Genomic DNA, 68,163 nt, shown 5'->3' with positions numbered 1-68,163 from the left:
TAAAAAAAAAAAAGTCTTACGAATTAGATAAAGTGATCAAAGCTAAAAAATAACTTCAAAATTATGTAATCCTGAAACAAAAAATGACTACCTTCTTAATTTTATAACCTGAAATTCATTTAACTTTCTGATTGTATAATCTAGAAGTCATTTGATTTCTGAATTACACAATTTAAAAGTCATTTTATCTTTTTTCTATTCTGTAATTCAAAAGCAAATTTTCTTAAAAAAAAAAACAACTTTCATATTGTACACTTCAGAAAGGCAAAATCGTATTTTTCCTTATATTAGAGTATAAGAAGAAATATATGATGGTGCAGGAAGAAACTACCATTCAATATACTAAAAAAGTATTGAATTAGGCTGGGTTGAGTTTTTGTATTATTATTATTATTATTATTATTATTTTAAATTCAATATAATCTAATTCACTTTTGTGCGAAATAAATGGAGACAAGTCAATTGAATAAAATAAATATTTTCTTTTGTTAAAATATGAAATTCTCAAATATCAGTCTAAGTTAAAAAATAATACAAGTTTTACAAAAATCACTTTAAAATAAGTAAAGTTATAACAAATTTGTCTAAATTAATTTAAAGACATAAAAAAAATATAATATAATTTCATCATAACACAAATATAAAAATAGATAATAAATTATATATCGAATCACTGTTATAAACTCATTACTCAACCTATATAAAAACATGTTAATTTCGGTTAGTCGGTTTTTATCTTAATTATATATAATGGTAGAAAAATTTAATTGATGAATATGAATTTTAAATAAATATTATGATGTTGACAAAAAAGTATCTTCATTTTTTAGTTATAACAAGACAAAAAAATATGGTATTGTATGGTCTTTATTCAAATAAAAGGTGTAATATTATCAACCTTTGTCTTTATCAAGTGTGGTGATCTTGTGTATGTATGCATGTGCCATCACCTTATTACACGGAAACAAGAGAATGAATCACATCAGAAATGACTTTTATTCTCCCTAAGAAATTGCAAGTGGCCAAGTCAATGCATGACTCATCCCTATAATTAACTATTAACAATATCAGGTTACTATTTAAGGTCGAGATAAGATCAAACTCATGATCTTGATTCATCTTCGTGCATGATCAATACCAGAATTTAAAAAGAAAAATAGCATGCTGATTTGATTGATGACAGAAAACGAATAAATAATTTGGTAGTTGCTATTTTCTATTTGCCAAAAGTCTGTGCAGAAAAACTAAAGAATCTCTTCTATTTAAACAATAACTAATTTTAGAAGTTAAAAATAATTATTTACTATAATAACCATATTAATTTATAAATTAAAGATTTATAGTATTTAAAATAGTTTGTGAATAAAATAATTAAATTAATTTGGGAATTAAATTTTAAATTAGTTATTAATATTAATTTTAAAGTTCAAGTTGGTATGTAAATTTGTCACTAATTAATTAAAAATTAATTTAGACACTAATTTTTTTTAGTTGAAAGTTTGGTAATTAATTTAATGACTAATTTAGTGTTTAATTCACAAATTACTTATAATTTTTTTTATCATAATAGTGATTATTTTAGATACTAATAATTTTTAGTTTATAAACTAATATCTAAATTAATCAATATAATGACAAATTATTTTTTGTCTCTAAAATTGGTTGCTATAATATCCCATTTTTGTAGTTTAAACCTAATAAAATAGGACACTTTATCATAGTGTTCAAAACAGGTAATCTAGTGTATAAAGTATATTAATAGTCTTACAAATGATAAGACTATAAAAATATAATGTTTATACAAACAAACTAAAACCAACAGAGTTCAATACAAAGATTAACACTAATAAAGCTCTTGAGACATTCCATTACTCTAACTAATGGTTCCTCATCCTTCAGAGGTAGCTCTAAACATGCATTTTCATCTGAACATGCATTTCCATATGCTCACATTGATATGGTGATCATTGCAAAAGAAAGAGACAAACAAACATAAGAAACACAAAGTACACAAAATGGTAAACTAGTGTACAATGGAGTTATCTAATACTAAAAAGTCATGTTATAGATACAATTTAAGCATAAATAGACACAACATAAGGATATGGACACAAACAAGATAATTCTAGACTCAATTATCCAAATGTATGCATTGATGTTAGTCTCGGGAGGTTTTACACTTGTGGTGGTTTCTATGCTCTTTAAAGCCTAGCCTCAAAGGGTTATAACCAACCACACACAAGGCTAGTCCCCTTTCGCATCTTATGACAGTACCTTGCCTTCAAAATAGGACCTCCTGCTACTCTCACTACATAACATATTCTACTCTATATGAGTGTGAACTATTATTAGAGTATTAGGATAAATCTCTAGCCATAAACTCCCTGTCGCAACCAAAATCGCGATGGGACGGCGAACCAAAAATTAAAATTTGTAAAAGAGGTTTTGGAGTCGCCACCATAGTTATTATAGGAAACTATGGAAAACCATAAAAAAGAGCAAGGTCTGCGAAAAACCAGATTTTGGGAGGTCCGGGAGTCGGTTATACGTGGGGAAGGTATTAGCACCCCCATAACGTCCGTCCTAAGACGGTACCTTTAATTAAATGTGCAAAAGTTATGTGGTTATTTCAAAATATTTAATTTTCCCCAAAAATATTAATAAAAGAATGTACAAAAAACAACAAAACTATTTTTTTGATTTTTTGGACCGACGAAGATTAATCCTCGCTCCTACGTATCTCCGTGTGAATGGAGAATCAGGGTTACGTAGTTCTTTTTGAAAAATCTATTTGGCAAATTATTTGAAAATGATTTAATTTGTTTTATAATTTTGAAAATCTTTTTATTTAAATTTTAGTATTATTTTAAAATTGGTGTCATGCGACGCGAGCGGCTGGATAGACACTTCAAATTTTTTTTTCTAATCTTTTATTTTTTATTTTTTTAATCATTTATAAAATTTTAATATTTTTTTAAAGTTAATTTAGAGTAGTTTTGGATGTCATTGCGACGTGATCAACCAAATAGATATAAAAGAGTAAACAAAGAAAGTTATATTTTATTCTTAGATTGATATATATTTTTTAGAAAAAAAAAGGAAAAAAAGTGTAAAATAGGTGTCATGCAACGCGAGCGGTCGAACAAACACCAAAAAAATGGGAAAAAATTTTTAATGATTTAAAAAGAATAATAAAAAAATTGATAAAAATAAATCAAAAGAAAAAAAAAATGAACTAGCAGTTACGTACCTTAAAAAATGATCAATATCTCCTCACTTTTTCTCTTTTTCTTATTCTTTGCCTCCTTTTCTAATATTTTTGTTTTTTTCTAGAGAGATAAAGATGAGAGGTGTGTCTATGTGGGTGGTAATGAGAGAGTGTAGAGAATTTTTTTTTTCTTTTTTCTACCTCCTTCAATATGTTTTTTTTTTTAAAAGAGATTAAAAAGAGGTGTGTATGTGGGAGTGGTGATGGGAAAGAATTAGAGTAGTGTAGAGAATTTTTTTTCTGCTCATGACAGAGTGCGTATTTATATTCATAACTTGCAATGTCAATGCAATCTCAGCCTTAATTGTAACGAACAATATAAGGAAGAAATTGGTCATGATAGTAGCAAATTATGAGTATCAAATTGCAGCAAATCAGAGCACAAAATCAATCATCATCAATAACAAATCATAACACAAAATTAATCCCAATTAATAATATTGATTCTTACAATTTGAAGAGATATTGGTTCTAATTGTTATTATATAATTAATTTCTCTATCAGGAACAAAGGTAGAAAATATTTGAGTTATTGGGCTCATGAAAATTAATAACAAACACTACCAGAAAAACGCTAATTACTGATGGTCAGAATCCGTCGGAAATGTGCATAATCCGTCGGTAATAACGTTTTACCGACGGACTTCCAATGATAACAAATCCGTCGGTAAACCGCGCGTTGGTAATCATTTACCGACGGATTGTTCAAGTCCGCCGGTAATTACCGACGGAAACATCCATCGCTCTGACCGCCGATTATTACCGACGGATTATGTCGTCGAAAATTACCGACGGCCTTATCCGTCGGTAAATCCATTCGTGAAGTCCACGCCATTACCGACGGATAAAGCCGTCGGTAATTACCGAGGGAAACATCCGTCAGAAATTACCGACGACCTTATCCGTCGGTAATGACGTAGACTTCACGACTGGATTTACCGACGGATAAGGCCGTCAGTAATCCGTCGATAAGAGTCAAAAATTGGTCTGGTTTTATTTATTTTTTAGACATTCCACAATACCTGCATATAGAAAATTCCAACATAGACAAATTCAACAGTCCAACATTCCAGCATTCCACTATATATATATATATATATATATATATATCAGATGACACACTAAATTGTTTATAAAATAGAGAAAACTGGTCTGTAGCACAAGAATGTTTACATAAGCACGATCAGTACCAAGAAGGAATAATAATACACAGGTTTATTAAGTACATGCTGAAGAAAGTTTGTCTTAAGAATAAGAAAAACTAATAATCTTCATAATCAGGAGAAGATTCTTCATTTACATTATCGTCCTCTTCATTATTTTGTTGCTGAGGATGAGGTGGAGGGATTAGGAGGGAGATATTGTAGAACTAGGGATTGAAAGGATTGAAACTCAGACCTTAATTGCTCATTTTCCTCCAGGCTGCGTGAAAGTTGCTGCCTAATATTAGTGAGGTCCTCAGTATTAGAAGAGGAAGAAGGTGGTAGTTGGTTCAGACTTTCATTTGGACCAGCATATTTTGAAACAAGTTGACCAACCCCATAAAGTCTTCCTTTCTTTTTCCCTCCTACTGTTTCAATCCAACACCTAGTCCTGATAGAATCATCCTGTGTAGGATCAACAGAGGATTGCTCTTGTGTTCCATCAGCACATGAGGAAACCTCAGATTTGACTTGAGAAAGCCTAGTCTGAAATTCTTCCTGTAAGTAAACAATGAACAATTATTATTCTGTGGTGGGATACATTTAAGAGTAAATAATATTGAACAGTAAAAGAGACTTACATTTGTCTTCCTAGACCTCTCATCCACATACTCGTCAGTACCCTTCCGGATATGTGTATGCTGAAAGACTTCATCAAGAAACACATGGTGTCCCAACTCACGTGCCTGCAACAAAATGTTATAGAGTTAGATTTGATTTGATTTCAAACTTTAAAAATGTAGTTCAAATGTGACAAATACAAATAGTTAATTATTTACCGTACGAAGGGCATGCTCGTAAGTGGTAATGGATCCACCTGTGTGTAGGGTTCCACCTGTTTCAGAAGCCCTATTCTTCTTAGCTGCAATACATTTGATCCGATAACTTGGAGAATTCCAATGTTCTAGCAGCCTTGTCCACACATCATTAGGAATCCATTCTGGCCTTTCTCTAGCCATTCTAGCATCTCTAAACATCTCAGATAGACGATGAAAAGCTCTACTGTTGAAATTTCTCTTAATGGCAATTTCATGCTCTGGTGCCCACTGAACTCTCCTCTATAACACAATTTAAACATATAAAACATTATAAGTATATTAAACATGGAATAACAATTAACAACTTAATTTACCTATATATAATAAGTTAGAACACGTTACCTTGAAACGTTGCCAAAAAATGTCCTTGTCTTTTTCAGGTATTGATCCCCATGATGGCCAAGGATTAAGAAATTGTTGCTTGATTGTCTTTGTGATAGCCTGTGAAGCAACTCTAGATGGAACAAACCTATAATTCATGGAAAATTGTCAGAAGATGAAAGAAGTTACATAATATAAACAATGAGAATAACTGAATTTAAATATTACCCTTGACCAACAGGTTCAATCATCGGGCGATCCTGTAGATGAGGGTCAAGTTCTGCATCCAAATCAGGATCAACCATAGGCTGTGGGGCAACTATATCACCTACAACTGGGGATGGTGCAGACTGCTGACCAATGGCAGAAGATGGGCCACCAATCGAGGCTGGAGATGGTACAGTATGAGGTAATGGGGATGCTCCAATGTCTGTAGAAGGGGTATGTAACCTAGTGTGTGGAGTTGAGGAAGATGAGGATGGTATATGTGAGGGTGGTACAGAAGGGGCCCTGGGAGCAACAACAGGGGTATGCAACCCTATGGGTGGAGGTAAAGAAGATGAGGACGGCATATGAATCGTCGGGATAGATGTAGGGTTATGTAACCCTATGGGTGGAGGTGGAGAAGATAAGGATGGCATATGTAAGCCCGGGGTAAGGGTGATAGGTCTGAGTGGAATCAAAAGCACATAATTATTACGTCTCTTTCTTGTTTTTGCAATACCTTTCCCCTTATCAACAGGGGGTGGTCGAGGTGGATCTCCCGATGACAGAGCATATGGAGTTTAGGATCTAAGTATCAAACAAATTAAGATGGTGTATGATAATAAACAAATATATCAACTTAATAACTATTCATTAGACATATTACACAAGTTGAAGTACAACAACAAAAAGTTCTAATGAAATAAAGAAAAAACAAACATATTAAAAAGTTCAGTACAAAAACAAAAAAGACAAAGTTAGTCATTATCATCACTTTCATCCTCATTGTCGTCCTCCTCTTCATCCACTTCTTTTTTAGTTTCATCTTCTTCTTCTTTATCTAGATCTTCCTCCTCCTGCTCATCCTCTTCTTCTTCTTCTTCTTCTTCTTCTTTTTCCTCCTCCTCCTCCTCATGTTCCAACTCTTCATCATGACCTTCTATGTGATGAAATCCAGATACACGTTCTACTTCAATTACTTCGTTGACATGTGACATTTCATCAACTTGGTAAGGGACATCGTCTTCCACCTCATTTGATTCAATGCGACCTCTCGACTTTGTTTTAATTGCAACACACCAACCACAATTGTCTTTTCGAGATGGTGGATATTGTACATAATATACTTGTCTAACATTGTATGCCAAAATAAATGGATCAAATGGTTGGTACCTTGAAGTCATGTGAATGTCCACAATGTTATATTTAGGATCCACTCTTGTACCTTTCCTTGAGGGATCAAACCATTCACAAAAAAAAGTACAATTTTCTTCGATTTATTAGAAGTATTGTAGTTTAGTTCATATATTCTATGAATGATCCCATAAAAATCATTTTCACCTCCTTCGGTAAGGCCCTTCACATGAACACCACTATTTATAGTCTTTTTCCCTTTGCTCCATGCGTTAGTATGGAACTTGTACCCATTCACGAAGTACGTGTGCCATTCTTTGACATATTTCATTGGCCAATTTGACAAATCCCTTAGGTCTTGGTTTCTAACACTTAATGGCTTGTTATAAACCTACAAATATAGAAAGATAGATGTAGAATTATGATACATTAAAATCCATTTGTTGCATAATTAATGGTACAATACATACTTGATATTGGAACCATTCAGGAAACTCTGAATGAATACGAGCATAAGCACTACTCTTAGGTATTTGCAAGCACATAAGGAATGAGTTGGTGAAAATAAATTCCAATGCTATCAGTTAACACATGAATCGATTGATTAACACATGAGGAATGAGTTGTTCACAAAGGAGGATATAACTTACTCAAGACAGGGTTTGACTTCAGTGCAATTGATTAACACATGAATATGAATAGATTTGAACTCTGCATCAGTGAACCAATGAATCGATTCTCTCCCTGCATGTCGACCTTTTTGCTGAAAAATAGACAACGTTGACACATCTCTTTGACATTCAACTTCATTCCTCCAATTGCGTGGTGACAACATGAAGTTGTTGAAGTAATGAGAACAAAAGTATGTTGTCTCACGGTGTAAATAAGATGCACAAATAGAACCTTCAACTCTTGCTTTATTTTTTATTGATCATTTTGAATCACCCATGAATCTATACAAATAAAAAAATACATCATGATGGAAAAAATTGGTCAGAAAATTAATTATAAATATGAATAGGGAGGTCCTTTAGTACCTTTCAAATGGATACATCCATTTGTATTGCACTGGTCCACCCAATAATGCTTCATGGGGGAGATGAATAGGAAGATGTTCTATGGAATCAAATAATCTAGGAGGGAATATTCTCTCTAATTTGCAGAGAATAATTGGAATATTTTCCTCCATTCTTCTTAGGCATTCCTCTTTTAATGTTGCAGAGCACAAATCTTTGAAAAAATGGCTAATTTCAGTAAGAGGATTTAAAACATGAATGGGCAAAGCACTAAATGCAATAGGAAGTAATGACTCCATGAATACATGGCAATCATGACTTTTCATTCCATGGATTCTTCCCTTTTCAACATCAGCACATCTAACCAAGTTGGAACTATAACCATCTAGCATCTTAAGTTCCTTTATCCACCAACAAACTGATTTAGCTTCATCTGGAGTTAAGGTGTAATTCGCTCTAGGCTTTAATATTTTCCCTTATCTTGAACCTTCAACTCCAAGGCTTTTCGCTTGCAATACAATCCTAAATCCCTTCTTACCTTCTCATTGTCCTTTGTCTTTCCCGTCACATTCATAACAGTATTGAATATGTTCTCAAAGAAATTTTTTTCAATGTGCATTACATCAAGATTATGCCTTAACAAATTATCTTTCCAATATGGAAGATCCCAAAAAATGCTTCTTTTTGTCCAATTATGCCACTTTCCATATCCATCTATCCGTGTTACACCATTTTCAGTGACTTTTGGAAAATGTTTCACTCTTCTCCAAACTTGTAATGGTGTCAACCTAGGAGGTGGCCCATTTGTTTCAACTTGCCCTTTTCGAAAGGCTTTAATATTTCTCCTAAAGTGATGGTCATTAGGTAAGAACCTACAATGTGAGTCAAACCAACAACTTTTGCGACCATAATTTAACATGAATGACTTATTGTGCTCCATGCAATGCGGACAAGCTAATCTACCATGTGTGCCCCAACCAGATAACATCCCACAAGCAGGGAAGTCATTAATAGTCCACATCAAACATGCCCTCATCATAAAATTTTGTTTCCTTGAAACATCATAGGTCAAGATACCAACCCACAACTTCTTCAAATCATCAATTAAAGGCTCCAAGTAAACATCAATAGAGGCCTTTGGATTGGATGGCCTTTGTATAAGACAACTCAAAAACATATAAGGTTTTGACATGCACATTTCTGGAGGAAGATTGTATGGAGTAACAATCACGGGCCAACAAGAATATGGTGAAGATGAAGCCTTAATGTAAGGGTTAAATCCATCTGAACTTAGACCAAGTCGCACATTGCGTGGATCAGACGTAAAGGTAGGATGTTTACGATCAAAGTGCTTCCAAGCTTCACCATCAGATGGGTGGCGTAACATTCCTTGGCTTTGGTTTTCATGATGCCAAGTCATATTTGCCGCAGTTTGCATAGAAGCAAACATTCTTTGTAATCTTGGGATTATAGGCAAATAGAACATTGACTTAACTGGAATTGGTTTTTTGCGCCTTGATCCCTGATGAAGTGGATGATATCTTGGTTTGTGACAAAATTTACATTCAAGCAATGCTGCATCTTTTTTTTCATTATCATTATCATAAAAGAGCATACAACCACTCACACAACAATCAATCTTCTTAGCCTTCAATCCCAACTTTGATACTAACCTCTTAGCGTCATAATAACTCTTTGGCAAACTCATATTTGGTGGTGTGAGATCTAACAAAAGTTTGGTGAAAGCCTCTAAGCATTGGTTGGGAATATTCCAATTAGACTTATAAGATAGAAGTCTAACACATACTGACAATTTAGAGTTTTTTGCCCCTTCAAATAAAGGTTGATTTGCCTCCGCCAACAAATTATAAAACCTTTGTGTGGATTCATTAGGACGCTCTTCTAAGTTAGTGTCGTTGGGTTGTTGGTTTGATTGAAATTGACACAAAGCGTTATTGACCATCTCTTCCATGTCACACAATTGCTCCATTTCAGCAGTATGTACACCATCTCTAGGGACAAAATTATCACCTTCAATTAAATCAACTAGCATATCTTCACCATGTAATGTCCAAATCCAGTAATTTGGTATGAACCCTTTTTTATAAAGGTGAACTTTTACAATCTCATCTGTCAAAATCCTTGTACAATCACACTTAATGCATGGGCATCTAATCCCACCTTCAAGTTCAAAATATCTAGACTGTCTTGCTACTCGAACAAACTCTTCAATGCCTAAGACAAAAGACTCCTTCAATCCCCTTCTACCACTATAACAACGATCATACATCCATGCACAACGATCATACATCCATGCACGATTCAAAGCAAGTTCGCCCATGTTCTATATCACAATAAATGGTTTAAATTAGAATGTAATGGGGAGAATTGAAATAAAGTGGAGACATGCATGTCCCTATGTATTGCTTAAGATCATGACATTGTCGGGATATATCTTACTAATTAAGTAAGATATCCAAATACTAACACAACTACAATGTCCTAATTTGAATGCAAGTCTCATGACTATGCAGACCATTTTAGCTAATTTTTTTTTCTTGTTGTCTTTAGTAGTCTATTATTAGGTTTTACAGTCAAATTTTGATTTCTTTGTTGTTTTGAGTAATTGACTTTATTTTAAGGAACATTTTACCATTTAAAACTTTGTTAGACACTTACTTTACATTTTCATTAACTACATTAATACAGTTCATTGACTACTTAAATTAGTAGCATGATAATACTAAGCAATAATCACATCAGGTGGAAAGAAATTATACCTCACAAAAGGTACTAGGCAACCTTTTAGGGAAATCCTTCCTTGCTACTGTAATTTACCTCCAGATCCACCCTTACCCTTTCCTCCCCTATCATAGTGCATAAATAATATTAGTCTTCATGCAAATGAATATATCAAAACAAGCATAACATCTACCCAAATAAAGAAGCATAAACAAAGGTTGATTGAATCTGTTATACAATTTGCAAATAAACTTCAGTTTATTTAAGTTTACAATCTGAAATGCAAATAAACAATTGATCTCATTGCATGAATTCAGTTTTCTATATATTAACAACGTATAATACATATTAACAACCTAATATTAGCACTAAACTATGCTAAAACTGACCAAATTTAGAGCTAAAATAAACTACTGCATAAAACTTTTATCAACACCCTTGGACAACTTTTAATTACCAAAAGAAATGTGGAGAAGACATCACAAAACAAAATTTGGAGGGAAATTCAAATCTGCCTACAGAAAACACAAAAATCAACTAGAAATTGGTCAAAATGAGCTTAAGACTATCCAATCAGCAAAGGAAATGTTGAGGAATGATGCAAAAATAATGTATTTTAGTATATGAAAGATGAAAACTAAGCTAAAAGTGAGCAATATCAAGGAAAACGAAAACTGAGGTGGAGACTAACTTGTATGGCTAGTTTATGAATCTCTAGTCTAGTTAAATACCTAACTTCATTATTTTTTCATTCAATTAGTGTGACTAAGTTGTGTGGCCTATTTTTATGCAGAAAAAGTAAACCAAGGACAGAAAAACTAACAAAAACAAAGAAAGAATGCAGTAACTTGGCTGAAAAGTTGAAAAGTTGACCAAGAGTTGACTTTTTGCCTTTTTTCTCTAATATGAAATCTATTATGCGAAACTGGTATAAAAAGGACCAAGAACCTACTCAACAAAGTTAAAATGACTCAGGGATCCTAAGGAACAACTCAAAACTGAAATCCTACCTAAAACTCAAAATTTCACTACCTAAAACCTCTAAACACACCCTAAAGATAGGCTAAAACTAAGTTTATGCTAAAGCACGGGTATAACTACCACTAAACTACCTAGACAAGGTTAAAATGACTTAAGAAAACTTAATCTTAAGTCACAAACTATCTCCTAAATGATTTACCAAAAATCACTACCTAAAACCAAGACTAGTCTACAAAATTGACCATTTTGTGTATGCATGTACTAAGCTAACCTATGGAAGTTTAATCTAACTATCCTAACATGTTTATAATGGCATAATATGAATAGAAAATAGCTCACACTACTAAAACTTACTACAACTCAAAATCTATCAAAAGAAAGGTTGAGAACAGATGAGAACTCGGAATTAACAACCTAATTTGAATTTGCCTAGTAAAAACCCAAAAAATGAACTAGAAATGGTCAAAATGAGCTAAGACAATATGAACTAAGTGAAAACACACTATTTTTTCAGATTTCAAAACAATTCCAATTTAAGTTTCTTTCTCAGGGGGTTTCTCTCTCCCTTTCTCAATGTGACATAAGAAATCAATGACCATTGCTTTGCAGAGGGTGTTGATGTAAAGAGATTGATGACCATTGCCTCGCAGAGGGCCTCGATGTGAAGAGATCGATGACCATTGCCTCGCAAAGGGCCTCAATGTAAAGAAAAGGAAATTAATGACCATTGCCTTGCAGAGGGTCTTGATATATATAAAAAGAGAACCTGAATTTTGCTTTTGAATTGTCGACCAACACCAAGTGAATGCCTAACATTTTTGAGACTTAAAATAAAATATCGTTTCTGACTTTTTCTTTTTTTTAATGATTTTCAATGATTTTGTGGAGTATGATGAATGATTTAATGATGCATGCATTGTTATGATTTTCTTTTTGAAACTATATGATATGCTTGCATGGATGCGTAAATGCATGAGTGAAATTTGCTCTATTTTTCATTTTTTTCATTTCTTCATAAATCTAAGAAATGTTGGAGGAGTTATGCATATGCACACGTTATGAATCATTGATGATGTATGACATGCTATGATTTTCTTTTTAAACTTAGACGATGATGTATGCGTGGATGCATGGATGCATGGGTGAAATTTGCTTTATTCAAAAAGATGAATTACTCATGTATGCATGACTTGGTATGATGTATGAATTACCTTATGTATGAATTTTCTTTTATATTTTTTTAAAAAAACAAATTTGAATTGTTCCCCATTTCAATATTATTTCGAATTCATGGAATTATTCTACTTTGATATTTTTTTACTTTTTCAAATCATTTCCTTGGTCTAATCAATTTACTAACAAACACTTTTTTAATTATTTCTTTGAAACACTATTTGAATGACATGCATGAAATTGTCAAGGGCTTGAAAAGGTTTGGACGAGGTGATGAGGATTAACTAGTTAGTTGCCCTAATTTGAATTTGTCTCGGGACACAAAATGTGTTTGGGCTTTTCCAGTTATTGATGGTATGAAGAAAATGATGGGGATTTCAAGAAAAAAAAATTGCCCCTAGTGTGAAAGCCTAGGATGGTCTTAGGGTGCAAAAGCGTGTTTGACTTTTCCCAAATGAGGAGATTAAGAAAATGATGGGGTCTTCACAAGTTGCCCTTAATGTGATCACAGTCTTCATTGTAAATAAATGCCCCAATTGAAAATGAATGATGGGAATATATGAATCACAAACAAAGTGACTGCCCAGTTTGGGTTTGGGATTGATAAAGATGGACTATGTAAGGTTGGTCAAAGTTTAGGCTTAGAGTAGAGTTATTGTTGGAGCAAAGATGGAGTTTCATGAAGAATGAATTAAAAGAGGACAGCCCAATTTTAACCAGATTGCTTGATTGCCCATGCTGATGTTGGAGCTTTGAAAACATGTCAACCAAACATAAACTGCCCTAATACCTAAATATCAAGGTCACTGGAGCTATGGCCCACTTCATGGCATTTCCCACGATAGTTGGTAAACAACTAGAAGTGGGAGTACCAATGAAGCAAATAAACTCTAGCTGGGGTTCTCACAATGACCACTTGGGAAGTACATCCACTATGACACTACTACACAATCCCCTCTAATTATAAGCAACTCAGACCCGGGTATAGGGCCCCACTCATGTAATGAATAAAATGTGTGTGTGCGTGTGAAGGGAGAATATAATGTATACCCAAACCCACACCTAACAATTATTCCAAATACAAAAATAAAGAAGAATATACAAATACAATTATTCTAAATAAAAAAAAAGATAAAAAACACATACCCAAAAAAAATGAGAAAGAAAAAATATGAAGAAAAACCACATCAATTTTGCACATCCAAATAAATGGTCTGACTCTCTAGCATCGCCAGTGGAGTCGCCATCTGTCGCAACCGAAATCGCGAGGGGACGACGAACCAAAAAATTAAAATTTGTACAAAGAGGTTTTGGAGTCGCCACCATAGTTATTATAGGAAACTATGGAAAACCATAAAAAAGAGCAAGGTCTGCGAAAAACCAGATTTTGGGGGGTCCGGGAGTCGGTTACGCGTGGGGAAGGTATTAGCACCCCACAATGTCTATCCTAAGACGGTACCTTTAATTAAATGTGCAAAAGTTATGTGGTTATTTCAAAATATTTAATTTTTTCCAAAAATATTAATAAAAGAATGTACAAAAAACAACAAAACTATTTTTTTGATTTTTTGGCCCGACGAGGATTAATCCTCGCTCCTACGTATCTCCGTGTGAATGGAGAATCAGGGTTACGTAGTTCTTTTTGAAAAATCTATTTGGAAAATTATTTGAAAATGATTTAATTTGTTTTATAATTTTGAAAATCTTTTTATTTAAATTTTAGTATTATTTTAAAATTGGTGTCACACGACCCGAGCGGCCGGATAAATGGTAATGAGAGAATGTAGAGAATGTTTTTTTTTCTTTTTTCTGCCTCCTTCAATATGTTTTCTTTTTAAAAGAGATTAAAAAGAGGTGTGTATGTAGTGGTGATGGGAAAGAATTAGAGTAGTGTAGAGAATTTTTTTTTCTGGTCATGACAGAGTGCGTATTTATATTCATAACTTGCAATGTCAATGCAATCTCAGCCTTAATTGTAACGAACAATATAAGGAAGGAATTGGTCATGATAATAGCAAATTATAAGTATCAAATCGCAGCAAATCAGAGCACAAAATCAATCATCATCAGTAACAAATCAGAGCACAAAATTAATCCCAATTAATAATATTGATTCTTACCATTTGAAGAAATATTGCTTCTAATTATTATTATATAATTAATTTCTCTATCAAGAACAAAGGTAGAAAATATTTGCGTTATTAGGCCTATGAAAATTAATAACAAATTGGGTTCTTCCTCCTTATTTTTTCTTCTTTTTTTTTCCCTTTTTTCTTTTTTTTTCTAAAGTTGATGTTTGAAAATCTTTTTGAAGAAAATTTTGTTTCACATTTTTTTTATTTTCCATTAACTAAAAAACCCTTTTTTTATTATTTTTTATTATTTTTTTTGAAAATAAATTTATTCACCCGAACGAAATTGGGTATTGACAGCTGCCCCTCTTTACTTAGATTTTATTAGATAATTTGAAAATTTGACTTTTTCATATTATCGTAATAAAAGATAAGTAAAGATAAAAACACTAATTTCTTTTGGGTTTCAAGAGAAGACAAATTTGAAGACAAATTTGACCATACCAAGTAGAGGGTCTCAGTTTGACACACTAATTCTTTTTATTTTGTTTTTTTTTTACTTTTTGAAAAAAACCGAATTAGACCAATCCCGTTGAGAGGGTTTATTCAAAAGATTAGGTGATCATTACCATGTAGAGGGCCTCAATTTGAAAATTTTCTTTTTTTTAATATCTTTTGAGAAAAGATTAGACCAATCCCGAGGAGAAGTCTATATCCAAAAGATTCAATGACCATTACCATGCAGAGGGTCACGATTTGACAAACCATATTCTTTTTGTACTTTGACTTTTTGAAAAAGAGATTAGACCAATCCCGAGGAGAGGGTCTATATCTAAAGGATTCGATGACCATTACCATGTAGAGGGTCCCGATCCGAAAAAAAACAATGACCATTGCCTCGCAGATGGCCTCAATGTGACATAAGAAATCAATGACCATTTCCTCGCAGAGGGTCTTGATGTAAAGAGATCGATGACCATTGCCTCGCAGAGGGCCTCGATGTGACATAAGAAATCAATGACCATTACCTCGCAGAGGGTCTTGATGTAAAGAGATCGATGACCATTGCCTCGCAGAGGGCCTCGATGTGACATAAGAATTCAATTACCATTGCTTTGAAGATGGTCTTGATGTGAAGAGATAGATGACCATTGCCTCGTAGAGGGCCTCGATGTGACATAAGAAATCAATGACCATTGCCTTGTAGAGGGTCGTGATGTAAGGAGATCGATGACCATTGCCTCGCAAAGGGCCTCGATGTGACATAAGAAATCAATGATCATTTCCTCGCAGAAGGTCGTGATGTAAGGAGATCGATGACCATTGCCTCGTAGAGGGCCTCGATGTGACATAAGAAATCAATGACCATTGCTTTGTAGAGGGTGTTGATGTAAAGAGATCGATGACCATTGCCTCGCAGAGGGCCTCGATGTGAAGAGATCGATGACCATTGCCTCGCAAAGGGCCTCGATGTAAAGAAAAGGAAATTAATAACCATTGCCTCGCAGAGGGTCTTGATATATATAAAACGAGAACCTGAATTTTGCTTTTGAATTGTCGACAAACACCAAGTGAATGCCTAACATTTTTGAGACTTAAAATAAAATATCGTTTCTGAATTTTTCTTTTTTTTTAATGATTTTCAATGATTTTGTGGATTATGATTAATGATTTAATGATGCATGTAATGTTATGATTTTCTTTTTGAAACTATATAATATGCTTGCATGGATGCGTAAATGCATGAGTGGAATTTGCTCTATTTTTCATTTTTTTCATTTCTTCATAAATCTAAGAAATGTTGGAGGAGTTATGCATATGCACACGTTATGAATCATTGATGATGTATGACATGCTATGATTTTCTTTTTAAACTTAGACGATGATGTATGCGTGGATGCATGGATGCATGGGTGAAATTTGCTTTATTCAAAAAGATGAATTACTCATGTATGCATGACTTGGTATGATGTATGAATTACCTTATGTATGAATTTTCTTTTATATTTAAAAAAAAAAACAAATTTGAATTGTTCCCCATTTCAATATTATTTCGAATTCATGGAATTATTCTACTTTGATATTTTTTTACTTTTTCAAATCATTTCCTTGGTTTAATCAATTTACTAACAAACACTTTTTTAATCATTTCTTTGAAACACTATTTGAATGACATGCATGAAATTGCTAAGGACTTGAAAAGGTTTGGACGAGGTGATGATGATTAACTAGTTAGTTGCCCCAATTTGAATTTGTTTAGAGACACAAAATGTGTTTGGGCTTTTCCAGTTATTGATGGTATGAAGAAAATGATGGGGATTTCAAAAAAAAAAATTGCCCCTAGTGTGAGAGCCTAGGATGGTCTTAGGGTGCAAAAGCGTGTTTGACTTTTCCCAAACGAGGAGATTAAGAAAATGACGGGGCCTTCACAAGTTGCCCTTAATGTGATCACAGTCTTCAATGTAAACAAATGCCCCAATTCAAAATGAATGATGGGAATATATGAATCACAAACAAAGTGACTGCCCCAGTTTGGGTTTGGGATTGATAAAGATGGACTATGTAAGGTTGGTCAAGGTTTAGGCTTAGAGCAGAGTTATTGTTGTAGCAAAGATGGAGTTTCATGAAGAATGAATTAAAAGAGGACAACCCAATTTTAACCAGATTGCTTGATTGCCCATGCTGATGTTGGAGCTTTGAAAACATGTCAACCAAACATAAACTGCCCTAGTGTTTAAAAGAAAATCTTTGAACACACTTTTTCTATCCTTTTTTTTATAATTTTTTTAGAACAAACCTGTTAGCAAATAAAAATTTTCCTCTAAATTAAAACCTTCGAAAGATAACAACCAATCTTTGATCTGTGTGGACTTTATTAGGCTTGTATTTTGTCCAATGCTAATGGTATGGAAGTAAATGATAGTAAAGGCCCAAAAAGTGATGTGAGGGTTATTACAAATAAGGATCTTTGAATAATGTTCAGAATTCATTTGATTTCTTTTTGTTCACCTTTTGCTTGCCTTTTTCTTTTGTTTTCTTGATATAACCATATCATTTATTTCTTTTCCTTTTTTTTGATATTTTTGTATTGGTGAACTACCATTCAGATGAAACAAATGAAAACATTATCTCAACCCTTAGTGTGAGGGTGACCCTTGTTTAGGTTAATTTGAAATAAATTTTTTTGGAAGGCTCAAATTGGGTAGCAAAGGATAATTACTTTTATTTTTTCTGGATAAAGAAACATGGCCACACATCATTTCAAATCATGGTGGTTTTTTCTCAAACAATTTAATTCACAGAAAAATAATTTATTTCATATGACAGGATCCCTCTTGGTTTGTTCTTTTTTTTTCACCTTTTTTTGTCTTATATTTTGCAAACTTTTCTTCTTTTTTTGTTTTTTTTCTTCTTATATGGCTAATAATGGTGTGATTGTGATGAATTTAATATTACATACAAGGAAAGGTGAGGGTAAAGGACGCAAATAGTCTCCCTTTAGTGCCTTTATTTAACATGGGTTTGATGCTTAAAGTTCTAAGGGAAAGTATATGTGCTCACAAGGATAGTTCCCTAATACCTAAATATCAAGGTCACTAGAGCTATGGCCATTTCATGGCATTTCCCACGACAGTTGGTAAACAACTAGAAGTGGGAGTACCAATGAAGAAGCAAACAAACTCTAGCTGGGATTCTCACAATGACTACTTGGGAAGTACATCCACTGTGACACTGCTACACAATCCCCTCTAATTCTAAGCAACTCAGACCCGGGTATAGGGCCCCACTCATGTAATGAATAAAATGTGTGTGTGTGTGTGAAGGGAGAATATAATGTATACCCAAACCCACACCTAACAATTATTCCAAATACAAAAATAAAGAAGAATATACACATACAATTATTCTAAATAAAAAAAGATAAAAACACATACCCAAAAAAAAATGAGAAAGAAAAAATATGAAGAAAAACCACATCAATTTTGCACATCCAAATAAATGGTCTGACTCTCTAGCATCGCCAGTGGAGTCGCCATCTGTCGCAACCGAAATCGCGATGGGACGACGAACCAAAAAATTAAAATTTGTACATAGAGGTTTTGGAGTCGCCACCATATTTATTATAAAAAACTACGGAAAACCATAAAAAAGAGCAAGGTTTGCGAAAAACCAGATTTTGGGAGGTCCGGGAGTCGGTTACGTGTGGGAAAGGTATTAGCACCCCACAACGTCCGTCCTAAGACGATACTTTTAATTAAATGTGCAAAAGTTATGTGGTTATTTCAAAATATTTAATTTTCCCCAAAATATTAATAAAAGAATGTACAAAAAACAACAAAACTATTTTTTTGATTTTTTGGCCCGACGAGAATTAATCCTCGCTCCTACGTATCTCCGTGTGAATGGAGAATCAGTGTTACGTAATTCTTTTTGAAAAATCTATTTGGAAAATTATTTGAAAATGATTTAATTTGTTTATAATTTTGAAAATCTTTTTATTTAAATTTTAGTATTATTTTAAAATTGGTGTCACGCGACGCGAGCGACCGGATAGACACTTCAAATAAATTATTTTTTTCTAATCTTTTATTTTTTATTTTTTTAATCATTTATAAATTTTTAATATTTTTTTAAAGTTATTTTAGAGTAGTTTTGGATGTCGTTGCGACGTGAGCAACCAAATAGATATAAAAGAGTAAACAAAGAAAGTTATATTTTATTCTTAGATTGATATATATTTTTTAGAAAACAAAAGGAACGAAAGTGTAAAATAGGTATCATGCAACGCGAGCGATCGAACAGACACCAAAAAAATGGGAAAAAAATTTAATGATTTAAAAAGAATAATAAAAAAATTGATAAAAATAAATCAAAAGAAAAAAAAAAGGAACTAGCGGTTACGTACCTTATAAAATGTTCAATATCTCCTCACCTTTTCTCTTTTTCTTATTCTTTGTTGCCTCCTTTTCTAATATTTTTGTTTTTTTCTAAAGAGATAAAGATGAGAGGTGTCTATGTGGGTGGTAATGAGAGAGTGTAGAGAATGTTTTTTTTTTCTTTTTTCTACCTCTTCAATATGTTTTTTTTTTTAAAAAAAAGAGATTAAAAAGAGGTGTGTATGTGGGAGTGGTGATGGGAAAGAATTAGAGTAGTGTAGAGAATTTTTTTTTCTGGTCATGACAAAATGCGTATTTATATTCATAACTTGCAATGTCAATGCAATCTCAGCCTTAATTGTAACGAACAATATAAGGAAGGAATTGGTCATTATAGTATCAAATTATGAGTATCAAATCGCAGCAAATCGGAGGACAAAATCAATAATCATCAATAACAAATCAGAGCACAAAATCAATCATCATCAATACCAAATCAGAGCACAAAATTAATTCCAATTAATAATATTGATTCTTACCAGTTGAAGAGATATTGCTTCTAATTATTATTATATAATTAATTTCTCTATCAGGAACAAAGTTATAAAATATTTGAGTTATTGGGCTCATGAATATTAATAACAAATTGGGTTTTTCCTCCTTTTTTTTCTTCTTTCTTCTCTCTCTTTTTTCTTTCTTTTTTCTAAAGTTGATGTTTGAAAATCTTTTTGAAGAAAATTTTGTTTCACATTTTTTTTATTTTCCATTAACTAAAAAACCTTTTTTTTTTATTTTTTTCTAAAATAAATTTATTCACCCGGACAAAATTGGGTGTTGACACTCCCACATTAACACATACACTAAAGTAACGTCAGTATAAAATCTCCTCATGAGATCCCTAGAATTATGCCAACCGCTATATAATGCTCATACCCCTGAACAAGCTCATTATCATCACATTTTCATACATCATTATACTCATTCATATTTAACCATAAATTTATCAACCATTCCATATATAACACTTACACATAAATTATATTGAGTATTTAAAGCATGAACACCAAAACGTTTCTAACTCCACAAAATGCTCTATCTACACATAAAAACATCACAAGAATGATTAGGACATACCATTATGATTATTGATCAATAGAAACTCATATAGAAGATTAAAAAGACAAGTGAGAGTGAAAAAAAGGCTCACATGCAACAAAAAACAGAAGTAGACAAGAAAAACATTGAAACTCAACTTACACAAACTAAGAAATTGATCTATTCAAATTGAAGAGCTCGTCGCAAGGATCAATCCTGGTCTCGATTCTTCAATCAGATGAGCAAAGTGGAAGAACCCTTAAAGAGAAGCCAGATAACTCTAGAAAAGTGATTTCTAAAGAGATAGTGTGTTGTAAAATAATGAAGCTCATTTATAACTATTATATTTATAAAATTTTTTTAACATTTAAAACAATTAAGTCTCATTGTTAAACTACTATTATTTCTAAAATGTCATTTTCTAGATCTCTACGATTATTATCTAAAGGTCTTTTTTTTTTTTGCAGTTATTTGTAATTTTTTATTTATAGTAGAGATTATTTTAGATATCATTGTAATTTATAAGATAGTATCTAAATTAGTCAATATAATGACTAATTGTTTTTTATTTTAAAATTAATTTTTATTTAACAATTAAATATTTCTTCTAATTAACATTTGTAGATAACAAAAAATATATTTTTTTAAAACATATCGTTGTGATAACTTTCTATTACGAGAATATTTAAAGGACTAATTTTATTACAATACATATTAAAATACAACGACAATTTTTGTTGTTGTAAAAGATACAAAGATTAAAAGCTAAAAGTAAATAAATATATATAGAGAGAAAAAAATAAACAACCTATAATGCGTACCGACTTAATTACGATACCCATGTGCCAGTTTTATTAAGTTTTGAGAGTGCCTTAAACCGATGTACTACACTATTTGACGCAAAGCTTACATCTACACCGTTTAATATAAATAAATAAAACACTAATTTTAGAAAGCTTCTCTTTCTTCATTATCAACGTATAAATCTTTAGATTATCATCAATTATGTATTGCTATATTGTTAAAATACTATAATTATGGATTAATTAGGAACATAAAAAATTGCAATGATATATTAATGAATAACCTTAATCTTATATCCCTCATCCAAATTTAAATATGTGGATTATTTTATTAAAATATTCTTTTCTTGGGAAAAAGATAAAAATATAGTTTATAAATTTAAGAACGAAAGTTTAAGTTAAATGGATAGTAAATAATTTATTATTTTATGAAGGTTATATATATATATATATATATATATATATATATATATATATATATAATATTATAACATAAATTCATTCTTTATTTTTTTTATATACTCAAGTTAGGTATTATTATAAATTTTTGATCTCTCAATTAGTACAATATACTCAAGTTAGGTATTATTTATCATCACATAAAACTTATCATAAAAAATAACAAATACAAACACACGATAACCACATCAAATCCTTGTAAAAAAGAAACAATTTCCTTTATACACCAAAAATAGGGAGTTAATACTTATTATAAAATAAATGCAAACTAATAATATGAGACATAATATAATATAGTCTAATTTATTTCAATCCCAAAGTTGGACAATCTCTTTCACAATAATTTTATTTATTTATTTTTTTAATATTTCCCTTTTTTAACTCAAGGAATATATGTCTTTTTCTATTTTTGAGACTTTTACTTCTTTCTTTAATCAAAGGAATAGGTTACAAGATGACATAGTATAGGATAATATGACTTGACTAGATTACGGTTGAGTAAGTTTTTTTTTTTTTTTTCTGAAATATCTAATTCCTTGCTTTTTGTAGCATGAATGTATGGTTCAGTTGATCAAATGTATGATATGGTCTAAAAAGATTATTTTCTAATCGTTTAAATTTGTAGTTAAGTGTTTTATTTTTTGGATTTGATCTTTTTTGGTAACAAGTTAAAACTTGTATACCTTTTTTTTTTCTGGGTTAAAGAGCAAAAGAGTTCAAGCAAGAGGAGCTAACCTAATTTACATGAAAATAACTAGTGACTTTATATATTCAGTTAGACTAACTCTAAGGTGAGATATTAGTTTGAATATGATTTAGAAATGATTGTTTTGGTAATGATAAATTGAGAAGTATATTTGATTATCTTGTGATGAAATTGATTGGAATACAAGTGTACCTATTTGATGAATGTTTTAGGTATAATCAAACTTGTAGTTTTTGAGAGATATTTTAACTTGAGTTGAGATATTTTTTATGTTGTCGTGACTTAATTAGTACTCGAATGTTTTTATTATTTAATAGCTTGATTATTCTCGATTTAATTGAATTAAAATAAGTATAATTTTACTAGTGTAGTTTTGACTTTTAATTCAAGTGATATGCAATCTATTTTAAAGGAAACGAGACATACAAAAATGTGGTGGCAATTTTAAAATTTTTGAAGCAAACGAGACATACAAAAATGTGGTGGCAATTTTAAAATTTTTGTGAACTTATAGACCTCAGTTACTAAGGAACCGAAGCCTATAAGTTTACAAAAATTTTAAAATTGTTAATCTCTTTTTAATTATGTTATTTTGACATAGAGGTATAGGCCTCGATTGCTACAGAATTGAGGCCTATACACCCTATATGCTTCGATTGATACATAACTAATGCCTATACACTCTATATGCTTTGGTTGTTAAGGAAACGAACCTATAAGTTTGCAAAAATTTTAAAATTGTCATTATTTTTTTTAATTATTTTATTTAATCGCAAAGGTATAGGCCTCAATTTTATGCTTCAGTTTTTTCTATGCTTCATAAGTCTTCTTGTTCGCGAAACGTCGTGTTGCCGCTCTATTCTCCATTCTTCTTCTTCTACCTTTTATGCTTCTTTAGTGGCGGATCTTGACCAAATATTTTGGATGGACCAAAGTAATATAATTATTTGATTATTAGATTTGATCATTAGTAGAGTGCTTCAAAAAATGACTCTTCTAATTGAACAATTAAATCATTAATATAATGCTTCAAAATATATGTGAAGAAATAAAATTTAGGTTAAAATACTCCGTTGGTCCTCGTTTTGGTTCAAAAATCTTAAATTGGTCATCGTATTTTAATTGATCTCAATTTCATCCTCATTTTTGTAATTGAGTATTAAATCAGGACAATCGTTAACTATTGGCAAACGACATTTATATGTGATGATGTGGCTGTAATATTCATTCTTACGTGTCAATGAGTTGTGGTTGGCACCGTAAACATCCATTGTTGTTTTCCCTTTTAAGAAGATAATATTGAGAAAGGGTAAATGTTTGAATTTGAAAGAGGGTGTGGAAGGTTTCCGGTCTCCTCCGTTTTGCTTTGTTTGCACCGGTAATGTCTCCCTCTCATTCTTGCTCGTCCTGCACTTGCAATGGTTGGGGAATGAAAAATTTTAGTGTTTCTTCTCATGGGGGTGTGGGGAGGAGGTTCGATTTCGCACCTCTTTGCTATTGCGGTGAGAAGGTAATCACGAGAACTGCTAGAACTGCTAAGAACAGGGGGAGAAAGGGATGGGGAAAACATATTACTAAATATCGAGAAATGTATTATGAGTTTGGAAAAATGGGTCAAAGTGTTGTTTGTAATGGTTTGTTTGTTGTATGTGTTAAACATATTCCTTTTCACAATGAAGTAAACCTGTTGATGTAATGATTCGAAATGAATGTGAAAGTTTCAGCATTGTGTTTGGAATATATTAAACCTGATAATGTAATCATTCACAATATATGAAATCCAAATATTGGAATATACTGTGATGAACCTAATTGAAAAGGAAATCACACCAAATGTGATATAAAACATTAATCTGGACATAATGTACTACATCACACAGATTATAAGAAATGGTAGTTTATATCCATATCCACTGTCAAAGTTGATCACGGCCAAAACATGAGTTGTTCAAAATACATTAAAATGGACTGCCCCAGAAATTGTTGAAAATACATTAAAGTGGACTGCCCCAAAAAGACAATGTCTATTCCTATCAAATACCCAAAAAGACGACATAACTAGGAGTCTTAAATTAACAAAAGTATCCATAGCAACTATAAAGTAGATTGAATCTGTTTAATACAAATCATTAGGGCTTCCAAACACGTCCCCTTCTAGCCTGGAGTTTGTTCCTCATTGGTTGGACAAATTGGTTGCTTGATGCACGTTGAGATTGACCTTGAGATGGTTGGGACTGATTGGCTGCAGAACCAGTTTGCTTTGAATGGGCTGATGGTGCTGCTGGAGCAGTGTGTTGTGATGGTGCTGATTGAGCTGCTGGACCAGTGTGCTGTGATGGGGCTGATGTTGTTGGTGGGCCAGTTTGCTGTGATGGGCCTGATGCTCTTCCTGGGCCAAATTGCTATGTTGGGTGCAGTTGTTGTGATGGGCCACTTTGCTATGTTAGGTGTTGTTGTTGTGATGGGTCAATTTGTTGTGTTGGGTGCTGTTGTTGTGATAGTCCAGTTTCTTGTGCTGGGTGTTGTTGCTGTGATGGGCCTGATGCTGTTACTGGCACAGTTGATTGACTTGGTGGTGGCCCAAGTTTTTTAGGACAAGCAGTTCTGTTGTGACCAATTTCCCTGCACACAGCACACCTTTTGCGAATTCCTCCTTTTTGTAATGTGGTGTCATCCCTTTTCAGCTCCCAAGGTTCCAATCTTCTTTTCTTTTTAGGCCTTCCAGTCATAATTCTTTTGGTTGGTGGCAGGACATCAGGATATGCAGTAACCTCCCACACCTCTTGACCATTAATAGGGAAAATTACTGAATTATACGTCTCCTTAGAGGTTGACTTCCTGAACCAATGGGCTATGAAATCCTCTCCTTTCAGATTCAAAAATTTCATGGCAGAAAGTGCGTGGCAACAAGGAAGTCCACTTATGCTCCATTTCCTGCATGTGTACTCCATCTTGTCAATATTCATCACAAATTGTTCCCCTAGATTTAAAGCATGCCTCACTTCAAACAACTTCTCAGCTGACCATCTGTGTGTAATACAACAGAAATGTAAACACCAAATCACAATCTGATTGTGTTGCTGACATAAATATATATTAATGTCATACCTTGGTATCTAGTGTCTTGTTAAGCTTGATTCCTTCTTAAGCCTGTCAACAATTCTGGGACAAACTGAACCTTTAAAGGATTTCACCTTAGATCTGTTTGTGGCCTATCTCTTCATGATATAAACACGAATGTCCTCCAGCATACTTATGATTGGCTTAGTTCAGTCTTCACTATCACACTGTTGAATGCCTCAAGGTGTCACACTAGGCTCTTACAGTGAATCTAGACCGTGACTAAAACCTAGTATCACATAAACAAATAATTACTTTTTAATCATGCAATAAAAATACTATAAGTATTCAGTATGTCATACCTTGGAGGAATACCAATCAAGTGTTTAAAGGCGTCTTCATTGACCTCTTTGATGTCCCTCATTATCTTCTCCGAAGCCTGTGGATGTGTCACTGAAGCAGCCTTCCGCATCAGACGTTTTAAATTTTTTCCAGGGAATTGCTTTCTAAAATTAGCATACAGGTGCCTAACACAAAATCTCTGGTCTACTCCAGGGAGAAGTTATTGTATAGCTGGGAGAAGACCCTATATTTATATATGAAAAAAAGACTCTAAAATTAGCATACTACATGATGTTAAAATACAAATTAATTGAAATAATAAAAGTGAATAACCTTTTGTTGGTCTGATATAAAAGTGCATGATGCACAAATTGAATCTCCACCAAGATCATTAATCAAAAGCTCCAAGAACCACTTCCACGAATCCTTGTTTTCCACTTCTACAACAGCATATGCTAGAGGTAGAATCTGCTCATTCCCATCTCTTCCAATTGCAATTAATAACTCACCACCATACTTGCCTTTGAGAAAGCAGCCATCCATCCAACATCAGAAATTCAAAACCAAGTTAACGTTAAAAAATTTAACATTGTTACCGATTGCCCTGATTTAATACTCAATTACAAAAACGAGGACGAAATTGAGATCAATTAAAATACGAGGACCAATTTGAGATTTCTGAACCAAAACGAGGACCAACAGAGTATTTTAACCTAAAATTTATATTGTTTTCGTCTTCACCAATAGCTTGTCTCTTATCAGGTGTAAAAAATGAATATATTATTTTATTTTTCATCAATATACTTATTTTTTTTAATAATATTAAAAAATAATTTCTAATAATCTAATAAAAAATTGAGAGACATAATTATTAAAAGAAAATATATTATAATCAAGTCACAATTAAAAATTAGTTATGAAAAAACATATAATACATTTTTTTCTTCTATTTTCATAAAAACGAATATACAAATATTCGTGAGATAAAAATGTAAATAACTATTAAATTAATATTTCGTTACCAAGTGAGACAAGAGAGAGTTACATTTTTTTCTCTCCAAGCAAGGAAGTAAACAAATGACAAATGAGAGCAAAAAGAATGAATTTTATATCTAGTTTCTTTTTTTCTTCAAAAACAAAAAGAAAACATGAGAGTGAAAGATGAGTATAATTATTTTAAAAACTATAGTCTCAATTTATATTTTTTAATTGCAATTTGACATTTTTGGATGAAACTAGAGATAAAAAAGTAATTAAACTTAAATAGTTTTATTCTTTATTATATTTAATTTTATGTTTTATTATTTATTAACATTAAATGTTATGCTTTAAAAAAAAGACACAATTTAATTTTCATTAATTTCTAGATATACTATTAATAATTTTTGGTATTTGTAAAGGCATGAAGTAATTTATATTCTTTTAAATCCGTAAAATCTTTTTCATTTTATGATTTAATATTTTATAATTTTTTTAAAAAAATTATTACATTTTTATAAAATCTTTTAATACTATATGATATTTTTATGAGTATTTTTTTTCTAATTGAATACATGTGACGTGAGGAAGAATAATTTTGTAATAAATTGTTCGGTGTCTTTTGGATTAAGGTTTTTTTTTTTTTTTTTTATTGTTGACTGTACAAAGGCACTAAAGAAGTTACTCTTTACTCTATTTAATATTTTTTCAAAGTGAAGTTAAGTGCATACGAATTAAATTGTTTCAAAGAGAGAATACCGATTCAATCAGAGACGTTGGTTTGATACCTTCGTCATTGAGCAACCAATCCGAACCATCAGCTCAACTCTCTACCCTCTGCCTCAGATTCCCAACCTTAATCAACGGTCACTGGTACAAATTATTCCAACCATTCCCTCATTACCAAAATTTAATATTGATGGTTAAATCATGAAAAATGGCCAAATGGGTAGCAAATTTATGATTTAGATTTTGACAAAATTATGGGGTCAAAGAAATACGTTAAAAAATGCCGCCCAGTGCTTCAAAATACGAAAACAATGAAGCAGCAGTGGCAGAAGGTGTTCCACCTTTAAAGCCGTGGCAAACTGTATATAAACACGTGAATTGCACCTTTTTTCGTCCAATTTTGTTCTCACAATAAATTTTCAACGTTTCATCCTCATCTATTGCCTATTGCATAGTTCGTACCACCCTTGTTGTTGCTGGGTGTCTCTGCACTTTTGTTTTCAAGTTTGAGGATTGCCTGAATTAAGTTGGTGCTGAATCCGAGGTGGGGTGATTCTTACTTTGATGTCTTGTTTGGTTAATTGGTTGTGCTGTTTAATTTCTTTGTTTTTTTTTTTGGCGTCGGAGTAGTCGGTTCTGTTCCAAATTGGAAAGGTTTCCTTTCCAGTGTTTCTGGATTTCTTTAGGATTGGTGTAAGCTATAACCTCGAGGGTTGTGATTGGATTATTCTTTTGTTGTTGGGAATTGAAAAGGCGTATCCTTTGTTGGATGCTATGGATTTCAATTATGGTTTGACTCATCCTAAAGTTGTTGTTGGGGGGATAGAGTAGCCAGAAACATGTAATCAGAAGTTTTGTGCGGGTTATCATTTTTTATATTGCATATACTGGAAGAGTGAGTTGATTAGGATCTAGGTAACAGGACCAGTGTGGTTGTGATTTGCTTTTTAAATGTTCAAGCAAGTCTTAGAAGATCATAAAGCCTAACAATGGTTTGATCTCAAGAACAAAATGGGTTGGGCACAAAAGCTTCAGTGTTGATGTTCTTTTGTGCGATTGAGGCACAGTTCCAAACACAGACAAAATTAGATGCTTGCTTATTCCTGTTTTTGTGTTTTACTCTCTCTTACTTCTTAGAGGGAGTCTCGAGCAAATATAGGATTGCTGCTAGATATTTTTTGGAATACCATGAAGATTCCTTACATCCTTGAGGTATTAGATTAATCTCTGCTTAGGTGTTAGCTTTGACTTCACCAAGAGGTCATTCTAGAGGTTTTGAGTCTTGCACTGCTGGTAAAGTTTATTGCCTCTTGTCCCGGTGATCATAGGATCTAGTTGAGTATACAGCCTCTCTACTCAAGGGGACCAAGGCTGAATACATTTGATATTTTCAATTCCTTCCCAAATCTTAGAATGCCAGAGCCTTGTGTGCCAAATCATTCTTTTCTGTTTTTATCAGAGCCAAGAAGGTGGATTATTACTTAAGTAAGCTTGAGTTTTAATTACTCCTGTATTTGAAACTGAAAGGCAGTCTTTAAAGCAGGTAGTTGTGTTTGTGACTGCATTATATGCAGGAAGTTAGGAACATCTTGTACTTTGTTTTTTCATAAAATCTAACGATAATGATTTGTCCATGTAATCAATCCTACTTAGTGGAAGAGGATTGATTGTTGTTGTTGCTATTATGAAAACACTGAAGTATAAATCTTCTAATATCACATATCAACCATAGGGCACATAATAATGCATACGGTAAAATTTAGGATTGTTGTTAAATTTACTTTTGGTTTTATTAACTGTTATAAGTACTCCATTTGTTTTTTAGGATCTAATTCGCATATTTGCATCAATGACTCTAAATAGATCTTTAATGATTCAGTTTAATTGGCCAAGCAGTACCTGGTCTGTTTGTATTCAATGCTATGATTTGTTCTTGATTTAGCATATCATTGTCATAATTGCTGGTAAAAGTCAATCTGTTAATGTACAGCTTATTTTGGCAGTTGTATTGTTCCTGGTGTGGAATAATTTGAACGTTGTCCGGGAGAAGACTTTCAGATTCCTAGTCTAGTTTCATACTGAGAGATGGGGTTGTATGAGAATTCAGATGTTATGCAGTGGGGTTTTAATCTTTTTGGCTCTGACCCTGCTTATAGCCCTGGATACTATTGTGACATAATTCAACCTAATACTGGTGATGTCTATAATAATGGGCACTACTTCCATAGCCACTATACTACTCAACATAACCAAATAGAGAATGACGAGATCATTGCACGAGCTCTACAAGAACAATTTTCACGAGTAGATATTGATGATTGTTCAAGATATTCACAGACACATGAAGAGCAGTTCCATGCTTCTGAGCCAGCATATGATTGGCGTAACTCGTCGATGATGTATTGTTCAGGAGGTATCATTTAAGGGTCAAAGCATGAATGTGCTTATTTTGGCTTGCAAATATCATTTTGCATGGATTTGGTTAATTCAATATTCTTTTTCATATTCAGGTCATGATTATACCTACGATGGAATTGGGGACATAAAACCTTCTAGTTCATTATGTTGTAGGCCTTGTGAAGCAGAGGAAAGCTCATTAGAGCTAACTGACAATTATTCACTTGACGATGAAATAGGGAGGAAATTGAGTCAGATGGTTCCAATTCCTGTATGTTTAGCCTCTTCTGATTCTCTTTTGATCTGTAGATTGGACTGTGGTGCCTAAAGTTTTCTTTGCCCCTCTTTTGTAGCATGTCCCAAAAATTAATGGAGAAATTCCTTCAATTGATGAAGCAACTTCAGATCATCAAAGGCTTCTGGATAGGTATTAGTCATAAGCATTATTCCTCCTTGGTAAAAAACTAAAATGGTTGTTATGATGCATATTTTATTGTCTTCCAATTTAATAATTGCCGGTACAATGAAATTCTAGTAACACATGGGTTTCATTGAGTGCTTTCTTTTTCTTTACCCATTTGTAATTTTTAAGGTTTATGGTGATTGAAAGAATAATTTATTTCATCTACTTTTTTCTTCTATTGGGACTTATAGACATGCCAAATTAAGCTGCTTATATTTTCAAACAGATTGCAGTTATATGACTTTGTGGAGCATACGGTGCAAGGTGATGGTAATTGTCAGGTTTGTTGCTTTTAATATTTATTCCTTCCAATTCTTTTGTTTATCAGCATGTGCGTAGCAGCATTCATCAGTTTTTGATCATTAGTTTCATATTTGCAATATGGTATCAAATCACAATTTCATTTGTTTTCCTCTGCAGTTCCGTGCATTATCTGATCAGTTGTTTAACACACCTGATCACCACAACACTGTGAGACAAGAAGTTGTGAACCAGGTGTTTACTCTAGTCTAGTGGATTATGCTTTATTATAGTTTCCTAAATCTTAATATCTGGTTTGATATTTTTGCATAACATTTTTGGATTCTGATTGTTGAATGCTGTTTTTAACCAGCTACGGTCTCATCCAGAGATTTATGAGGGATATGTTCCCATGGAATATGGCGAATATTTGGAGAAAATGTCTAAGTAATAACTGCTCTTTCATCTCTTTCTACCAAACTATCTATGTTTATTGTTAACTTGTTTTGGGCTAACTATAGCTCCTTTTACTTTCTCTATCAAATGAAATTAGGAGTGGTGAATGGGGGGATCATGTAACTCTTCAAGCAGCCGCAGATTCGGTATAAGTTTTTCTACTTACTATTCTTCTGATGTTGAACTTTGTTTAAATATGTTCCATTCTCCTCCATTAGCTATTACATTTTTTTTGCCAAACTTATAGAGAAATAACGAATTAGTAGTGAGTGATTTTTACAACAAGCAAGTTTCAAATTTGTCTGTTTGCGCGGAGCTTAAGAACTATTTTGTTCCGGTGGTTACTAATTCTTCTAGAAATATTGTATATATTAGTTTGGCTGTTAACAACCTAACTGTTGTGCCTACTTAACAAAAATGGACCAATTATTGTCTTATTGGTGTTGGAATATGTTCAGTTTTGGCAATTAGGTAGTGTTTGGCATAACTTCTTTTATGTTTCTCTTTTCCTAGAAAGGAGAACAGAGACCAAAAAAAAAAAAAAAATTGAATTATTCCTGAATTTTTCTGCAAATCAGATGATGCCATCATTTTTAGCCTTAAAACATATTGATGCTTTAGCAATTCCTACTTTTCAGATAAAACAAGATGATGCCATTTTTAGTTTATATCAATAATAAATAATATCTGAAAATGTCTAAATTTTTTTTTCCTTTTTTTTTCTCTCCAGTATGGTGTTAGAATATTTGTGGTGACTTCATTCAAGGACACCTGTTGCATAGAGATTCTTCCTAATTTTGAGAATCCAAGAGGAGGTAAGATTTTCTTCCTTCTCTTCCAAAATTTCCTTTTCCTTTTTGGGTCTCATTTTCTCATTAAACTTGTTTATTTCCTTGATTAACTGTCCACATCACTTTGTTCTTGAAATCTTTATGAACCTTGGCCATAATTTGACATTCTTTTATAAACCTTTGGTGCCCTCACAAGATGCTAATAAACAAAACTGTATCATCAGTATCTATCTGTTATATAGAAACTTAATTATAGAAATTTATTGGATAAACTTGGATTTGTGCCTTTTTTTATCAATATTTTGTGTTATACTCCTAAATCAATGAATCTATAAACCATTGATGACTTTGGTATTTATTGGGTATTGAGCACTTTTCAACCATTTTTCAATGGTCCATCAATCATATATTATAAACTTACATTGTTTGTTTCTATTGCAGTGATTTTTCTTAGTTTTTGGGCAGAGGTGCATTACAACTCCATCAATCCTCAAGGAGGTAATTCTATAATTTTTTCATATTCAACTTGAATTATTTTTGAACAACCTCACCAATAGTTTCAATAATGTGGTTGGTATTTTTATATATTTGACAAATCCTGTGGCTACCAATTAGATTTGTTAGCATTTACATATTTATTTATTTGTTATCATTTACCTATTGATCCAGATTCTTTCAAGAAAAACAACCCTATTGACTCAAATATACCTTCAAGTGAATCAAAAAAGAAGAAAAGATGGTGGAACTTTGGGACCAAACATTAATAATGTGGCTGACATAGAACCGCATTATGTAACCAAAAATCTGGTGCCTCTGCATTTTGGACTATATATATCAAAATTCATCCAAGATTCAGCAAAACAGCCAATAAGGATGCCTTCAACTCAGCAGGGATACCAAACTTTTTGGGAGCTCAATTTATATTCCCATTTTTTTTTTGTATGAATAGTATGATTTTCCTTTGTCAACTATAAATCTGAATGTGCTTATAAAGGATTATAGTATATACCAATTTATGTGGTTAGTTTCATCTTGATTTACCAGCTTATGAAATTGCAGTGTTTAGAGTTTGGTGGGTTCAAATAAGGTAGTTTTGTTTGAACTGACTATGATCACAACAATTTGTTCACAATTTAAAAGTTTTTAATATATTTTAAAATTTTAAAATTTGTTATATTTGATATAGATCATTTTTCTTAAGGTTTGATTTTTAAGTTCCTATCATTTCCAACTTGTTAAGAAGTTGTCCTTATCAACAAGCTTACATTTTAGCTTTGGTTCATACTCTGAAGTAGAAATTGTAACATCCATAAATTTTATAATACAATCTATTAATATCACATTATTTAGAAATGTTTTATTTTATTAGAAATAATGATAGTAATATATATATATAGAATAATAATAATAATAATTAATAAGTAATACTATAACGATGATAATAAACATTTAAAATGAAAAAAAATATAAAGATAAAGAAATTAAGCTAATTTTTTTTCTAAAAAATAAATAATAATAATAAAATAAATAATAAAGAAAATTTATATATATATATATATATATAAATATATATTTATATTAAAAGAGCCATGCGTCGTCGTGTGTATATATATATTATAATAGGTTTTAAGCTTCCAGATCTTTATTAAATGAACATACGTAGAGTGTTATAATATAAATATATTATATGTGAGTTGTATTTCTTTGGATGCAGAATGCAAGGAATATAGTAATAGCACTCATGCTCGGCTAATCACGTTGGCTGTTGGATAAACCTTAAGTACATAATGTCAGAACATTAAATGTTGGGAGCTTCGGATAAATGGAGATAACCCAAATCAGAATAAAATCTAAGAGCAATTGAATGCAAAATTATATCTATATATGTATGTATAGATTTAGATGGCTATAAATAATGGAGATTCAAAGCTGAAAAAAAAAAAAGACAGTAAGAGTGAAAGGAAGCAGAGAAGTGAAAGATATACAAAAAGAAAACAACGAAGGCGTTAAAAAAAGAGTGCTACAATCCGAGTGTATAAAAAGGAGAAACGTGCATTTATCTTTTTCAAAATTTGAGGTAAGGGAAGGAGACATCTATCATTTTATCTTTTTACTTTAATTATTTTTTTTTATCTATTCATAATTATTTTTATCTCTATATTTACCTTAAGTGAGGTGTCCCTAACCTCATTCTAATTTATATTTAATTTCCATTCCTATTTATTTATTTATATTCATCTCTAGTTGTGCACTAATCCTATTTATTCAATTTATATTTACTCTCATTTACTTATTTATATTTATCTCTAGTTATGTATTGACCCTTTTTATTTATTTATATCTATTTTAATTATTCATTGATCCTATCTATTTATTTATTTATTTATATGGTTTAATATTGAAAAAAAAATTATGATAAATACAGATTTGATTATTGTAGTTGGAGGTATGACCTTGGGGATTTAAACGAGTTAGTATTACTCAAGATGAGATGTTCTTGAGTTATTTTGTTGGCCATGAGCTCATTTATCCTGACTAATCACTATAAAAAAATTAATCAATATCTTTATAAAGTATAATAAAATCCAGTTTTATAAAACTTGGGAGAATTTTCATTTCACTTTATTTTATTATGATACGCTGTAGTTCTTTTTTATGTGATATCTGTCTCACTTCCCTATTTTATGATTGTGTGTGAAAAACAAAATTTTATAACATTATCATAGATGGCTGCTCCAAACATGCCTAATCCCTTCTTCTCCGACATTGTTGCTGTTTTTCCGGGAAACGCATGGCAAACCAATGCAGTAAACAATTCTGTAACATTTCAGGGAACGGAAAACTCTACCATTACTTTTCTCTCTGCTCTGAATGCGCCTATTGTCATCGAAGGACAAATCGGAGTTACCTTTTATTTACCCCCAACAGTCCAAGTGAACCCTATCCATAACTTTTTCCCTCCACCTGTTTGAAAGCCAGTATATAAGGGGAAAACTGTAAATAAATAATACTTTTTCCCCTTGTAGTATAGGAAATATAAGATGTACTAAGCAGTGCAAATATAAGATGCATATAGTATTGTGTGTGTATATATATATATATATATATATATATATATATATTTGAATATTTGATGTATAATTTTGCTTTTAAATTTTATTAGTATATTATAGGAAATAATAATAATAATTAAAAAAGAAATTGTCGTCACATTAGATGGTATCAGAGCGACGTTTCATGCGAGATCTGTGAAATGTGCTCATTATTTTTTTTTCTCTAACTCATATAATTCCAGATGGCAAACATTAGGAGGAACAATGAATTAATTGAAGCAATGCAAGCTATCCGAGACATGGCTGCTGCTCTAATGAGGAATCAAAGACCTGAAGGAAACCCTGAATCACAAGGTTTAGCTGAATTTAGGAGAAACAAACCCCCACAATTTTCTGGAGGATACGATCCAGAAAAAGCTGAGTTGTGGATTAAGGAGATAGAAAAAATATTTCGAGTTATGAACTGTGCTGACAACCAAAAGGTGAATTATGTTGTATTTATGTTAATAGGAGAAGCTGAATATTGGTGGGATGGTACTAGGAGATTACTTGAAGGAGGAAGAATAGTTATTACCTGGGATGTATTTAGAACAAAGTTTTTAGAAAAATATTTCCCTAATGATGTGAGGAGAGCAAAAGAAATAGAATTTATGCAGTTGAAGCAAGGAAGTATGACAGTAGGGGAATATGCTTCCAAGTTTGAAGAGTTAGGAAAATACTCTACTTTCTTTTATCACCCAGAGGAAAGGATGAAGTGTATAAAATTTGAAAATGGACTTAGAGATGAATTGAGAAAAGCAGTAGGAATACTAGAAATTACTGATTTTCCTACGCTTATTCACAAGTGTAGATTTTTGGAAGATTTTGAGAACAACCAAAATATCAAACCAAAGTATTTTGGACCCCAAACAAATAAAAATAAACGCAATGAGGGAAAACCTTACAATCGCCCACAATGGAGGACCCAATCCAACCAATCTTCATCAGGAAATTCTAGTAGACCTATATATGATCATATCAGATGCTTTAAATGCGGACAAGGTCATCATGCTAAAGATTGTCACCTTAAGGGACCAGTTTGTTTCAAGTGTGGGAAACCTGGTCACCTATTCTCTGAGTGTGGACAACAAAAGTCACATTTCAATCCAGGTGCAACCAATACAAGACCTACCACAACAGGAAGAGTATACACCATGACTGGAGCTGAAGCTGCTGAAAACCATGATCTAATTCAAGGTATGTGTTTTATTAAAGGAAAAACTTTAAATGTACTGTATGACTCAGGTGCAACTCACTCATTCATTTCCAATTATTGTGTTCAACATCTTAATATGTCGACCTCTTTTCTAAAAACTAGTTTGGTTGTTTCAACTCCCACAAGTGACTCAGTAATTACCAATAGAGTTTGTTTAGACTGTCCACTGTTCATTGAGAATAGAAAATTCCTTGTAAATTTAATATGTCTACCTTTATCTCAATTAGATGTAATCTTAGGTATGGACTGGTTATCTTCCAATCGAGTCCTTTTGAATTGTGCTAAGAAATCAGTGATATTTTCAAACTTTGAGAATCTTCTAAAATCACCTACCAATTCAAAAACTGAGCCTTTAAGGAATGAAATTCAAGGGTACTTCTTATTATCATCTATGGAAATAAAAGAGGAAGTTGAGTTGAAAAATATAGCATTCGAAATTTTCCTGAAGTCTTTCCCAATGATATTCCTGGTTTACCACCTTACAGAGAAATTGAATTTTCCATAGATCTGATGCCTGGAATTGGACCCCTCTGAATTAGCAGAATTGAAGAAACAGTTAGAAGAGTTACTTGAAAAACAGTTCATTCGTCCTAGTGTGTCACCTTGGGGAGCCCCGGTTTTGTTAGTTAAAAAGAAAGATGGAAGTTTTAGGTTGTGCGTAGATTACCGTCAATTAAATAAATTCACCATAAAGAATAAATACCCCCTTCCTAGGATAGATGACTTGATTGACCAATTGAGAGGAGCCTCTATATTTTCTAAGATAGATTTAAGGTCAGGATATCATCAAATTAGAGTAAAAGTAGAAGACATACAAAAAACCGCTTTCAGAACTAGGTATGGTCATTATGAATATCAAGTGATGCCTTTTGGTGTGACCAATGCCCCTGCAATATTTATGGATTATATGAATAGGATCTTCCATCCTTTTTTAGATCAATTTGTAGTTGTTTTTATAGATGACATTCTTATTTACTCTAAGACTCTTGAGGAACATGAGAAACACCTTTAGATTGTCTTGCAAATCTTGAAAGAAAAGAAATTGTATGCCAAATTGTCTAAGTGTGAATTCTGGTTAGAGGAAGTGAAATTCCTAGGACATGTGATTTCCAATAAGGGAGTGTTAGTGGATCCGACCAAAGTAGAAGCAGTTTTACAATGAGAACCACCAAAAACAGTGACTGAGATTCGCAGTTTTCTCGGTTTAGTAGGATATTATAGAAGATTCATTGAGGGATTTTCTAAAATAGCTATGCCTTTAACCCAACTCACCAAAAAGGGCCAAGCTTTTGTGTGGACAGAAAAATGTGAAAATAGTTTTCAAGAACTCAAGAAAAGATTAACCACTTCTCCTGTTTTAGCATTACCTGATCCTACTGGACACTTTGTTATATTTTGTGATGCTTCCAAAATGGGATTAGGTTGTGTTCTTATGCAAGATAGAAAGGTAGTGGCATATATTTCTAGGCAACTAAGAACACATGAGAAAAATTACCCAACCCATGATCTAGAACTAGCTGCCATTGTTTTTGCACTTAAGATATGGAGACATTATGTTTATGGTGGTAAGTTCGAAATTTTTAGTGATCATAAGAGTCTCAAATACTTGTTTGACCAAAAGGAATTAAATATGAGACAAAGGAGATGGATGGAATTTCTAAAAGACTATGATTTTGAATTACATTACCATCCAGGAAAGGCAAATGTAATGGTAGATGCTTTAAGCAGAAAATCTTTACATGTCTCTTCACTAATGATTCATGAAATGAATTTGTTAGAAAAATTTAGAGACATGAGTTTGTCGGTCACCCTAAGCCATGATAAAATGCAATTAAACTCCATTCACATCACTAACAATTTACAAAAGCAAATCCATGAGGCACAAGAAAGAGATGAGTTAATTAATAAGAAAAAGAAATTGATAGGTCAAAGGGGTGGGGAGAATTTTGGCATAGATAAAACCGGAATTTTGAGATTTAAGGACAGGATGTGTGTACCCAATAATGAGGAAATTAAGGAAATGATTCTAGAAGAAGCACATAAAAGCAAATTAAGCATACATCCGGGCACAACAAAAATGTATCAAGATCTCAAGAAAATGTTTTGGTGGCCCAAAATGAAAAAGGAAGTGGCACAATATGTAGCAAAATGTCTAGTTTGTCAAAAGCTAAAATAGAACACCAAAAGCCAACAGGAATGCTACAATCCTTAGATATACCTGAATGGAAATGGGATAGTATAGCAATGGATTTTGTAGTTAGCCTCCCACGAACCATTCAAAAATTTGATTCCATATGGATTATCGTTGATAGGTTAACAAAGTCTGCTCATTTCTTACCCATTAACATTAGGTATTCATTGGAAAAATTGACTGAATTGTACATAAAAGAAATTGTCAAGTTACATGGAGTTCCAACAAGTATTGTGTCTGATAGGGATCCCAGATTTACTTCTAAGTTTTGGGGAAGCTTACATCAGACCTTGGGGACTAAACTCCATCTTAGCTCAGCATATCATCCCCAAACTGATGGACAATCAGAAAGGACAATCCAATCTTTGGAAGATTTATTGAGAGCTTGTGTATTAGAAGATTCTGGTAGTTGGGATCGATGCCTGCCCTTGATTGAGTTCACCTATAACAATAGTTTCCATTCCAGTATAGGTATGGCACCCTATGAGGCATTATATGGAAGGAAATGTAGAACACCTTTGTGTTGGTTTGAGACCGGTGAGAATTCAGTATTAGGTCCTGAGATGATTCAACATACGACCGAGAAAATCAAAATGATTAGGGAAAAATTGAGAACAACTCAGAGTAGACAAAAAAGTTATGCTGACAAGAAAAGACGACCTCTTGAATTTCAAGAAGGTGATCATGTATTCTTGAAAGTAACACCAACCACTGGAATTGGTAGAGTGATGAAATCAAAAAAACTCACTCCTCGGTTCATTGGTCCTTACCAAATTCTTAAAAAAATAGGTCTTGTTGCTTATCAAATTTGTTTACCCCCGTTCCTTTCCAACCTTCATAATGTTTTTCATGTGTCTCAATTAAGAAAATATATTTTTGACCCGACTCATGTGATAAGACCTGATACAGTACAATTAAAGAATAACCTTACATTTGACGCAATACCTGTACAGATTATGGACAAGAAGGTCAAAGAATTGAGAGGCAGACAGATCCCTCTAGTGAAGGTCATGTGGAATGAAGCTAATGCAGATATTACATGGGAATTAGAAGAAAAAATACGAGGAATTTATCCTCATTTATTTTAGTAAATAAAAGCAAAATTTCGAGGACGAAATTTTTATAAGAAGGGAAGAATTGTAACATCCATAAATTTTATAATACAATCTATTAATATCACATTATTTAGAAATGTTTTATTTTATTAGAAATAATGATAGTAATATATATATATATATATATATAGAATAATAATAATAATAATTAATAAGTAATACTATAACGATGATAATAAACATTTAAAATGAAAAACACTATAAAGGATAAAGAAATTAAGATAATTTTTTTTCTAAAAAATAAATAATAATAATAAAATAAATAATAAAGAAAAAAAAAATATATATATATATATATATAAATATATATATTAAAAGAGCCATGCGTCGTCGTGTGTATATATATATATATATTATAATAGGTTTTAAGCTTCCAGATCTTTATTAAATGAGCGTACGTAGAGTGTTATAATATAAATATATTATATGTGAGTTGTATTTCTTTGGATGCAGAATGCAAGGAATATAGTAATAGCACTCATGCTAGGCTAATCACGTTGGCTGTTGGATAAACCTTAAGTACATAATGTCAGAACATTAAATGTTGGGAGCTTCGGATAAATGGAGATAACCCAAATCAGAATAAAATCTAAGAGCAATTGAATGCAAAATTATATCTATATATGTATGTATAGATTTAGATGGCTATAAATAATGGAGATTCAAAGCTGAAAAAAAAAAAGACAGTAAGAGTGAAAGGAAGCAGAGAAGTGAAAGATATACAAAAAGAAAACAACGAAGGCGTTAAAAAAAGAGTGCTACAATCCGAGTGTATAAAAAGGAGAAACGTGCATTTATCTTTTTCAAAATTTGAGGTAAGGGAAGGAGACATCTATCATTTTATCTTTTTACTTTAATTATTTTTTTTATCTATTCATAATTATTTTTATCTCTATATTTACCTTAAGTGAGGTGTCCCTAACCTCATTCTAATTTATATTTAGTTTCCATTCCTATTTATTTATTTATATTCATCTCTAGTTGTGCACTAATCCTATTTATTCAATTTATATTTACTCTCATTTACTTATTTATATTTATCTCTAGTTATGTATTGACCCTTTTTATTTATTTATATCTATTTTAATTATTCATTGATCCTATCTATTTATTTATTTATTTATATGGTTTAATATTGAAAAAAAAATTATGATAAATAAAGATTTGATTATTGTAGTTGGAGGTATGACCTTGGGGATTTAAACGAGTTAGTATTACTCAAGATGAGATGTTCTTGAGTTATTTTGTTGGCCATGAGCTCATTTATCCTGACTAATCACTATAAAAAAATTAATCAATATCTTTATAAAGTATAATAAAATCCAGTTTTATAAAACTTGGGAGAATTTTCATTTCACTTTATTTTATTATGATACGCTGTAGTTTTTTTTTATGTGATATCTGTCTCACTTCCCTATTTTATGATTGTGTGTGAAAAACAAAATTTTATAACATTATCATAGATGGCTGCTCCAAACATGTCTGATCCCTTCTTCTCCGACATTGTTGCTGTTTTTCCGGGAAACGCATGGCAAACCAATGCAGTAAACAATTCTGTAACATTTCAGGGAACGGGAAACTCTACCATTACTTTTCTCTCTGCTCTAAATGCGCCGATTGTCATCGAAGGACAAATCGGAGTTACCTTTTATTTACCCCCAACAGTCCAAGTGAACCCTATCCATAACCTTTTCCCTCCACCTGTTTGAAAGCCAGTATATAAGAAAAAAACTGTAAATAAATAATACTTTTTCCCCTTGTAGTATAGGAAATATAAGATGTACTAAGCAGTGCAAATATAAGATGCATATAGTATTGTGTGTGTGTGTATATATATATATATATATATATATATATATATATATATATATATATATATATATATATATATATATATATATATATATATATTTGAATATTTGATGTATAATTTTGCTTTTAAATTTTATTAGTATATTATAGGAAATAATAATAATAATTAAAAACGAAATTGTCATCACAGGAATGACAAAAATATTCGCGTCCGAGGGTATCTGTGGATAAAATCTGCAGGGGATAGTTAGTACCTACAGATATTTATTATTCGCAGGTAATAGGTAGCGGGTATTTTAATATCTGCTTATAAACAGATTGGGTGTGAGTATCATATTTTTCGTACCGGTAGGTACCCATTATATGTAAAAAATTAAAATTATACTTTACTAAGTTAAATTTAATTAAAATTAAAATTATATTTTATTAGATTAAGTAATTAAAATTAAAATTTAATTTAATTTAATTTATATTTTATTTTATTTTATTTTTTTCATAATTCTATTTAAATTTTATTTAAAAAATTTTAAAAAAAATTTCTAAATAATTTACAGGTATGCAAGTATCTACGGGTACTCTCGCAGGTTTTAAAAAAATTTGCGAATATTTTTTAAACGGATACCCAAAGGGTAAACAAGCGGGTAGCAGGTGGATTTTTTTGCATATCAGATTGTAGATAGGTGTTATCCGTATCTGACCCGACTCGTTATCATTCTTCTGGTGACTAATTTTAGTTGTTTCAAAATTATAGAAACTCTGTTGAATTTTATGTATATAAGATATGAGGCTTGTTGGTTAGAAACTGAAAAACAACGTAGTGATTAATTTTTAATTTTTATAAGTAAAAAAATACCTTATTTGTTTTGAAGGAAGTAACTTAACTTTATAAAAAATTGTTCAAAATAGTTTCTTAGCCATATTAATTTAAACCTGTTTCCAATTTTTATTATTTTAAAAACTTAAATAAACACATTTTTTTTTAAATGAATACTTTTTAAAATAGGTGTTTTTTCATATAAAAATGTAATAGGCTCATAGTTTTGAGGAGTTAGTGGGTTGGAAACAAATTAGGGTTTACTTAATTTATACTTAACAGATTATATGTTAATACTATTATTAATTGAGATCGAAAGACTTCATATAAAAATATAGCATTTGAAAGTTCAGGTAAAAGAAATTGTTTGGGAAATAAATTTAATAAATTTTTTTAAGCGTAAAATATGTGTTCAATTATTTTGTTGTTTCATTAAGAGTTTGAAGGTTAAACATGATCGCATGTGTAAGACCCACTTTATTTCTATTCCTTTTCTATCCTAAGTCTTAAGGACTTGTCCTAAGCAGATGGGCCTAATGGCTGGCTCATGGGGTGCCAAGGCCCCTAAAGCAGCCAAGACTCACTTTCTGCTCTCACTTTTCCAAATCAAGCCTTGACTCCTTCCCCTTACAGAATAGAAGCTCTACTAGGGTTTAGAGCTCCGTCATCTTCAAGCTAGCTCGAAGCCGCTTTCTACTCCATGTAAGTACTTTTACTAGCTCGTACTAGTCTCCGTTATCCCTCTTCGTGTTTTCCAGTTAGGGTTTCATAGTAATCCATCTCGTGTTCCTGCTCCATTATTTCTTTCAGCTCCTCCGTTCGTTCCTAAAGCTGTTGTGCTCTTTACACTTGACTGCCAAAGCCTCTTTTAACCCCTTTCAAGTTAAGGGAAGTTAGGGTTTGCGTCTTAAGCTTTATTTATAAGTTTTATGGCCATTTTCGTGATCTTGAATGTATGATTGAAGTTTTGGTGCTGTGAATATGTACTGAATGATTGGTGTGACTAAAATGGTTGGTCTGTGCGTGCGTGAACAGTGGAGGGTCCTGCATATCTCGCCCAAGCGACCTATCTCACCTAAGCGAGATTAGTAGTACTCGTCCATTTCTGCCTATGCAAGCTGTCGCTCAGGCGATGATCTCCAGCTTTGAGCGAGGGCACGTCTCACTCAGGCGAGGAGGTCTCGCCTAAGCGAGAGTGCGTGACAGCGCCACTATTCCTCTTTTCGAGCCCTCGCCTAGGCGAAGGGGGATCGCTTGAACGAGAGACCCTCTCGCCTCAGCGAGACTCCTCTGCCTGAGCAAGAGGCTGGACGAGAATGCACCAGGTTCTGTTTCCTTTGCTAATTCTTGTGTGATTAATATATTTTGGATGATTCGATCTGCTTAAAGCATGGGATGCATGATGTGTATGTATGGGATTGGTTCATGGATTTAATATGATGGGATGTTTATGGAGTTGATATGAAATGTGGAGGGATTCATGGAAAATGAATGATGATCCTTGGCATGGTATTGGCATGATGTACGATTCTATTTTCATGGCTTTAGGAAGGATGAGCTGTGGTTGACTAAATATGAGATACGAATGAGGGATGGTTACAAAGATTGACATGATATTGACATGTGTGGTGAATATTTCATGATTGATTGAATATGTATAGTATTTTGTCAGTGCGTAAATCCTTGAGATCTCTAGGTGGGATTTCAGGGTAGTGCTTCAATGGTCGGGACGTAATTCCATGGCCCTTGTTAGTGGGTGTCCATGGTGGTGCCCCATCTATATGGTCTGGTAAGAATTCAAGGTAAGATTGCATCTTGACACTCTAAGGAGTCAGTTAGTCTCACTTAGAGCGGACTGACTCTTGTGTGTGAGGGAATTGATTCATTATAACACTTGTAACACATAGCTCGAGGTGAGCAGCTCGATGGTGAGTAGAGGTATCCACCACAAGTGCAAGCATTCGTTGAATCCGACCAGATTGTATGTATCCGGATGAGTCAGTCGAGTCTTAGTGTATTTGTTTGAGAGTCAAAGCATGCTTGGGTGTTGTATATGTAGTTGACTGCGAACGTGTATCAGATTGCATGATGAAATTATTTTGTGTTCTAGCTTACTCTACTGTTTGTGGTTGTATGTTTTGTGGCGTGGTATTTTCTTTTGCAATGATCATCAACATGTTGATATGAGCAGAGGTGAGAACTCCCCGAACTAATCAGGATGATGGAGGTTCCGCTTCTTAGTCCACTCGGACTGGATTTGAAACTTTATGGGCTTTCTTTCCGGGCTATGGCCCATGTACTAGTTGTATTTTAATTTCCTATGTTGACTCTGTTGCACTTTGTATTTGTTTTAGTTTTGGACATCGTAGTGTGCCTAGGATATTGTAGGGGTTATGTTTAAGACCCCTGAAATGCGCTGCTATACTATTTGTATGTGACGTTTCTTTTAATTATGCTTATCAATTAAATGGGACGTTACAGCATGCATTCTACTTTGTTTAGATGGAAGAAAGAAATGGAGATATACTTGATGAAGGAGAAATTATATAAAAGATAAAATACTTTTTGGTATTTTACAATATTAAAATTTAATTCTAGCCTTTTTATATAAATCTTATACAAAATAAGAATTATTTTGTTGTTCTATAATAGTAAGTTTTACTTAAAATCTTAAGAGAATTTTCCCCCATGCATATTTTCTATTCATAAGACGAGTTTTGGATTATTTACAAAGTATTTTATAATATATATATATATATATATATATATATATATATATATATATTAATTAGGTTCATCTATTAATTAGTCTGATCCAATAAATTATCTAATTACTAATATAAATACAACCTATAAAAAGTTTTAATTATAAACTCTCTTACCATAATTATGTTATTGGGTTTTTTATTTATGTGCTCATCATACTTTCCTCGAGGAAAATTTAATTTAGAATTTATCTTTTTTTCTTGCCTATATCAAACGTATAAAAACAAGTGTTGAATAAACTTAAATTTAAAATAACATAAAAAGTACATAAAAAATTGAATTTGAATTGTACATAAAAGTACATTAATATCTTATATTAATCTACTTGAAGATTTTTCTCCATGTTAAAACATTAACTTATATAAAGCATAAAAAAATTGGAGAATGCTAACTTGTGTTTTTATGGTACTGATTAAAGAATAATTAATGTGTATTGATTTCAACATTTTTATATTAAAAATGAAAATAATTAAATATATTAATTAAAAATAGTATAAATACATATAATAGATTTTATAAAGATCAAAATACCCTTTTAAATATTTGGAGAATAACTTTCTGATACAAAATAAGGACTTTAGAAAATTTAAGGTCTTTACTAAAACACAAAGAAAAAAAAATTCTACTTTAATTTTTTTTTTGTAAATTTTTTAGGTATTTAACACATTTCTTGCTATTTTGTTTGTTAATTTAAATTTTCTTATATTTAATTTTTAACAACATTAAAATATAATTATTTTATTATTTAATTGTTTTTAAATTTTTATCGATGAATATTAAATAAAATTTTAAACACACTATATAATATTTATGAGCATTTTTATTCTTTAAACAAAATAAAATTACATTAATAGTTATTAGGTAGATTTTATTTAATATCACTCTTAAATGTATATTTTTGTAGAATTCAATACATATTAATTATGTTTAATCAATGTCTTTAGAACACTTATTAACAAGACCGTAACTAATTTCCTAATCACAAGTTTCACAATTAAACCAATTTAATGAAAATAATGAGTAATCAATTTAATGCAAATAATGAGTAATCAATGTTATTTTCAATGGATGAGACTTTAGCTTTAACATTATGTCAATACAACGGCTAACACGCATACCGAGAGGAACGCTTATCTGATCATTCAAGTCTACATAGTGTAGAGTTAACTCATGTTTTGAAAACTTTACATCACTTAATTCATGTAATAAGTGACTTTAATTGTTGCATATCCCAATGCTTAGTCGTGACATTTTTTTTATTCTCTCGTTTCTTTCTCTTCAATTTATATTTTTCCCTTTTCATGCATCTTGTTAACGAGAACACCCGTTAACAATAATTAATATATATAGAATCTTATAAAAATTCATAAGTTATGATATTAAATGAATTTTAATTTAATAATCATTATTATCATTTTACTTTATTTAGAGGACAAAATATGACCATAAATATTTTAGAATTGTGTTTAATATTTTTATGTTTCTAAAAATTAAAACATATTTAAACATAAAAAAATTAAATTAACATAAAATGAACAAAAAATAATGTTAAACATTTAAAAAGTTTACAAAAAAAATAATTAAAATATAAATTAAATAATAAAAAAAATATATTTTAATGTTGTTACAAATTTCAAAGAGATTTTTTTTTTTTTTGTAAAAATTAAAACCATACACTTCAAATGTTTCAGGTCTTCACATTTTAAGTTTCCACAAGGAGACTTCTCAGGTGTGAGAGAAATATTTTTCTTGCTTTTTAGTATAGACCTTAAAAATTCTAAAATGCTTATTTTATGTAAGAGAGATAATGATTACAAATTTCCAAGGATATTTTTGTCTTTATAAAATCTGTTTATGAATTTATAATACAATTAATTAATAGAGCTAATTATTTTAGTTTTCAGTATAAAAATGATGAAATCAAGGATTATTAAACATACCTTAACTAATGCCCTTAAGGCACTAGTTAACCTTCTCCTTTTCTTTCTAATTTTTCCTAAGCTCTTTTTTATTTATTTTTTTAATGATTTATTATCTCTTTCTCCTTCTCTCTCAATCTTTCTCTAGTATTTATAGTAATTCTTAATGTCATGCTCACTTGTTGGTTTCACTGTAAAACATTGATGACAAGTATATGTTCATAACTTTCACATCTAAAACATATATAAAATTATTTTTAATCCTTGAACTTGATGTCTCTTTATGTTTCTAAACATTGTGTTTTGGTATAAATTTCTCAAGAATATCATCTTTAGTTGAATTCATGCCTACATGTAAAAATGTTATAAGTGTAAAAAACAAAAAAATATATATATGAAGAAAGAGATTGTGTAGTATTGATTGTGTATAAAATGTTACGAATGTAATATATATATATATATATATATATGTATATATATATATATATATATGTATATATATATATATGTATATACATGTATATACATGTATATACATACATATATATGTATATACATGTATATACATGTATATACATGTATATACATATATGTATATACATGTATATACATGTATATACATATATATGTATGTATATACATGTATATACATATATACATGTATATATATACATGTATATACATGTATATACATGTATATATATGTATATACATGTATATACATATATATATATATACATATATATGTATATATATGTATATATATACATATATATACATATATATATATATATGTATATATATGTATATATATGTATATATATATATACATATATATACATATATATACATATATATACATATATATACATATATATATATATATATATATATATATATATATATATGAAGAAGGAGATTGTGTATAAAATGTTCCAAGAGGTGTGCTATATATACACACAAAGCTAACCCTAGAAGTTACAAGTAAATGAGTCTAAAACATGGGTATATGCTAACATTCTCCTCAAATTCACAATGTGATGACTAAATGCATTGAGAGTTTGTCATACAAAAAATGAAAGCATAAAACGAAGTGTGGCATGGTAAATATATCTGCAATGTATAGAGTCAAAGGAACAAATAGTAAATATATAGTGTCAAGTTGAAGATGATGACAAGTAAAATGACAATTTGTTTCATTATGCTTGGTTCGCTCATGAAAAATAGAGTTGTGAACAATATGAATAACACTTTTATTGCCACAATGTATAGGCATATGATCTTTCAAATAGACACACATAGGTCAGCAATATACTTGGATTGAGTTAGAAGATAACCTTTGGAAGAAGAAACAACCTCAATACCCAAAAAGCAATGAAGTACACCCAAATCTTTTATAGAAAAATGATGGGATAATGCAGTTTTTAAAGATGCAATTCTATAAAAAAATTATCATTAGTAATAATCATATCATCAACATATAAGGATAGCACAATACGTCTTGCATTGGTTTTCCTAACAAATAATGCATAATCATGATGACTAGCAACAAAACCAAAAGAGACATTATTGTAGAAAAATTCTAAAACTAAGCACGAGGTGCTTGTTTAACATCATAGAGAGCTTTTTGAAGTTTGCAAACTTCACCAAATTTGTGAGAGACACTTGGTGGTGGAATCAGAAGACTTCCTCATGTAGACCCCCATTCAAAAAGGAATTTTTTAAGGTACAAACAATAGTCATCTTTGCCACAAGAGCAAATGTTTCCTCATAACTCATGCCATATTATTGGGTATATCCTTTAGCAACAAGCCTAGCTTTATACCTTTCAATTGAGCCATATGATTTTGTCTTGATTTTATATACCCAACAAGATCTAATAGGAAGTTTTCCTGGTGGCAGTGAAAGTAGACCCCATATATAAGTCTGATGTAGAACAGTAAGTTCCTCATCCATAACATTCTACCAAAATCGATCACAAACAATCTCTCTATAGGATGAAGGCTCATAAAGACGATGAATAGAGGCAATAAAAGCAACAAATGAACCAAAATAAGAGGAATAAACACAATCTGGTAGTTTAGTATACTTATGATTATGACTGGGTCGAACAGGTGGTAGAGGAACCACAACCTCAAGAGAAGACTGAGCATGCGTAGTAAGGGAATCAACAAGTATAACCTTTGGTGCAGTATATGTAATTGGTGCTAAGACAAGTTCTGGAGTTGGAACGAAAGTAGGTGTAGTGTCATCGATATCAAAAGGATTAATTTTAATGTCATCATATGTAGACAAATAATGTGAGCTAGTTGGAATAGAAAAGAACGAAATATGTTCAAAAACACAACATGACGTGAGACATACAATTTTTGATTAACTAGATCAAAGCAATGATATCCCTTTTGACCAAGACCATATCCCAAAAAAACACACAAAGGAAACTTAGCTGATAATTTAGTACGCTCAACATGTGGTTTTAGATCAAAACAAGTACATCCAAAAACACACAAAGTAGAGTAATCAGGTGTATGACCATACAATTTTTCAAAAGGATACAAACCAAAATTATGTGAAGTCAAGATTCGATTCATAATGTGAGTTGCTGTAAGAATAGCTTCCCCCAAAACGTCGATATGATTTTCTCACAATTTTCAAACATTTTAATGCTCATGTAAAGACTCAACACTTTGCTGCCATAAAAATCTTTCGTTGTGACTTGGGGGGTTAATACACTTCTAATTATTTTACCAATTTACTTGCCTCTAATGGAATTATACATCAGACCTCTTGCATTGACACTCCTCAATAAAATGACATTGTTGAAATAAAACATATTCATTTTGTTAAGACTACAAGATCAGCCTTGTTATCTGCCAATATTTCATAAGAAGACACTTGGAACATTGGTAAATAATAAGAATGATCTTATAGACATAATAAGATGACGATGTTTTCTTTCAGCACCGCTATTTTATTGAGGAGTGCTAGTGCAAGAAGTCTTATGTATAGTTTCTTTAGAGGCAAGTAAAGTGGTAAAATCATTAGAAGTGTATTTACCCACCAAGTCACAATAAAAGACTTTTATGGTAGTAGAGTGTTAGGTCTTTACAAGAGCATTAAATTTTTGAAAATTGTGAGAAAATCAAACTGACGTTTCATAAGATAGATCCTAGTGAAACAAGTAAAATAATCAATGAACGAGGCATAATATCTAGAACCTCCTTTGGTAGATACAAGAGAAGGTCCTCACACATCAGAATGGACAAGATCAAAAGGAGTAAGAGAAGAAGAAATACTTTTATTAAAAGGTAAAGCAGAAAATTTTGTAGGCTTAGTCAAGGCAAGTTGATCCTATAGGGTTGTCATGACAGAATAAAAGTCTTGAATGCTATGTCATTTTGCTTCAATGCACGAATATTTATCTCAAGTTGATACTATTTGACAAAGTTATATTGTGTATATATTCAAGATAAGTGATCTCATACATCATTTGCAGTATCATATTTTTCCAATTGAGCGGCAATCGAGTGTGTGACAAAATTATTGACCCAAGTGATAATTTTAGAGTTATCAACTTCCTATACCTCTAAAGCAGTAGCATAATCATTAGTTTTCATGTTAATCAGTTAAAATATAATCCCACATGGACTTTCCACGAAGAAAGTTTTTCATAACATAACTCTATTTTGGGAATAATTTTTACCATCCAATTGCACACCAATAGACTAAGAGAATCACCTTTACAAGTCGCTATAACAAATCGAACACAAAAAAAAAATATGAATCACACAGCAGATTCAATGAAAAAATAGAATACAAACCAATATTAGAGGATTGTAAATACCTTAAAATGACATAAAGAACATGGTGCAGAACCTCCAAAAATGCCTTAAAGCAGAAAACAAAATTGCGATAAGGATAAACCTAAAAATTTGAAAGAGGCTTAGAGCTTAGGGCTTAGGGCTTGGGATTTAGGAAAGAGGAATTACTGCAAGAATCCCTTCTTAATCATAAAATTTTTTAAAGAGGCTTAAGGCTCCCAATCATAAAATTTGCGAAAGAGACTTAGGGCTTAGGGTTTAGAAAAGTGGAATTACTACAAGAGTCTCTTCTCAATCATGGATCATTTGGAGCTCTTGATACCATGTAGAAAACAAAGAAATATATATAGAAGGGAATTGTGTATAAAATATTATAAGAGGTGTGTTATATATACACATAAAGCTAACCCTATAAGTTACAAGTAAATGAGCCTAAACCATGGGTTTATGCTAACAACAAGAATAATAATTTAAAACAAAGAAATAGTTAACACAAGTAATAAAAAAGAAATGAACATCACCATTTATTAAATGTTTACATTCAATTCAATCATAGGATACATTCTTCTACTTAAATTTAGCTTTAGTTCGTGAGAAGAAGTTTGAATTAACCCATCAAGAATTTACATTCAAAGTAAAATATGAATTTAAATTAAGAGGTCAAGGAAATGAAAAACTCTATGACAAAACCATTTTTTCTAAAAAAAAAAATACTTACAAGAAATAGGATAAAGCAAATGGATTAAGATATATGAAAAAATAATTAAACAAGAATAAAAAATTACCACAAGAAAATTATAAAACAGAAACTAAGTAAATAAAAAATTAAGTTGAAGGAACAAACTAAAACTACTTAAAAGATTGAAACTAATTTGAACATCCAATAAAAAAGCTCAATTAAAAGTAAATGAAGTTGTAATGAATGAATCAAGATTACTTATATAGTTCGAAACAATTTGAACATTCAATATAAAACCCAATCAAAAATATATTCAAATCTCTAAAGAAATGTATAACACCTAAAATTAATATTTTTAATTAACTTATCACATTTGAGGTGAATGAAAGCTATATAAATTCCTGTGCATTTTGCATAATTTGTGCTTTCAATTTCTCAAATTTTAAACTCAAATTTGAAGGAACTATCAAAACATAAATGCTAAGGCTTAATTGAAGCATATATTGAAGGCGTTATTTTTGAATTAATTTCTCAAAAACCTTTCTTGCTTATCCATTAAACAAGAATCTTGAATAAATTACTCTCATTAATTAATTGCATTGAAGAAATATCTAATTATGTTTCAGTTTATGTGAGTTCAAACAAGCACCCAAAACTCTCTATACATTAAAATCTTGAACATATGTAACACTAGATGAACTCATACGAATCCTCAAGGTACATGAAATAGAAATTCAACAAGATGCTCAACAAACGCAACTCATATAGCATAGTTTGATGATTCCTTTGTAGACCATATTCAATTAGTAGATGATATACTGATTAAAAATGAGACATTGAGAAAAGTCATTTCCCAAATAAAAATTGGAGATAAAAATCTAGGATAAAATCTTGATTTTCCAATAAGAATGTTAAGGAAACTTCAAAAGAGGCAAGATTTGAAAATACTAGAAATAAACCTTACGATTAAGTCATGCACATGTTAATTATGTCTTGTCTAGTAGCATCCCAAAAATGAAATCATCTAGACATACTAACATTAAAGAGTCCAATATATGATAAAAAAAATATTGATGATACTCTAATATTTACTACCAACGAACAAGGTAATTTATTCCAGGTTGAATTAGAGTAATTATCATCACAAAATGTTTCATGTCTCATGGTCATAAAAAAATACCATTGGGTCAAACATAAAAAGTGTGCACATGTAAATTTGAGGTTAATTCTGAAATAGCAAAAAGACACCTAGTAAAAGGATTTTCAGTAATGTTATTGTAGGGTTTAAAATCTTGGTGTTTGTGTGTGTTTCTTGTGAGTTTTGTACAATTTCAAAATATAGTGGATTTTTCTAATAAGCGATAAATAGATAATTGAATATAACTCTATTATGACAATAAACCGGTATAATTTTGGGTGTTTTTCTTCTTTCTTTTACTACTATATATTAAATCTGAATTGAAACTTGTTGTGTGCTCATAGTTAAAGAACATTGTCATTGACATTCTTGAAGTTGAAATCTTTTTTCTCTCATAAGGTTTATCTTGATTCAAATAATAGTATGCATTCATTGGTTAAAACTTTTCAAATTTCAATAACCAACTCAATCTTTAATTCTAACAATTTATATTTAGATTATAAATCGTATAAGTCTAGAACAAATAAAAAATCCTCTATACATAGATGAAACACATATTATGCTTGGGTAAATTGTGTTTATAACTATAAATTTTATCGGATACTATTCTTTATAGTGTCCTTTGTTATCCTTTCCACATTTATGAAAAAAATATTTTGTTTGAAAAATTTAAGACATGATCTTGGATCAGGGATTATAAAAAGGACACTCTAAGTAGAAAATCATGGAGAAAAATAGATCTTCTCTCCATGCATGTTAATTTGTTGTGCAAAGTTATAAATAGTGTACCAACTAAAGCAAGATAAGAAAATTGTGTTATATCAAGAAAACTAGTCAATAAAACATAATAAATTTGATTTAATATACTATCATGAGATTTTCTATCCTTATCAAATCTCAAAGAATACCCTCTAAAGAATACTTCAAGTATCTCATAACTACTATCTTTTGAGAGTTTCATATTTAAGCGCTAAAAATTAAAAGAGACAACAATTATAATCCCATGGTGAAATCAATATTTGTTGAAAGATGTATTATTATCTCTTTGAATAATTTATTATTAGCCTTAGCTTAACCTTTACATTCTTTTGTTCAAGGCACTTTGGTTAGTAATACCTTATTTAGTTTATCTAGGAGAGTATAAAAGCACAAAGAGGTTATTATTTAAAGAAAACTTTGAAAAATTTCATGGAGTAGCAAGTAAAACAAAATACTTGGGTTTTTGGTCAAAAGTGATTGTAAAGAATACTTGTGGAGTATGTTTGGATCTTAATAAAATTTAAAGTTTTGTATACTTGTTCTTCTTGAAAATTTGTATACTTGTTCATCTCAAACACAAACATCAAGGTCTTGGAAACACTGATGTTCCATTGTCTTAGATACAAGTTTTTTATTTTTTTCATTCTCACTTCCAACCTAAAGTTTTACTCGTTTCTCCGAAAAATAATTAAAACATTATTTATCTAGTAGCCTCTTTTGACTTTTAACCTCTTTCAAATAAGATGAAAATAATACAAACTAATGGTATCATTTGAATAAGATAAATATTAAAACTCTCGTCTAGTCTAGTCTAATATAACTTAGATAAAATAGCTCATAATATTACAAGTTTTAAAACATATTGAAGAATACTCAAAATAGGTCAACATTATGTGCACATCACTTGGTCTTTAAGAAGTTTTTATCTTCTTGTATACGTGGAGAAAATGAGGTATTTATAAAATCTAATTGTTGTCCAACATTGAAAATCCTTATATTATTGCTTCATCTATGTTTTGGTGAAGACACACAAGGTCATGATCATGCATTAAATAGCTCTATGTTAATGCATTTCATTAATTACCTTATTTGAAAAGATAAAATAGTCTTCTTATCTAGTTGTAGGTGGTAGGATTTCTCTCATTTGCATAACAAAAGTGAGCTATAATAAAGTAATTTATATTGTTTTTCACTTCACTACTTAAAATGTGCTTGACTCCTACTTTTAAGTTGAGAGGATAACGTAGAACACTTTGAAGAAAATTATTATATAAACTATAAATATGCAAACTCATTCTCAAATAATACTTTTTCTACATACATACAATACTTTATTTTATTGAGTCCACATATGGATATATCATTTGAATGCAAACAAAACAACATTAAATGAGATTAATTAGACTACACTTCCTTTAATATCTTAAAATATGTTTATTATATGTTATCAATGAATTTGAATTTTTTTTGTTGGGTTTTGTTGTGTAGTTCTTCTGTTGTGCCTTCAAAAAACCTTGATAACTACTGATTTTGAAAATTTAAAATATATTAAAAATATTTTTAAAGTATCAATATAGTGTATTTTTAATATTTTTTAGTGCTCAGCAGATGACAACACCGTAGAGAACGTGGACTCGTTGTCAATCAAAAAAAGAGTCTTCACATATTTTTTTTCTAAGAGTTCATATATTTTACAAAACGTATCTTCAATTTTCCAAGTTCACGTGCTCACTACTAAAAAAGCTCATACTTCCTGCCAATTTGTTTTGAATTTTTGTTTTGTAGGAATAGTTACAAATTTTGTTATGAAAAAAATTTGCAGGAAATTGCTGACAATTTTTTTGCAAAATATTTTGTATAAAACACTTTTCACAATAAATTTTGTAGGAAATACTTATAAATTTTATAATTTTGTAAGAAATAATTATCCACGAAAGAATTACCTACTAATATAGATCCTCAGGAAAAATAGTTTTTTCTTGTAAATTTTTTTAACAAATCTGTAAGAAAATTTAATATAAGAATTTTTAAAAGTGATTAATTCAACTTTTCATTTATCTCTCTTCTTGCCGCTTGTTCTCCATTCCATATCTTAATTCAGATTTTTGTTTTAATATTTTAATTCCTTTATGATATAGCTATATTTCCTCACTAATCCATAAGCGTTTCCTTACGTTTCATTGGTTCCTTGAGTTGTTCTTGCACATTCACACATGAATATGAAACCTATTTCAAGAACTCAACAAATCATTCATAGTAAGCATGTTCTTGTCAATTTAATCGATTGAAGGTTATAAATTTAATTCTTGAATCTTGTAGAACTTCTCCATTAAAATACGTTAACATTATATAAAATTTAAATTTCTTAATTTTAAAATAAAACTCAAGTCATAAGACTGAAAAAGTATTTCTATCTTAAGAACATCTTTTTCTGTTAATGGCAAAACAAAACATTAACCAAAATATAGATTTTATAAGATCTGCTTTCAAACAAAAAAATCTTATAATAATTGTATGAACTAAAATAAGTAAATTACATATCGACTCTTACAATAAAAAACACGCACATCTCCTAGGTCTCAATCTTTCCTATTTTTTTTTTTATTTTCATTAATATCTCTTTCAACTCATTATTTTCTTGTCTTTTTATTTCGTCTTCAATCTTTAGGGATGTTAAAAATATCCGTACCCGCAGGTATTCGCGCATAAAATCCGCAATGGGTGGGAAACAAATATTAAAAATGGATACCCGCTACCTGCGGGTACGGGTATTTTTGATACCCGCATGTTAACGGGGCGGGTATGGATATCATAGTATTTGTACCCGTGGATATCAGTACCCGCTAAACTTTAATTTACAAAAATACCCTTATATATATTAGTAAAAAACATTGTGATCTAATATTTTCTAAGATGCACATCTTATCTTCTTCTGTCTTCATTCTTCCAGCTTTAAGTATTAGTACGTTATTTTCTTTCAAGTACACCCCTTTGACATTCTTCTCTTTCCCTTTTTTGAAATTGGCCATATACATCATAGACAGTGACGTTTATGGTATGCTTGTTGTCAAATGATGGAATCAAAATAAGAATACTTGGCAAGGCAGTTGGGGTTTATTATTTGATTTTTTTTTCAGGAATCAATCGAAGACTTGTTGATCAAAACACTAATTAAAGAATTTTCATTGTGTTGAACATCATTTTATATTTATTTTTATAATTATTTGAACTTGTATGAATATGAGTTTATTTGAACTTTATTTAAAATTTATGACAATGATGTATTTTATTTTATTTAAATTTATGATTAAATATTTATTTTTTAAATACTCGCGGGTACTCGTGGATACTTGACAGATATAAATACGAATGCGAAACGGATAAAACACGGAAAAGCTACTATCCGTAGCCTACCCGTTGACATCCCTATCGATCTCTTTATTTCTAGTCTCTCCATCAATAATATGTATTCTTGAGAAACACATGTTTATAATACTTATTACATAATATTTTACAAAAGTTATTCTGTATTATTACATAATAATTCTTAAACTCACATGAATAACTTCTCATCATTCCGTAACTAAGTGCCATATATTCTGTTTACGTATATTATCAGCACATGTGTTGTCACCTCAAAGTAGAGTTTCACACCAATAATAAATGTTATCACGTCAGCAATTGACTACCGAAACTCGTGATAAGAAAAAGGCAGAAAATCAGCACCATCTTCAGAAATGAAGACAAAATACATAAGTAACTTGCAAGAAACAAATAAATTAGAAAGAAAAAAACGATTAAATCTAAATAATTATCACAAAATTTGCAGCATGTCATTTCATTGGCCTCACTCCCCAAATCCCACACATTTTTCATGTATACATTTTCCCACCTGTTTCATCTAGATCTTTCCTCTTTCTTTGTCATTTATTCTACACCAGTTAAATCAAGACTTTTGAATCACAGTTTTTATTAAGCATCCTTAAATTCAAACACTAAACAAACGTATGCAACTGCATGAAACACTATCCCCATTTTTTTTCCAGAATGGATCTTCTCCAGCGAAATTAAGAACATAGATCAATCATATTCTCTCTCCCATTTGATTACTGTCATATGATGAATAAGGAACAGACATTTTGCAGGTCCTTTGGAAGGAAGAAAAGTTGACAGAGGATCAAAATTCCTTTTTTATTTATTCTAAAGAAGTAATAAAGATCTTTCTGGCCTAAACTTCTGCACAACGTAATCACATAAACACAACAAAATTGAGATCATTCAATCACATTTGGCATACGGATTAAACTTTTGGGCAAAATGAAAAACATGGTCGTCTTCTTTCTACTACCGATCATCGTCGAAGTCGAATTCAACTTAAGCTATGAAAGGTGGGTTCAAATCCTAATCAAAATTTTGCACATGTTAAAACCCAGAAAGGTTCAAATATATATATAATTCACATTCAAATAGTTTCTAGTAATAATTTACATAATCGTTACATTTCACTCCGTTCTTTCTATCACAGAACAATGTAACCGCAACCAAACACACCCACATTGATTTCACGCAACTCCAAAACTAACCCTGAAATCAATTAAATTAAAGAACCTCCCCATGGTTCCAACCGATATCATTGTTCGCCGAGAGAATCGTCGTTCTGGTTATCGTCCGCCGTAGCCGGCTGCAACAGCAGGGCCGTGAACGGCATGTGCCGATAGCCATTGGACGCCGCGAAGTCCAACCCCGGTGGCGGAGACAGGTCGAGGCGGCAACTTGGCGGCGCCATGGAGAACATTCCCTGGCCGCCGACCACCGGTACAGAGACGGAAGACTCGGAGGAGGGAAGAGAGGTTGCGACTGAGGAGATGGGAGCAGCGGGGACGGTACCGGAGCCGGTGGCTGCAATGATGGAAGGCTCTGCGTGGCGGAGGAGCCACTCGATGGTCTCACCGTCGGAGCGGTGGCCGAGCTCGCGCGTGAGCTGGAAAATGCGAGCGGCGCAGAGCGGAGGCATGCGGACTCGGCGGCCGCGGCCGTTGACCTTGGTGTGGCGGTCCTTAGTGGAGCGCGTGGCGGCGGCGGAAGACCTCTTGGTGACGGCGAGTGACGGCGCAGTGGGTTGAGAATCGGTGGTGGTAGTTGTTGGGGGTTTGGTTTCGGAGTGAGGGAAATTTTGTAGGACAACTTGTGAGGTCATTGTAGGGTTTGGGGAATTTGGGAATTTAGGGTTTTGTGTGTTGAAATTGTGACCCCACAAAGCAGAGTGAGTGAGGGGTTTTATAGTAATAGTTGCGTGGATTTGAGGTGAGTGGGCCTTCAGTTTTGCGTTTTCAAATCTCTCCACTCTCCCCACCCTGTAACTCAGATCAACTACAAAACTCCTCTCACTCTTTACCATTTAGATTAATAATTAAGGTATAATTAATAAATATTAAATTTTATAAAAAATTATAATATATTTTTATGGGTTTTGCTGACTAGTGTCATCAGAATATTCTTTGAGTTATTTAAGGATAATCATATTTTAATTTATCTTTTTTATCCATTTTTAATCCACTAGTTCAATTATCATTAGATATCTATTTTTATTTTTTTTTGTGATGTGATGATCTAATGGTGATTAAAATGATGGATTAAAAGTTGGTCAAAAAAGTGAGTTAAATATTATTATTCATTGTTTAAGTTGTAATTATTGATCATTAAATTCTATAAAAATTCATAGGTATCTATAATATTAAATGAAATATGACTTTAATAATTATTAATGCACTTTAACTTTAGATAATGGACAAAAAGAAAATGTTCATAAGTATTATATATTTGTAATTGATAATTTATTTGATGCACACACAAAAAAGTTAAAAATAATTAAATAATAAAATAATTACATTTTAATGTTGTAAAAAATTAAAATATAATTAAACTTAAATTAACATAAAATAATTATTATTTGGTTTCTTAATAAAGAAGATAAAATGTAATTAACATAATATTGTCTGTATTAAAAAGACAAGTAATATTTTATTTTTTGTTAATTAGTTTTTTATGTTTAATTATATAATTTAAGTTTTAATAACATTAAAATATAATTACTTTTTAAATATTTATGTGTGCATCAAATAAATTATCAATTACAAATATAAAATTTTTATGGAAATTTTTATCCTCTATATAAAGTAATCGTGTACTAAAGTCCTGCCTCATTTAATATTACAATTATTTATAAATATTTATAGAATACAATATTCATTAATTACACTTTAAACAGGTTTTAATGACACATTTTTATTTTAGTTAGAGGACAAAATACTAAAAAATATTATATATTTGTAATTAATACTTTATTTGATAAAAATAATTAAAACATAAAAAAATAATCATAATTTAAAGTTGTTAAAAATTTAAATATAATTAAAAAAAACTTAAATTAACAAAAAAAAATATTATTTATTTTGTTAATAAGACAATATTATGCTAATTATTTTTTTATTAAAAATATAAATAATATTTTATTTTCTATTAATTTAATTATTTTTATGTTTAATTATATTTTAAATTTTAATAATATTAAAATATAGTTATTTTATTATTTAATTATTTTTTTTGTGTAGTAAAATAAATTATGAATTAAGATGTATAACATTTATAGACATTTTTTTCATTTAAATAAAGTAAAAATGCACTGATAATTATTAAGGTTAGAATTTATTTAATATTATTGAATGTTACATACTTTTATGTTCATTAATTTACACCTTAAATACTCTCTTACGATACTAGTTAACATGACGCTTATTTTGTTTAAAGAACAAAAATGTTCATAAGTTATAATTGAATTATGATTTTTCATATTTTAATCATTTTTTTTTTAACTTTTTAGATATTTAATCTTTTATTCCTTGATAATTGATATACTTGATCGCTTACTCTCTTTTTTTAACTTTATTTTTTGTAACAAATAAATTATCAATTACAATTTATGAATATTTTTGTCTTTTAAATAAAATAAAACTACATTAATAATAATTAATGTCAAAATTCATAAATATCATTTTTTATTTTGAATTTTTTCAAAGTTCAATGACCATTAATTATTCTTAATCAATGGTTTAATGACACTGATTAACAAAACCTAAACATAATTAAGTTGCTTACTCTTGTTTTCATTGGTTGTTTTAATTTAAGTTTTTTTTACCTTTAATTATATTTTAATGTTTAATAACATTGAAATGAAAGAGAAACGGTTAAAAAGGAAGATAAATGATAAAACAACATTTAAATTATTTAATTATTTTTTAACTTTAAATATTTTTGTCTTTTAAATAAAGTAAAATTGTATTAATGATGATTGAGGTCATAATTTATTTAATGTCACAATTAGCTATGAACTTTTGTAAAATTTAATGTTTATTAATTATTCTTAACCAGTGTCTTGTTCTAGGACACTCTTTATCATGACCCTAATAATAATTAGTAAATATTAAACATATAATAACAATTAAGTATTATGCTAACAAGTGCCATTATAATACTAGTTAAGGTATATTTAATAAACATAAAATTCATTGTTAACTATGATATTAAATGAATTGTTAATGTAGTTTCAATTTATTTAGAGGACAAAATTATCCATAAATATTATAGAGTTGTAACTTATAATTTATTTGATGCATAAAAAAGGGTTACAAAATAATTAAAATAATTTTAATTTAGTTGTAATGTATTTAAATAAAGTTACATTCAAAATATGAACATTATAACACTATTTGATTTAAAGGAATATGAAACAGAATGAAATTTATATATAATAATTTTTATAATGAAAATAACGAATGCAATGTCATATTAAATAATAAAAAAGTCGTTAAATAATTTTATTTTAACAAATTAATTTTATATTCAATTATATACAAAATTATCTCTATTACAAGTTATCATTATTCAATATTTTTCATTTTCTTTTTAATTTATTTTATTATTGGAGGTGATTATGATTATCTTACGGGTAATGATATGTTTGTGAAAATATTTCTACAGTGTTTTACTTTTGATTAAACCCAACATGTTATGATTTTACTACCTAATTCAAAATAAAATAGAAAGTTAAAATGAGGGACGAATAAGAAAGTTAATTATAAAAGTTCACTGATCGATATTACATAACGAAGAGAAACTAAATTTGATTACATTAAATTTATTATTTAATTATTTTAAAGGTATAACTATGTTAAAATTATTTTATTATTTAATTATTTGTTAAAATTTTGTATGCATTAAATAAATTATAAATGATAATAGTAATAATCCATTTAATAGAGAATAAATCTTATAATAAAACCTCACATATAATATAATATAAAGAGCAACGCCATGAAGTATATGTATTAACCATCACAGTTATCCAGAATATAAAGAAAGACTAAGGCACACCAAGATGCCATGAACAAAATATAAAAGGTTCAACAGATGTTCAAAAGCTTGCTCATAGGGAAAGAGATTACAATATAACAAAGGTCCTTCAAACATGATCCCAACATCGGCCCATGATCGACTACACTATAGCATTCCCATCGTCACTGCGATCACCAAGGTTCCCATATTTGCTCACACCAAGGAATTGGTCATCATTGCAAAAAGGAAAAATCACACAAGAAGACAAACACAAGCAAGAAGGGTGAGCTAGAGTAAAAAGGTTTTATCATACAACTAAGCATGCAACTTTAAAAATCAAGAACATATCAATCATCCAAACATGTGATAGCAAACAAGTAAGACTAAGACTCAATCTATTTGGATACATATAATCGGTCGGATTCACTGGATGTTTGCACTTGTGGTGGCCTCTACTGCTCTACAAAGCCATTACCAATGTGTTTCACCCTACCACGCACAAGGTTAGCCTTCAAGCATCTAAGGCCATTATCCTGCCAAAGACTAAGGCCTCCTGCTACTCTCACCACTTGAGTCAGTCCGCTCTACATGAGACTAGCAGACTCTTTAGAGTTTCAGGATGCAATCCTTACCTGAATCCTTACCTAATTATATACACTACGGCACCACCATGAAACCTTACCAAGAGGTTCATAGAATTATGTCCATCACATACGGCACCGTCATGAGATCTCACCAAGAGGTTCATGGAATTACGTCCATCACATCCAACACCACCATGAAATGTCACCAATAGTTTCATGGAATTACGTCAATCTCATACCATAGCCATGTCTCACCAACCAACCATAGATTAATCAAGCATAACAATCTCATGCCAATATCCAACCAATCAACCAATCATGATTCATGCACTTATTCATACCAAACTCATCAATTCGAGTCCCATTATATCATATAGATCATACAAGGCATTATACTTAAACTTTTTAAAACAATAAAGCAACCAATCATTAGAAACATACACTTATCCAACCAACTTTGTCAATCTCGCTCAAGCTAAGGAGCTTTCGCTCAAGCGAGAGGAACCCCTTGCTCAAGCTACCAGCCCTCGCCTGGGCGAGATTGCAAACAGAGATTACTCTCGCTCAGGCGAATGGCCCTCGCTTAGGCGAGCCCTCGAAATAGAGAGGGAGATGGGTTGCAACTGTTCTCGCTCAGGCGAGAGCTCCTCGCTTAAGCGAGAGCTTTACATTTGAGCGACTACCCAGCTCGCCTAGGCGAGTTCAGTAGAACCCACCAGCTCTCACTCGTGCGAAGCCAGATTCAAATCACATCAACAGTAAAAGCAATGTATTTTCACACAACAAACAACATGAATTAAACATCCATAACGTAAAGCAGACCAAGCATGCAAAAATAACTTAAAAACAATGAAACCCTTATTTGCCTTACCTGGACAGAGGCTAGCAAAAGACATAGGCACTCAACAGATGAGAACTACAACTCCAAGAGCATATTCAAGAGCTGGAAATACTGACACCAGATTGAAAATGAGGTTACCAAGATGAACCCTAGTTGGAATCACGAAAATAAAGCTAGAGAAGAGATGGTATGGGTTGAGGATCAACTTATGTGGAATAAAAATGGAGTTTAACTAGCTTGACGAAGAACGGAGCCAAAGCCTAGCAGAGCTTTGTTGGAGAAAAGAGAGAGTGAGAAAGGAATTGTTTTTGCAAAGTGAACAGAATGAAAGGAACACGTGGCTATAAGGGGGGGGGGGTCTTGGGGTACCCTATTGGTTAGCCCTTAGGCCCAAAAGTTAAGGCTAGACCCTTAAACATTAAGAGAAGAACAAATGGGCCTTGCAACAATTGTATAGCCTTTATGAATATTTTTGTCCTCTAAATAAAGTAAATTGCATTAATGATCATTGAAGTTAAAATTGAATTATGAGAATCAATTACTGATTTGGGTCTTGGTGAATGGTTATGAATAAGTAATAAACATCAAACTTTAACTTTATTTAGAGAACAAAAATGTCCAAGTATTATACACATGTAATTGATACTTAACTTTTGTAAAAATATTTTTACTTGATACATTTTAATCTTGTAAAAAAGGATTAAAAAAATATTTTAATTATTAAAAAGAATTTGATCAAAATTGAATCAGAGACCCATAAGTAGGGACTGGGTTGAATCAATGAGACATATATAGGAACTAAATTGAGATCAATACAATGAAATTTGATAGTGACACTAACACGTGACATTGTCCTGCCACCTGACACTAACAATGTCACGTGTCACACCAAGGACATATCATGTGGCATTTTTTTTGCAAAAAGAAAAATTAAAAAATACAAAATTAAAAAAATCACAGATTGACACGTGGCACATCATTAACAATGTTAGTAATTTTTGTCCGAAAGAGACCTAATTGAGACATTTTTTTGAAAGTTGAGATGCAATTGATTTTTTTTAAAGCGGGACCAAATTGACACACATCTACCAAAGTGGGTACCATCCGAGTAATTAAACAAAAAATAGGTTGAAATACTATATCGGTCCCTGTTTTGGTCTAGTTTGTTCAATTTGGTCCATCTCTTTTTTCGCATTCAATTTGGTCTTTATTTTGCTAAATTATGTTCAATTTTGTCATTTTCGTTGACGCCGTTTAAATTGATAACGACAAAGTGTACATGTTGGCACTACTTGCATTACGTAGAGTGTTTTAATTATAATTGTTTATGTTTTGTTCAAATAAATCCCTATTTTAGTTAATATTTGTTTAATTTAGTCTCATCCTCCATTTCATTACTCTCAACCTCCACTTCATCATGACCATCACCATGAACTCCTTCATCACCCCCACTATCTATTTAATGACTCTTCACCAATCACCATCATTGTTGTTGCCACCACCACCACTAATGTTGTTGTCACCACCACCACCACCATAACAACCCAACCCCTAAAATCACCACCACACTAAAATCACCACCACCACTACCACACTAAAACCATATTCACCACCATCATGCTAAAACCCCAACCACCGTGAGTGTTGTTGTTGGTGGATTTAGTGTAACGGTGGTGAATGTGATTTTAGTGTGGTGGTAGGGATGGTTGTGAGTTTAGTTTAGTGGTGGCGGTGGTTTTAGTGTGGTGTTTGTTATGGTTGTGATGGTGGTGGTGGTCGCGACGACAATGGTGGTGGTAGTGGCAATGGTAAAGGGTGTAGTGGTGAATGATCATGAAATAAAAAGTGATGGTGATCAAGTGGAACAGGATTGAACGGGATCAACGAAAAGAACGGGATTGAACATAATTTAGCAAAACAAGGACAAAATTGAATGCGAAAAAAGAGAGAGAGCAAAATGAACAAACTGGACCAAAATAGTATTTAAACCTTTATCAATTATTCTTAACCATTGTCCTGGGACACTCGTTATCATGACCCTAATAATAATTAGCAAATATTAAACATATAATAATAATTATTAAATATTAAACATATAATAATAATAATAAGTACATTATTTTTAGTATACATATCCTTTAAAATATAATTCAACATCCCCCGATTATATTTTCTTACCAATATATTATTTTTTCATATGATAAATATTGAATCATCTAAAGTTGTATTTAGTGACAAATATTGAGCAATAATTTTGGAGAAGACAAAATAATCCATTCAAACTTCATATATTTAATTATTATTAATACAATAAAAATGAGTACATAATTTAATATAACGATAAATATAAAAGAAATCACATAATATTCTTGAATTAAACAAGAATTGAATAAGAACTAAAATTTTCAGCTATTTCTTTTTCAAGTACTAGTATCATGATTTATACTATTTCCTCTAATTGAACAATTTGATCATTATTATTATGCTTCAAGATATGTGAAGAAGTTGAATTTGTTTGTTTTCATCTTTACGACCTTTTATCATATTTATAAAGTAATATTTTCTTTTATTCTTTATCAATATACTTTTTTGTGTATAAAATCAAAGTTTAAGAATAAAAAACTATTTATAAAAATCTAATTAAAAAATCAAGAGACTTAATTATTAAAAAAATCTATAATGATCAAGCGACAAGTAAAAACTGGTTATGAAAAAATACACGATACATGAATTTTCCTTCTATGTTCATAAAAAATGACAAAAGGCAATGAATTAAAAAATGCTTATTATAAAATTAATGTTCCTAGGGAAACAATAACAAGATGTCAGGGAACACAAATCACAAATCACATCTTGTCTATTGACTTCTCGAACTAGTTGTTCCTTGGCTTGGATGTGTCTTCTCTTAACGTTGGCGGTTCGGACCCTTAAGGGGTTATCTGTGGAAAGGGTTCCGACGATCAAGTCAGCAAAGGCTCTCAAAAGTCAAATATCATATTAGTGAATTAATGAGAGTGTACCTCTTAATTGTTGGGGTCCACATGTATTATTATAGAGTCATTAATTATGTTTGCCCCTTCTTATGGGCTGGGTCCCCTTAGTTGCGTTGGGCCAATATTCAGATTCTGGATGGGCCTGGGCCAAGCCCAAGTCCTGTGTTAGCGAGTTGACACTAGAGGCCTTGCTGTAATTTTTCCAAGTTTGGGATTAACGGTTCTTTCATATGTGTTGTTCTTTGGAGTAGGGGGCCTAAGCCGCCATGTGTGCTGTCTTGTTTAATTGACCATCTTTTTACCATTGAGCTAGACATAGACGGTTTAGGCCGGATAATTACTCAGAATCGCCTACGTCTAGTACAATTAATATTTTATTATCAAGTGAGATAAGAGACAAATATTTTTTTCTTTTTCACAATGGAAAAGAACATATGAAAAATGACAGAAAACATAATGAAGTAATATTCATAAGTAACTCAAAAAATAACAAACAATAAATACAAAATTTTTTAATAAATTTTTTATTTTTTAGTATATTTAATATTATATTTTATTATTTATTAACATTAAATATTATATTTATAAAAAAACTAAAATCTATCTGATTTAATTTTTATTAATTTTTAATATATATTTCGTACAGTTTAATATTCTTAAAGAATTTGGGGATCATGTGTTTATTAAATAATAGAATGATTTATACGAAGATATAATATTTTTTTCAATTAATAAACTTAAGCAATTGGTATGTGACATAAAGATACTATTTTTTTTTATAATGATATTTTTACAATTGTTTTATTTAATTTTAATTCACTACTTTAATTATTATTTGATTATTACATCACATAACAAATCAAAATAAATAACCGAAGAGAAATTTGAATTTGGAATTAAAAGTGAGTCAAAGGTCATTATCTTATTTTTTTCAAGTGGTTAAAATGAAGAAATATTAAATAAGTTATATTTGCTTAGTGTCATAAATATTTTTAATGTTTTTTTTTTCATCTTTTAGTATTGGTCTTAAGTATTAATAAATTCAATAATTAAAACGGATTAAGATTTATTACTCTGACTTTCTGAAACTTGAATTTGTTAGTTTATTCAAAAGCATTCTTCTTTAGAATAGGTCATGCTGATCAATGTCTCATGACATTTGATAATTAATAAATATTAAATTTTATAAAAGTTTATAATTAACTTTGACACTAAATAAATTTTGACTTTAATAATGGTTAATATAATTTTATTTTATTTAGAAGATAAAAATGTCAATAAATATTATATAATAACTTATTTGATATATATAATAAAATTAAAAATTAATTAAATAATAAAATAATTTTAACATTGTTGTATTGTTTATTTTTTTAACTCTTTCTCTATAATTAAATATAAAAAAGTAAAACCTTAAATTAATAAAGAAAACAACAAACGAAAACTTTACAAAAAAATAAAAATAAAAATAATAATCATTTATTATATTTATACCTTGATTAATTAAATTAATTATTTTAATTAATAAAATTAATTATTCTAAATTTTAACGTAAAGGTAATGAAAATCAAAGATAGCAAATTATATCTTAAGAGCACCTGTTAATAGGGATGGCAACAGGTTGGGGCGGGTATGGGTTTCGCTATCCCATACCCATTCCCGTAAAAAAAATTCATCCTCATCCCCATCCCCATACCCAAACCCA

At 30.9% G+C, this 68,163-nt stretch overlaps 4 protein-coding genes and 1 pseudogene across 5 annotated transcripts; 2 read left to right on the top strand and 3 right to left on the bottom strand.

Moving 5' to 3' along the window:
* Positions 1-7,977: 7,977 nt before the first annotated feature.
* On the bottom strand, positions 7,978-10,304 carry LOC146884607 (uncharacterized; annotated as a pseudogene).
* A 15,005-nt stretch (positions 10,305-25,309) lies between these two features.
* LOC114191144 (uncharacterized) lies at positions 25,310-26,816 on the bottom strand. Its single transcript, XM_028080327.1, has 3 exons — positions 26,607-26,816; positions 26,294-26,394; positions 25,310-25,898 (listed from the first exon to the last, which is right to left on the bottom strand). Exons 1-3 carry the CDS (start codon positions 26,814-26,816, stop codon positions 25,310-25,312), a joined length of 900 nt encoding a protein of 299 aa, XP_027936128.1.
* Positions 26,817-28,013: 1,197 nt separating this feature from the next.
* LOC114189950 (OVARIAN TUMOR DOMAIN-containing deubiquitinating enzyme 12-like) lies at positions 28,014-33,351 on the top strand. Of its 2 annotated transcripts, none has more exons than XM_028078679.2 (11): positions 28,014-28,124; positions 29,984-30,393; positions 30,491-30,648; positions 30,731-30,804; positions 31,067-31,121; positions 31,261-31,335; positions 31,454-31,527; positions 31,634-31,682; positions 32,267-32,351; positions 32,769-32,825; positions 32,997-33,351. In XM_028078679.2, the coding sequence occupies exons 2-11, from the start codon at positions 30,066-30,068 to the stop codon at positions 33,089-33,091; spliced, it is 1,050 nt and encodes a 349-aa protein (XP_027934480.1). In that variant the 5' UTR covers positions 28,014-28,124; positions 29,984-30,065; the 3' UTR covers positions 33,092-33,351. The 2 variants fall into 2 exon arrangements, with proteins under 2 accessions (XP_027934480.1, XP_027934479.1); XM_028078678.2 differs by lacking the exon at positions 28,014-28,124 and adding an exon at positions 28,209-28,524.
* A 2,271-nt stretch (positions 33,352-35,622) lies between these two features.
* On the top strand, positions 35,623-39,847 carry LOC146884606 (uncharacterized). The gene is made up of 2 exons (XM_085675823.1): positions 35,623-36,616; positions 39,780-39,847. The coding sequence occupies exons 1-2, from the start codon at positions 35,623-35,625 to the stop codon at positions 39,845-39,847; spliced, it is 1,062 nt and encodes a 353-aa protein (XP_085531949.1).
* An 18,224-nt stretch (positions 39,848-58,071) lies between these two features.
* On the bottom strand, positions 58,072-58,911 carry LOC114191143 (TCP family transcription factor). The gene has a single exon (XM_028080326.2). It carries the CDS (start codon positions 58,844-58,846, stop codon positions 58,280-58,282), a length of 567 nt encoding a protein of 188 aa, XP_027936127.2. The 5' UTR covers positions 58,847-58,911; the 3' UTR covers positions 58,072-58,279.
* Positions 58,912-68,163: the final 9,252 nt, after the last annotated feature.

This window comes from Vigna unguiculata, chromosome 7 (genome assembly GCF_037176805.1).
Source record: "Vigna unguiculata cultivar grain cowpea cultivar isolate G323 ecotype 2 chromosome 7, ASM3717680v1, whole genome shotgun sequence".
Classification (NCBI taxonomy): domain Eukaryota; kingdom Viridiplantae; phylum Streptophyta; class Magnoliopsida; order Fabales; family Fabaceae; genus Vigna; species Vigna unguiculata.
Note: the sequence above shows the minus strand (reverse complement) of the source record. Positions and strands in the feature narration are given on the sequence as shown.

Coding starts and splice junctions, on each gene's coding strand:
- LOC114191144 (XM_028080327.1), bottom strand. CDS start 26,816: ATGGATGGCTGCTTTCTCAAAGGCAAGTATGGTGGTGAGTTATTAATT. Junction 26,395..26,606: donor TTATATCAGACCAACAAAAG/GTTATTCACTTT, acceptor CTGATGCGGAAG/GCTGCTTCAGTGACACATCC. Junction 25,899..26,293: donor TTGATTGGTATTCCTCCAAG/GTATGACATACT, acceptor TATTACACACAG/ATGGTCAGCTGAGAAGTTGT.
- LOC114189950 (XM_028078679.2), top strand. CDS start 30,066: ATGGGGTTGTATGAGAATTCAGATGTTATGCAGTGGGGTTTTAATCTT. Junction 31,528..31,633: donor TATTTGGAGAAAATGTCTAA/GTAATAACTGCT, acceptor AAATGAAATTAG/GAGTGGTGAATGGGGGGATC. Junction 32,352..32,768: donor TTTTGAGAATCCAAGAGGAG/GTAAGATTTTCT, acceptor TTTCTATTGCAG/TGATTTTTCTTAGTTTTTGG.
- LOC146884606 (XM_085675823.1), top strand. CDS start 35,623: ATGGCAAACATTAGGAGGAACAATGAATTAATTGAAGCAATGCAAGCT. Junction 36,617..39,779: donor AAACCATGATCTAATTCAAG/GTATGTGTTTTA, acceptor ATACCTGTACAG/ATTATGGACAAGAAGGTCAA.
- LOC114191143 (XM_028080326.2), bottom strand. CDS start 58,846: ATGACCTCACAAGTTGTCCTACAAAATTTCCCTCACTCCGAAACCAAA.